Source organism: Cydia pomonella, chromosome 8 (assembly GCF_033807575.1).
Source record: "Cydia pomonella isolate Wapato2018A chromosome 8, ilCydPomo1, whole genome shotgun sequence".
Lineage (NCBI taxonomy): Eukaryota > Metazoa > Arthropoda > Insecta > Lepidoptera > Tortricidae > Cydia > Cydia pomonella.
The window spans coordinates 11,431,602-11,503,690 of NC_084710.1; the positions used below are offsets into that span (position 1 = coordinate 11,431,602).

Genomic DNA, 72,089 nt, shown 5'->3' on the forward strand with positions numbered 1-72,089 from the left:
AATACACAATTAAATTAATTAAGTCCTACAACACAATTTTGAATTCAAATTCAGTTGACATCAAAATTAAGTTGTAGAGGACTATTATATAGGATGACGTTATAGTCATGCCAATGAATAATGCATCAGAAAATACATCGGTAATACTGAAAGTTCTTAGAAAAAATATTTAGAATTATTTTAACAAAAACAGGTAATTTATGAAAAATACAACTCTTTATATTTTTTAAGTATATGTTACTGGGTGGGTTATCACTTGCATTTCAGGATAGCTGGTGATTTAAAAATTGTATATATTTTGTCCCGAGAAATTATTAATGTTAAAATTTTATACGAGTTTTGCTGTGGGTCAAGTCGACGACAACTACGACTTTTTACGTCAAACCTTATTACGGTTCCGTTTTTTGTAGTTATTTAACGGATGGTCATAGAGGAACATGTCATTTAACAGCGACGTCAAAACGTTAAATCATGGTTAAATCGCAGTTGTGCGGTTAATAAAAAATACCGCCAAGTTGCATAACAGCAGATTCTGGCATCTCTCCGTATTCATGATGATACCAATAAAAAAAGATGCATGAATGGAATGTACTATAGATGCATACATAAAGAAAACTTTATTTTCGATAGGTATCTCATGAATTTCATACAAAACATCTGAGGATCCTAAATCACATACTAAAAGGGATTTGGGGGAATGACGTATATGCGTTACAGGTGATCCTATTCTAATCAAAATTGTAATAATGTAGGCATGTGTATGTTAATGTAGGCATGATTATAAAGAGATAAAGCACGTAATGAAATTCAGAGTGGCAGCCTAAATTACTACAGTTATCTCTATTCTTACATACGTTCAGTTTGCCTCTCGTGTAAAATGCATACACTATAGGTATCGTTTCACTTAGGCGATGGATAAGAAGTTATTATGAGTAGCTACAGACTGGCCGAAGGCTTGTAGCCAGTATTGGCCAAACGTTAATTAGATTTGAAAATATTGAAAATTAACCATTACAAATTGAACCGTAAACTGTAACCGCCCGTTACGGTTCAATTTGTAATGGTTAATTTTCAATATTTTCGATTCTAAGTAAGTTTTGCCAACACTGCTTGTAGCTGACTTGTTCGATTAACTTGACCGGTCTGGCCTAGTGGGCAGTGACCCCTGCTAATGAAGCCGATGGCCCCAGGGTCGAATCCGGCCTTATTTGCATACCGTTTATTTTTTTTATTTGCGTGATGAACACCGATATTTGTTCCCGAGTCTTTGGCGTTTTCTATGTATATAAGTATGTATTTATCTATATACGTATGTATATCGTCGCCTAGTATCTAAAGAACAAGTTTTGCTTTGAGGCTAGGTCGATTTCGTAAGAATATACCCAAAAATATTTATTTATTTTATTTATTTGTATTATTTTAAGCGAATAAGAATGTAATACACCTAATTTTTTTTAATACTTGTTTATAAACGTTTATTCAACTATTCGTAAACAAAAACAAGACAAATTACATAATATAACAAAAACAAAGAAGATACATACTAAAATATATCTAAACATAAAACTAATTAAAAACGAAATCTAAATATATCAGATCTGTAAATATCGTACAACGATTTACAGTACATATGGCCCTTTAAATGTTCGACACAGTAACGTAATATGCTAATTTTCGCACTAGTGCGGTAAAGTAGCACCATATGTACTGTAAACTATTTTTCTCAATCTTTCAATATAAATAAGTAATTATTATGTGCCTCTACAGTGCCTATAATTAGAAACGATAGATGTTTCAAATGCAACATTTTATTACGTAAAGCACCTACGAGTATAACGAGATTAACGAAGTGCGTGTCACGAATATACCTAGGCGGATTGAGTACATTTTCTTTAGTTTGGTACGACGGTTTTAGCTCAGTGATAAGGTTCAATTTAGTACGGCAAAAAGAGTGAGATCGCCCTCTACTTTTAGTACAACTTCATGGATTAATATCGTATTTTACGAAAGATAACGTGATAATTGATTAATGTATTTATGAAAATGTATCCTGTCTCTTTTTTGCCACCACCACCACGCATGACGGCGTATTGATTTTTTTTTCGAACAATTAATGCACTGACGTCTTAATTTGACTAACGCGACGGCAGATTGGTGCATGAGGCCATAGAGATAACTGTCAATATGTGTGTGTCCCGCGTAAATACTAGGAAATTGGTGGATGATGCAATCCTAGTTGTGTTTTAGCGAAACTACGTCCTTAGTATTCTAGGTCCATGATCAGAATGTACGTTCGAATTGGGTTCTTGTGTGCGTTGTTTTGTTCCATAAATATTTTGGACATACGAGCTCCAAACATTGATTATATGTTCTGTAAACATATATACACGTAGTTTATGGGTGGCACGTGCCTGCGTGTGCTGCCTGCTACGTATACAAAATGATAATTAGAATAATGTATTCTAATAAGTATGTATATTTTCTTTGTGTACAAAGACTTGGTTAAAATGTTTTGGGATTATCCTGCAGTTTCCTTTTTTTGGATTCTGTAACCAAAATGGCGAAACCGAAATAACTGGCAAAACTATAAAGTTTCATCATGTCTGTCTGTCTTGCTGTCTATCCGAATGTCACAGCCATTTTAATTGGAAACTATGATATATTTATATATTTTAAAAAATGAAACGTATGTTTATTTTGTGGGTCGCTACTTAGTTAAGAAGTAAAAATTTATAAAAATATATTTTTTCATACATTTATTTATTTATACTTTATTTAGGCGCCACTTTTTGATATTTAACAGATTTAACACATATCAGTGAAATAATGAGAATCAAAGTCAAATGGCGTTCTAAAAGTTTTAATCATTGGTCGAAAGATGGCGGTAAATTTACGTGGCTACAAAGTTTTCTTTGACAATACACCTCTATTTCTAATTCTCTTTGCTCTTAGTCACCAGCAGGTAGATTACCAGTCAGGGACCGCATATTTGTATAAACCCACATTAGCTGAACAGCTTGCTTCTTTGCTGTGCGGTATTTAGAGCACCAACATAGGTCCTGAACTTCTGACTGGCTTAAAAAGTTAAAATGCTCAGAGTTTTTGTATGCTTTTGTTTGTTTGTGCTGCATGTTGAGTCGGCCCAAGGATGCCATTTTGAGGTCATTTACTGAAAATAGGTCCGTTGGCAATGTTTGGTGTATCTTTCTAATCATGCTCTACCCATTCCTCGCCTTTCGGTTGTAATGGTCAGAATTGAAAACTGCACTGTCACAAGAACTTGGCGTCTTAAAAAGCTCGCATGTTCTAGGTGTCAGTTTCCACTTATGTTAGTATGGGAAGTCACCATCTATCAGTCGCAGGGGTTAATTAAAGGTAACGTTGGTATTCCCGACCGCCGCTGCACTACTACCGTAGTATTGCAGTGGCAATACTGATGACGCAAATGTTAAAATTGCAGCAGCACCAATTTTAGCAGTAATGCAGTCGGTGGTAATGTCGCGCTACAAATACTGCGGCAGTAGTGCAGCTGCGGTCGGGAATCCAAGCGTTACCTTTATACATTGCTTAAAGTAGTGGTCGATCTTAGGTATATTGCTGTAGGTTGCTTATACGTTACGCTTTCTGGGGTTCAATGTCTTAATAACATTATCCTAGCCTAGCCTTCTAATTAGGATCGCCTCGCTAAAATTAAGACTATGAAACTCCTTCTATTGCGACTCGATGACTTCGAGGAGGAAAAAATACTGAAAAGATTGGCAAACCAAACAAACCGACTCGCACGAAGCATCTCGGTTACTACAGCTTACAGGCCAATTTCGAACGTCCCCTGACATCAGAATGCACGAATGATACTTATATGAACCATTTTATTTAGTTATCATGCGTCTCGCTTGCGCCAATACATGTACGGAGTACGATAGAAATGCACGATAACTGAATGACATCTTTTAGATGTTAATGACATCAGTGTACTTTCGAATTGGCCTGTTAGGCAAACATTGTTTCATATGACCATCTGTTCTACTCTACAGGACAGGTCGCATTTCTAACCCTATTTCCATTCCGTGAAATTTAGGTAGGTCCGAATTATCGGACAAAAATATAATGTTTTATGACTGTTATGAGAATTCCCTTTCAATGCGAGTTTTTTTTATTCCAATATACGTAAAAAGTATCCGTAGCAAAATTTAGAGCAATTAAACATCATTTAGAGGTCGCTTAAAATGAAACAATTCTGGCATACAACATTTTATGAAAATAAATTGACCCATTAATAATTCTGCTTTGGAAATGTCTTTAAGGCCTTTTTTTCGTTTTATTTAATTAATTTAAATATGGCGGTTAATTTATTTAAACTTTTAGGTTATTTTGCATTTTTTTAATTGTAAGAGAATACTTATTGCAAATCAAAAAATCATAGCGAGTAAGTATAGCGACCACTTAATTTGCAAAATGAGTTAAAATTTGGCACATAGATTACTATTCCACAATATAATAAAGGAAGCCTTGTGAAGATGAAATCTATTCCACTTTTTTCTACATACAAAGTTGGACCACCCTATTCGATGATTATGTTTTTTTGACAATTTAGTTTATATAAATTCTTCTAAACAGCGGAGCCATACATTTATTCAGTTTTAAGGTATGCTGCTAGCGAGGTCTACAGCTAAAGTGAGTTTATCTGAATAATATTATGCATTTATGCATAATTATATTTTGATATGTAGTTATCTAAGTAGACCGGTACCTATTTGTATCAATTTCTTTTTATTTATTATATTATTTACGAGTCTAATACATAAAATGGTGAATCAAACATAATTTCATTTAAACGCTGTTATTTTTATTCGTGAAAATTATTTCACAAAAAACTTTTATTCTTTAAATAATTTTTCAGTTGATTGCTTAAATGTAGACAAACTTTAAAAGTCAGGATATTGAAATTAATAAAGTTTTGGTATCCCACTCCATTAAACATACCTTCAGCGAAATTAACTTTGTAGACTTCTGAAAAGATAACAATCGGTGCAAAGTTTTAAAGTAGAAATCCTTTAATGTAGGGTGACAGGTGAAATGTCAAAGAACACCTTTCCATGATGAGCAATAATTTCCAAGATCAAACTAACTTGCTTCGGGCTTTAAGGCCGAGGACTAGACGCAGGCGGCACGGCAAGCGGACGCCACTGTCGTCCAAAACAGATTCATTCTATTCTATACATTTTAATAGTGCCGCGCGCGAAGTGGAAAAAATTACTTTCTTAGGTGAAACATGAACTCACGACCATTAGATCACTAGCCCAGTTCTCTGCCATCTACGCTGGTTGAGAATTTTCATCCAAGCTGAAACGCACTTTTTATATTTTACTACTGTAATTGTATCCGACATCCGATATCAAGTCGGACACTCGTATCTTTCTCAGTAAATAAAACCAACTAATCACACCTACACCTACACTGAGCACTTGAAGAGTATATTACTTTTTGATTATAATGATTTATCATTGAACACAGCTATGGCCTCAACCTGAGCGGCGTCACCGTGATGCGCGTGTTTCTCAAAAGCCATGAGACCAAAACCTTTTACCGGCAAACCAATCTACAACTTTTTCGACCTATTCTGTAAGTACCTTCAGTGACTAGACTAACCCCCAAACAAAGTATCTGAATCCCTTTGGTTTGAATCTGTTTAAGATGACAGCGGCGGCCGCTTGCCATGCCACACGTCGCCCCGCTCACCGCGCCGCACGCCACGTGCGTCCAGTCCGCGGCCTAATCCTCCGTAATAAAAAACGATTTTAAGCGTAACTTCGATTTTAAGCTAATTAGATAAGTTTAATGTTCAGGTATCTTTAATGCAGAAGTTACATCGTGATCCTTTAGAAATAACTTATCTCGTACATATGTATATGATCACCCCTCGCTTCTCCACCCCGTCCTGTTGCCAGCTGCCATGTTTGAATGTAGGTACCTTTTTTCTGATTTTTGCTAATATCTCGAATTTTTTACGAATAGCATTATAATTACTTCGGACAAAAGTTTTACCATAAAATTTCCTATAAATTTGGTTATATTTATTTTTACTCTACGGTTTCCTCAGGTAACACCGTGTATATCGTTGTCTAAGTACCCTCAAAACAAGCCTTATTGAGCTTACTGTGGGACTTAGTCGATTTGTGTGATAATATCCAATAACATTTATTTATTTATTTACATATAATACATAAACATATTATTATATATTTAGAAGCCATCTTGAGCTTAGGTTCTGTGGGACTTATTCAATCTGTGTACCTAAAAATTTCCTTTAAAATTTATAAAGTATACATATATCATAAACAAAACATAAACAATGTACTGGAAAGATACAGTAGGAATGTATGCACATGTTTATGGATAAACACACACCCTGGATAAATGTTTACGTATACAAATACGCTGTAATACCTACCTCTTTACGTTTCTTTGACGTTTCATGTATGTCAACAGGGATATTTGTTATTTACAAAGCAAAGAACATTAGTATTCCACCCAAACTCACCCTAGCATACATAAGAAGGCTAACACTATCGATAATGCGCCATGTCGGGTGTCACTTTTTGGCTCTTGCCTATAAGGATTTTGTAGTAAGCTAAATTACGTTTTATTTGTACCTAAAATGTGTCGTTAAGGTTTTGTTTGTTTGTTACCGCAATTTTTTTGGTCTAAACTCAAATAAATCACATTTTTGTATACTGAAAATATGTTAATAAAAAGGCAAGTAAATGAAACTTTAAATTTAAACCTAATTAATAAGATCCAATAAGTCCAATTACGCTAAAAGTAAGAATCAGTTAAGCCCAAATTTATAAGGGGGGGAAGACTCTTCAGTCTGGCAACATCGGGTTCCGCGAAGCCAAGGAACACCTCTTTAGATCAGAAATCAAATTGCGGTTTAATAATACGACAAAGTTCTAAAGATCTTGGTCTGTATGTGAAAGCCGGAAAATAAAAGTTTTAAAGCCTACGTTCGGTCAACGTGTATCTTTTATCAAGTATACGTAGCCTGATATCAAAGGTATTTTTTCATTTCATAGGAAACCCCATTTCAGCAAAAATGCGATCACGCGTGCCGGATGCGAAGGGTAACTAGTTTGGGTAAATTCATACTTTTATAGCAATGTGTCCTATACGTATGATATCAATGATTCTTAATCTATTATTTTACTGTATTTGTTTTGTTATAAGTCGTATAGATTTTGTATAAATCGTACTTTTTTGTCCTCTTAAAAATGGGATAAGTGCCCACCGTGCCAGAGGATAAATGCCCTTTAAAATCAAATAAGCAAAATTAAAAATTATCAATGTTTTGAATTTATTATTATGAAAACGTCGTAGTGTTTTCGACGGTATTCTATATAATTACTTATATTTACGAACCATTTTTCCCTTCTGAAACATAATAATTGTTTAAACATTATCAATACAAGCAGAGTAAGTTTCCAAAAATGCATCCTTGAAATTATAGCTGAGACAACTTTGTTCATGATGCACACAGCCGGAGCGTGACAATAACTGGAAGATTTTAAGTTATGATCCGAGTAAGTTAAATTTGTATCGCCGTACTTGAAACGTAGTAGGTCAGGAAAAATAAAATGCAAGTATATAATCCAATCTAATTCACTTTCTGCCTTATCACGCAAACCAGCCGTAGGTAACAGCCATTTTTTATTTGCGATACGGTATACATATATAATTAACTGCGTTGTTGATTACTATTACGGCTTTTATGTGTGAAGTGAAGTGTGTATAAAGTATCTACTACTAGATACATATTTCTCTTTTTCTTAATTATTCGCGAATGATAGATACTTTTGATGCGCAGTCTGATCCGCTAATTTTGATGCTGATTATACAGTATCCAGCGATACATATTGAACAACCGGTCTTTGGAAAGAGATACGACTAATTAGTCGGGTTTGTACAGCGTTGTCATACACAACCTATATTCGTTTGTCATAAGATGTCTTATTGGTCATATTTTTACATGTCATCGATTTGGAGTTAATTAGTAAAGTCCATAAAGTGCAGTATTTATTTGATATGAAACGATAATACATAAATATTATAATTGACTGACGGTTGCCAGTATTTGATGTTTCTCGTAAATAGTCAATTGTCTATTTCCAAATATGGTGATTTATATGCGTGAAGATTTACATGCGATATGATGTATGGCCAGCCTGACGTAGCCAACGTGCCTATCGTTCACGCTCCGTGGTGAACGAAACGCAACTGTCACAGTCGCACTAATGGAAGGGTGATAGAGAGAGATGACTACGCTACGCTACGGAGCGTTAACGATTGTAACGTTGGCTACGCGGCCAGATACTGTACTGAGCGAGATTCACTCTGCTAGTAATAGCGTCCATGTACGCTTATTATATTCGTTATATTAATTTCGTTGTCTTGTTTCTGACTACTCTGCTATGCTTCTATTTCAATGTTTTATTAAATAAATAAAAAAGTTAAGTGCATTTCATTGCATGTCTATCTAGCTGTAGATTATAATTTCTCTAGAGAAAAACAAAAAAATAAATTTCAACCCATACAAAAAGCTTACGCATTTGCAATTTGACGTAACAACTACTAATAATATACCACGTCCCTACTTGATGTAAATGTACCTGCAAAACCCTAGGTACCTACATTTTATAAATTTTAGATACAAACCATATTTATGATAACATCGCCATTTCTTCAAAAATAAGCACGCAAAGAAGGAAACTTTCCAAAGATATCGGAAATTAACACATTTCAACACAAGCGGTAGCAAAATGTCGTTTTCTCGGGCCTCTTTACTTTGTATTCGTAACGCGGGCGACCTTTTCTCGTTAAAACGTTGTTTATGTAACCTTCAATGAGAATGCCCCTTGAAAGTTTGGACAAAATGGTTAAGAGGTCCATCGATTAAAACTTTTACCAGCGTGTGATTTTTGGTTTTCTACATTAGGAAACCACAATTTTAGTAACAACTTTAGTAACTGTTTAGTAACTAAAGTTGTGTAATTTTGTATAATTATAACTGTTTATTTAACACTAGCTACCTACTGCCCGCGACTTCGTCTGCGCGAAATGATCATGATTGATATAAACTATTAAGGTTAAATGGAAGAGATCCCTCAAAGGGATAAGTTCGCCTTTGTACTTCGCTTTTCCCAATGAGGGCTAACGCGGGCGCTAGGTGTACACGGAGGTCTTTCAAAATGTGAAATGTATAGTACTTTTGGCGGTTATAAGCTTGAAACTAATCAGAAAATAAATGTGTAGGTATTAACATACACATTGTGTACTTGTTCTGTTTTTCAACAGAATTACGTATGTTTTTATTTTTGTAATAGAAAGTACAATTTCCGAAAGATTCCGATTTTCTTCTCTACAACGAAGTCTTCTCGACTTAGGCCGATTGTAAACGTCTGGTGTTGTTTTCCGGAAAACAGATCGTATTACCACCGACAGCTACACCCAAGAAAACAAGACATTATCGCTAAACCCGAACAATTGTCCGGCGAAAACGCCGGACGTCTACAACCGGCCTTAGTCTTAACAACTGATATATTTAAGATACTGAAATACTTACGTGCCATCACCAATTAATCGCCATATGACTACTATTGGTAAATGGCTTAATCATTGGCTTAGTCTTAGCATAAAACATATTTTGGTATCTTATGCAAGGGCATAATCAAGCGCATATACATAAAATATATTAAATCTAACAGTCACTTTACCGGAGCGCTGAATAATAATATTTGGGTAAAGGCGTGATTACTTTAATTATTTACAAGTGCAATATAAGTAAATTAAAACAAGTAGTAATGTTAAGGCTTACCTATTGAGCCTACATCTAACTTCGATTTTCATGTTGATTATATATCGATCTTTCGCCTACTGTTACTTTTACTGTGTGGCTTGCATACTTTCACTTTAAATATTACTTTGTTTTATTAATACTTAATATATCTGTAGGTATAATATTTTGCAACCGGACGCATGCAACGGTTATTGGCCTAATACTATGTCAAAATACTTACATATGAAAGTTGTATATCTACGGCTGTTGTTGTCGTCCTGAATACCAATAAAAAGAAAACAAAATTCCAGATCTCTGAATGGATTATTTCATGATGTGGTAATCATTTAATGAAATGGTCGGTGAGTAGTGGGAAAAAGTCGAACCTAACCTAGCCAATATCATGAAGTAATCAATTCTAAGATGGTTTTTCATGAAATGATCAAATTCTGAGAGCGATATTTGAATTTCGAGCGCTTGATTTCGTTATTCGAAAATCTGTGGAAAACGGCGAAATGATAATTTTGACACACAAGCGATAGAAATTGGGAATCTTATGGTATTGACCACTCGATTTCAATATAAGAATTTAAATGCTTAGTAGTAGAGATATTATTAAAGTGAAAACACGAGATCGAGCGATCGAAATTCAAAAATCGGCCCCCGGATTGTTTCATGATGTGGCAATCATTTCATGAAATGGTCGGTGGGCCAAATCATGAAAAAGACAAACCTGACCATTATCATGAAGTAATCAAAATTCTAAAATTGCTTTTCATGAAATGATCAAATTATACGATCTGGCCATGACATACATATATATTGTGTGAATGCAGTAGTCACAACAAGGACGAGGACGCGTATGTTGACGTTAAGAGGGAAGTACATAGTAGTCGTCCATATAAACATAGAAAATGTTTTTCCACATCTAAATATTTTCCATTCTCCATGATTTTTTTTATGTTACACTAGTTTACAAATTAAAATAAAAGTTATGTCCTTTCAATGAATTCCATATCGATGTATTTAGTAGTAATAACTAAACGCAAACATATATTTGTTTTATTTCTATCACGTCTATAACTCAAGTTCTTATAACATCTTATTTTCAAACTACTCATAAGTTGGTTTCGATTTTATTTTAAAATTTTGATGCTGTGCAGTGTTCAGTTAAATAAATACTTGTTTTAAAAATGTCAAAAAGGTTGTGTAAAGTACATTCTGATCGTTTTTGTTATGTTTGTGGTGAATTTATAATATCTAAAAAAGGATATCCCATAACGGAATCAAACTAGATAAAACTAGTGTAGCTTTTAAGCATTTATGCTCTATTTTTCCCAATCTTTCTCAGGCTAAACTGAAAGAAGGTGTTTTTATCGGACCGCAAATCAACAAACTCTTAAAAGATGGGGTATTTGAAAACAGCCTTTCTGATATTGAGAGATCTGCTTGGAAATCAGTACGACTTGTTATTCAAGAATTTTTAGGCAACAAAAAAAATGAAAATTACCAACAGTTAGTTGCTGATTTATTACATAATTTTCAATGAATGGGTCAGCATGTCTCTAAAAATTCATTTCCTTCACTCGCACCTCGATTTCTTCCCTGCGAACCTCGGACAAGTCAGCGATGAACATGGAGAGCGTTTTCATCAGGATTTGAAATTTTTTGAGCAAAATTATCAAGGATACTGTGACCAGGCCATATTAGCTGATTATTGCTGGTCTGTTATTAGAGATACAGACACGAATAAATACAAGAAAAAAGCTAAGATAATTCACTTTAAATTTTTTGTTTGATATTTTTGTAAGCATTATTTTTTGTAAAAAATTATCAAAAATAATAAATATCTTGGAAACATGACGTGTTAGATTTTTTTAATATTTTTTCTGAAACTCAGTGCACCTCAATTGTTAAGAAAAAAAACGTTTCATTCACAGGACAAAAACTTTGTAAACTAGTGTTATTGACACAATGAAAAACTGGGTTTATAGGTTTTCCTGTTTTTAAAATTTGCAAAACAAAAAAAAAACAAAAATGTGAAACCTATAACTATAAACCTAGAATATATTATATTATGCTGAGGCGATCGACATCAAAATCAAAGGCATTTGTTAAAATTTAGTCAGTGAAATCCGTTTTCTCCCGAAATGGAATTTCATAGAAAAAGTACCGTAATTTCGTTAGGATCGCAAAGCTATTCTTCCCTCTTAAAAGCGTGCCCATACTGTCCTGTTCATTTAATTAATTTGAGTAACACTCGTACTACAAGCATGGTAATTATCAGTCCTACCTCAACACATAATTAGAACATTGATAATAAATGTTTGTACTTAATTAAAGTGTGATCTGAGAGATTTTAATAGTGCTAAAAAATAGCGTTGATTTTTTTAAAGTTATATTTTATTCATTACACAGTTTCTCATTGTAAAAAACAATCGTCAATGGCATTTATTTTATTTCCTCGTCTTGTTATGATTAAAAATAGATGTTTTCTTTAAATCGAGGCGTTAATTTCAGAAAATTTAGATAAAAATAGTCCTTAGCTACAGACACAAACAATACCTAAGGTAATTATTTCTTAAAAACATTGTAGACTTCTACAAGTAGGGCCGGAACGCCTGGCCGGCAACAGGCGGGCTGTCGATCGCTTATGCGTTATTTCAGCCCAATTACCTGGGCTATAACCGCGAAAATCGAAGTTCGTCAATTGCGGGCATTTTTCTCTGTCATGTCTTAGAGAGTGAGTACAAGAGAAAGATCCCCGCTATTTGTGAATTTTGGTTTTCGCGGTAGGCCCCCTGGAGTTGGAACTACAGGTTACTATCCCAGTGGCATTGCATTTCTATATAAATAAAATATATCTACCTATTATATCTACTTACAGACTTATAAATATTTACTCTGAGTGCAAAATAATATACCCGGCGGCACGGCATTAAGCTTACTTGGAAAACCTTTACCTAAATTTTACGGATTCAAAAGCTCTTTGCATTCCAAAACTGTCTCAAAGGGCTGTATTATAAACATTTAAAATATTCATAGCTTAACAGATGAATGAAAATTTATTTTTTTCTTAAATGCCTTTGTTGGTAACTAGCACGTAAAAAAGCCATTAGACTGACATTTAGCACGATTAAGTACATCACTTTGAGGAGAAAAACTGATGATAGGATACATAGTATAGTAAAGAGCTCAAGCCGTTACGTAATGACCTGGATAATAGCCGGCAATTACTTAGGTACTAGGTACTAGGACTCCTAATTTCATAGATATGCACATGGATTAGGTACTTGTCTGAAATTGACCACAGTACAATAACCAGACAGAAGGTTTAGTTGCAAAAACGACCAGTTGAGAAAATGAAAGATCGGTAAATCTGTTATCGATAAGTCAGTCATAGATTGATAATTAAAATTTGTAACTTCTACTTGCTGGGAATTACCGAGAAATTTCAAGAATGCAAATCAATTACAAACCCGTACATGTTTTCTTTATTACATATTTTTTCTTTCACTATCGTACCATGTTGAAATTTGTAGCAACAACAAGAATATTTTACTCTGTGTGAACCTTATCCGTTTGTTTACCTACTACGGGGCCTGAAGGCCTACCGCGAAAAACGAAAACGTAATTTCGTTATCTGCTTCTTTATCGCTCATGCATACGCGAGCGATAGAGGCGGATAAAGAAATGACGATTTTTGTTTTTCGTGGTAGGTTCTCTGAAATACAGGTGGTTGTAAGACGGAGGATTTGTTATTGGATTCCATTTGTCACATGTCGGGTCCCCTCTGTAGAGGTATAATAAGGCACAAATCAGTCTTAAAATTGTTAGTTTTGATAGTTTAGTATACATTTTGCAATCTAAACATATTTAATGGAGGAATGCAGGTAGCCTAGAGCGTGTAACTTTCAATCCGGAGGTTGCGTTGCGGGTTGAAACCCCGGCTACCAGTACCAATAAGTTTTTCGGAACTTTCTTAGGATATATTATTTGATATTTACCAATTGCTTTTCGGCGAAGAAAAACATCGTGCGTGGGGAAACCTAACAAATCCCAAAAAATCTTAGTTCCCCCTCTGAGTAGGAAGGTCAGATGGCCGTCGCTATCATAAAAAGTAGTTATTTTGTTATTTTTCCGAATGTTCATTCACAACCAATTATTCACATAATTTCATTTTGTCGAATGATCAAGTGGCAACGTAACATAATAATTGGTATGATTTCCCAATCTAACTGTTATCAACTGTAATGTGGACAACAACTTAAAAAAGCGGCCAAGTGCGAGTCGGACTCGCCCATGAAGGGTTCCGTACCATTTATGACGTATTAAAAAAACTACTTACTAGATCTGGTTCAAACCAATTTTCGGTGGAAGTTTGCACGGTAATGTATATCATATATTTTTTTTAGATTTTTCATTCTGTTATTTTAGAAGTTACAGGGGGGGGGGACACAATTTTTTTCACTTTGGAAGTGTCTCTCGCGCAAACTATTCAGTTTAGAAAAAAATGATATTAGAAACCTAAATATCATTTTTGAAGACCTATCCATAGATACCCCACACGTATGGGTTTGATGAAAAAAGATTTTTTGAGTTTCAGTTCTAAGTATGGGGAACCCCCAAAATTTATTGTTCTTTTCTATTTTTGTGTAAACATCATAATGCGGTTCATAGAATACATCTACTTACCAAGTTTGAACAGTATAGCTTTTATAGTTTCGGAAAAAAGTGGCTGTGACAGAATCGGACAGACAGACGGACATGACGAATCTATAAGGGTTCCGTTTTTTGCCATTTGGCTACGGAACCCTAAAAACCACCTTTTTACAACCTTTTATTACATGATTTTATTTAACTTGCCCTATTAGTATGTATATGTATGTATGTTGGTATGAGTCAAATTTTGGATCCTTTGGATCCCGCTTCTCGATTTTCGATTGAAGAAATTTTGTATACGTGTAAGTCGGATGACAATCCAATATTATGATGACATGGAGCTGATTTGATGACGGAGACAGGAGGTGGCCATGTGAACTCTGTGATAAACAATGCAAACTTATTGTGTTTGGGGTTATTAGAATTGTCTCGATAAGTATTAGTTGCCCGTGGAAAGAAAAATAAGTACAGTCAGTTATCAAAAATGAAATGTTCGCCAAAAATTTATTAAAACACTACGTTTTAGGTAGCAGAATGACTTCGTAAGTTAAATACACAACATAATAAGTTTATTTTTGTAATTTAATACCGTAAGATGCAAAAAAGTCGGTTGCAGGTCGCAGTTAACCTAACACGCTCCTCCTTGCTGCGCTCATCGTTGCAGAGTCAAGTGCAAAAATATGTATCGAGAGAATCGTCTCATAAATATGGTACTACGCTCTATTATTACACTGGAATAAAATGCTATGGGACATATTTTTGAGTAACATGTGTACACCCATATTTTTACACTTGACTGCTATCTTGACTGTGTCAAATAACTAGACGTTATTGTACAAAGCAGTATTTATTAATTTACAATGACAATATACATTATGGATATATACAGAGGATTACTATAACTAGCTTGTATCTAAAATAGGCCCTTCAAACCAAGGATGCTGGCGGCATTTCCTCGTTCTATCGCAATACTGATACGTTGTGCGAGGAAGCGGCCAGCTCTTCGGTCACCAGTTACGTCAACCAGACTTTTCGCGATTTCTCCAAAAAAACTTGTGCGCACTGGGACCCTATGGACCTAGAGTTTCAACGCCAAATGGTACAAAATGGCACTCTCTACCGAGGCTTTTATATTTATAACGTTTCAAAATTACGGCGCTTTCCGCCGCTGCGCCCGCTTTTAAATTAGTCCGTTGGAGGTGAGACGGTGCCAGTGTGTCTACGTAAGTAGCATCCCACACTAATATCCGTCCCAAGATCCAAGGAACTAAAGACACCCCATCAGGCATCTTGCCATCATCCCTGATAATGCCAGTCGGTTCAAGAAGAGCAGGCACATTGATGGTGGCAAGAGATCGACGGATTATTTATGTCATTAAGCGACGCATGTCTTGAAAAACGACCTGCACTTTTTTGATAAGATAATCCATGGTGTCCCAGTCAGTCCACGTCCATGCCATAAGAGCATATATGTGGCGTACATACCGAAACCCCGAGTCGCAAACCAGTCGCTAGTCTTAGGGAGGTCGTATCCAAGAAAGTACCAGTATTAGGTGAAGGATGGGCATGTAGCCAGTAGCCGGCTTCCTGGGCTCCGACCGCCAAAAGCCTCGCATAATCTGGTGAGAGAGTATTGTAAGTTAAATCACAGTAAATATTATCCCAGCTAATTTGTTATTTTGGGTTGTCTGGAAATTGATACCTATATAGCTTCATTTAGCTATTTAGCTTTTGTATGATGAGATTAGTAATGGATTTCCAATACAATCGAATTTTAGTCGAGATTTTTTTTTTATGGAGGATAGGCAGGTGTTTGACCACGATCACACCTGATGGTAAGTGATGATGCGGTCTACGGTGGAGCACCCTTACCTATGAGATACCTATTTACTCTAGCCTTGAAGAGATTCAGATTGTACTCATACGGAAACACAGACTCGGGCAGGGCATTCCACTCCTTGGCAGTTCGCATAAGGAATGTTGTTGTTGTTGTTTGTTGAAGCGAAACGCTTCGTGCGTATTTGTGGAATACCTACCATGAAGCGCTCTATATTTTTTTCTAAGACTAAGTATGTATTTGGTCACCTATCCGATCATTGACCGCGACCGATATCCGAAGGTGCCGTTGTCTCAAGTACTTCAAAACGAATGTTCTCAAACAAGTAACCTGATTCTTATCGCGTCTGTTTTTCTCAACCGAGTTTTGCTAGTTTTGTACGATTGCTAAGTTTGCGCATAAGTACGATCATTCCCACGTCTAGACTGTTTAAACTCAAACCACGACTGCTCGTGTCGATAAAGTGTAACTAGCCACACTACTACACATTATAGTTTGAAGTGTGAGGATCAGTTGGAGTACAGATTTGAATGAGTTTAGTCAATAGAGAAAAGTTTTAGCGCGAGTCGACGTCAAGATAAGTAAGTAATAAGTATAAATATTACTTGGCAGTACCCATTCAGAGAGAAGAATAGCTAACGTATAAAAAATGATTAAAACTTGGTCGAATCAAGCCGTTTGTTTTATAAAAAAATTATGTTTTTTTTTAAAGCAAAACCTATAAACCTAGAATATTTTATGCTGAAGCGATCGACCTCAAAATCAAAGTGATTTGTTAAGATTTAGTTAGTGAAAACCGTTTTCTCCTGAAATATAAAAATTTCATCAAAAATGTACGTACCTTCGGTTAGGATTGCAAAGCTATCAGGATCGAGACAACTGTCGTGTACTCGTGTCGAAGACCAATACTTTGTAGCAGTACCTTTTATATTTTTTACTAAGCCCATTCTTGCGAATTTAGGTTACAGAATCAGAAATGAAACGCACATGCTTCAACTAATGCGAAACCAAATGTCTAGAAGCACATACTAAAAAAAATCTTATTAAATATTAATTAAATGCCGTTGAAGTTACAAAGGGACTTGCTAAATACTATTCAGGGTTGCCTCTCAGCGTTGTTCCAATGCATAATAAACTAAGATTTACCACACCGTTTTACCACGCGTCGTGAATCAGTGAGCCGCGGTGCTATCCTACCCGCGTCATGGATGTCTCCTGAGATAGATTTCGTTTAAAAGAACCACCGAAAATACACGTGAAATAAGCAAACTTGGTCTTTAATAGCAATGCCAGAAGAGCTACAAGGATGTTCCGATATTGTAGTAAAGCTGTAACAACTTATCTTTCGTGCTTGCTGGTACTTAAATGAACTTTACCCTCTGATCCACTTTAATGTACGCTCATATTTAAAATACATGTTAACAGATATTTTGATATTAAATATTATATGTTTGTGTTTTGCAAAGGTTTTTTTTTGTCTGACTTTTTCGGGCTATTTATTATTAATATTTCTGTAAGTATTTAATATATTCATTTTAAAACGTCATTCTCGTGACATGATATAATTTATCAAAATACTACCAATGATTGTTGGGCGATTATAATTATCATAAATGACTCTAATGTAGGTAGAATAAGTTCAAACTATTTGTATTTAGAAATACACTATCTAACCAATTTGTCCACTTTTATCATTATAAAATATATATGATTATTATATGAATGAAATATAAATTAATATTTTACTAGTCTATTAGCTTTATAAATTTTCTGACAGAAATAGTAAATGGAGGTTCTCTATTCAAATGATCAACTGTTGAATGATGAAATCAAAAAGTCAACTGTTAAAAAATATCAATAAAATATTCAGCATAAGCAAATACCGAACAACATCATACTCTACGAGCACACTCAAAACTTACAAACTGTACTTTGGCAAAATCATCATAGATTTGATGGAAGCCATATTTTAAAAGAAGAAGAATAAAGTTAAAGCCACTTATATATAAACGCAGACATATATTACATATATTCCGGCTGAAGCAGAAACGCTTTCTGCATAGATTTCCGTACATTGATAATTATATTGATGTCCCCCCATGATGCCGGTTATCAATGTCACTGTGCGAACTTGACAGCAATATAGTTATGCGCGTGCAAAAGAGATAGCAACAGGCGGGTCAATGTACAAAAATCTACGTCGAAAGCATTTATAACTTTATCATAAGATTCTGGCTCAAGTTTGCTTCCGCTCGCAATTTTCTCGGCGCGGCGGAAAAGGACATTTTATTATTTTTATGGGGAAGACGACAAGCTTTCTGGTGGAAATAAATGTTGGTAAAACTTTTATTTGAATGCCTAGGTATTATAAGTCGGAATAACAATACACAACATACAACCTGAGGTATTTCATTTTCCAGTCTCTGAATACGGCTAGTGTTATTTTCGCACAACAATTTTTTTTTTACTACAGGTAACTTACGCGTTCTGTTATGTGTGATGAAACTGTTGTAAAAGAAAAATAATAATTGTAGGGTTCTATTCACTTGAGATATTTTGAATAATAAAAATTTAATCGCTTTGATGTTAAAAAGTAGAGCCCATCAATATTGGAAACTAAAAACCGGCAGGCTCTAGAGCGGCAAATGTTGGAAACTATTTAGATGAATATGAATAACAATCTGGATGAAATACCTTTGCGAGAATATTCATGTTCATGTAAGTATTATTTCGATTGACTGCCGCAAATAAAATGTTCATAAAGATATATATATTTTCATTGCTTTCAGCTAATGAATATGATTAATAGATACAGATTAATATAACTGACAGCATTTCGTTGTCGTAGCGCAAATGATTGGCATCTTGGCTAGGCACCCTGTCGCTGTATTTTCACTTTTTACCAAGCGTGGATGAGTCAAACACTTAGTGTACTGTCACTTTGAGGTTCGTAACAACCAAAAGCTGTGTCCCTGTGGACAATAGTTAACGGCTTTGTCCAACAAATAATGATTTTATTAGGAAAATTAACAGAAAACTATTGCTAGATTAAAACTAGGCATTATAGCCCTTAACTTTGGGAATGTTCACAAGAGAGACGTAAACATAATTGCTGTGTATGACCCATTATAAGTTTGTCTGAGGATTCCACTAGTACACGAAGTTTAGACTAGAGATGCTCTGAATATACGACAACTCAGTATTCGGTATTCGGCCTATTAGATCAGTTTGCTGAATATTGCATACTATCCAGCCAAATACCGATTACACCTATCTATATATAAAGTAAAATTTCACTGTCAAAATATACCGTAAAATTATATTTAATTTTGAAAATGTATTCGGAAATGATAAACTGATAAGAGTAAGTTTTTTGTTTTTCATATAAAATTAGTTTTTAAAAAGCTAATATTAATAATTCGTCGTTTTTTGGTATTTGGTATTCAGCCAAAGTTACTATTCGTGACATCTCTAGACTGTGGTGCTACATTCACGGATTAAAATCACTATTAAAATAACGACAATTACTCCACACAGGCACTCAGCGCACGAAATTAACACGTCAATCATACCTACACGCGTGACCTGCTTCGATGTGCTCGAGCGTTGGCTTTCAACCCAGTTTCAAGCTAATCGTAACGTACTGCTAATCTAAGCTATAAAGTGGCTGACCATCGCAATTATTTTATGCTTAATATCTTATTTAACTTAGTCAGTACAAAAGGGTAAGTATTACAATAGGGATTAACTTATAATAGTGACTCACGATCAGTAGCGAGTTAGCAACCATATTTAATGAGTATCAGTATTTTACCCACGTGAGAAAACAATCATTAAAAACATATCCAAATTATAATATTAATAATATAAAACGAATACCTAATCGAGAAAAAAAAGAGACATCCATTCATAAATTACACCAAATATTTTTTTATACACTAAATACGTCAGTGGCAAACAAGCATACGGCCTGCCTGATGATAAGTGGTTACCGTAGTCTATGGACGCCTGCAACTTGAGGGGTGTTACATGCGCGTTGCCGACCCTAACGACCCGCACTCTCGTTGAACTCTGGCAACCTGACTCACCGGCAGGAACACAACACTATGAGTAGGGTGTAATGCTATTTAATAGATAGCTTAAAGAATTTTTAATAAAACCTAAATACATTTACCAAGCCAGCAGCTGGCGAATAGCTGAAAACTTAGGACATGGCCGCCCATATCACCGCGGGGACTTGACCCAACAAAACACTAAATAGTCCGCCACACCACACACCACAACAAAGCTCCTATGTAACAAAGAGCAAGCGGCCGCCCGTAATAGCGAGGACCGTTTGGCTCACATCAACGATTCCACACAACTAAAAAAAAAACGAAAACGGTGATGACTGATGAGCTTCGTGGCTTAACATGTCACACCTTAATTTATTATTTTTAACCGACTTCAAAAAAACGGAGGAGGTTATTAATTTGACGGTATTTTTTGTATGTTTGCTACCTCAGAACTCCGTCATTTGGGTACCAATTTGGAAAATTCTATTGTCCCATTTTTGTCAAATCCAGTTCTAATGATGGGATCCATGAGGCATTTAGGAAATCCTCAAATCTTATAGGCATACAGTGAGTTTTGTGTTTTCTTTTTCATTAACAAATCAAGCATTAGCATTAAAAAGTGCCATTTAAGTGGAACTCCTGATGAAGACCAGAACGGAACTCTGCAACGACACGTATTTCACGTTTGACGATTTACCTATTTCGTTAAGTTTGTTAAGCAATCAAGGCTCTAAGAAACATTTTTGTCCAGATCCAGTTCTGATGATGAGTGCCATGAGGAATTGAGGGAACTGCTTGAAACTTCCCAACCGAACTTCCGAAACTTTTGAAATGACGGTTTGGTGAGAAAGGAACGAGTCCTGCAGAATGTTGCATCACTCATAACAAAAACTTAATGATGGCTGTACACACGTTGAGAGACCCCGAGATAGGCCGAGAACCAGTGTATACATACTGCTCTCTTCTCATCTCGCTCTTTATCGGCTCGTCTCGCCCTTTTTCGATTAGGCCGGAGTGGCCCTGAGACTCTCGGCGACAGGCTCTCGACGAGTGTGTACAGCCGGCATTAAACTAAAAATGAAAAATAAAATTAATATTAGAAAAATTAGAAAAACCAACTTAAAAACAGAAAAAAAAATTTTTTATTGCCATTTATATACGCTAGTAACTGATATATTTGAAGTTCGTGCCAAGCCAAATAGTTGCAATACTGGCCAATAATAAATATCCCCAAACAACTAATGGACAGCTTTCTTTCCTTCTTATCGAACCGCACCCAGGGTCGGCATTCGGTTGGACAATGTTGACTTGGTACCGACGTCATACACATCTGTCGCTAGCGCATATAGCAGCGATAATATTTTAATTTACCCTTTTGGAACTCAATTTATTTAAAGTTTAATTTTTGTTTAAGTTATTTTTTTTAAATCGTAGCACTTTTATAGGTCACAATACGGTTTCCAAAAAATATGAATACGATTTTTCAAAAAATGCTTAAACCAATGTTAAAATAATATTGCATTGTCACTCGACTTGCATATACGTAGTATATACAAAGTTTCAGATCAATCGGAAATCGAGAAGTGGGTCAAATTTAACTTCCAATATTTGACCCACACTAACTCACTTCAGAGGAACGCAGCTGAGTGAGTAAAAGGTACCGTTGACGGGTATACTTAGACTGACTGATTTATTTCGTATAGACTTAGTGTTTATATACTATCGACACGCGCTGATAATATTTTGCTGACCGCCACACTCACTAACTAAAAACATCTGTTCATACCTACTAAAAGAGCAAGACGACTAATAGAAGCTTGTAAGAACACTGCTACAGGCTATCTTGTTGGCGTATTCTGAGTGAAAAAATTCGAACACATTTAAAATTGACTTGTAATTAATATGGTAATAATATATAAGCTCGAGCTAGATGTTCGATTCGATGATCATGAAACGACTCGTAGACCTCATGACGTAATACAGTGCGTCTGCCTCGCAAGGACATACTGAGTGCAAGCATGAATCCCTCCGAGTTTAAATAAAATTAGTTTCATATGTATTTATTTTTATCTTACTTTACCTTTATTTTGGTAACCAGAGTCTGGTAGGTCATTACTGGTCATACTCATTCCATATACAGATGTAGATGGGATCTTTTTCATTCCTTTCTTCAAGTTAAAATAATAAATCTTAATAAACCTTTAAAAAGTACTTAGCTGTACATTTAACGGCTAATGCCATTTTGATGTACAGTCAGCATCAAAAGTAGCGGATTAAACAAAGTTTCAAAAGTATCTGCCATTCTGTAACAGCTTAACAAAATGTGGTGGTTCTATATGTAGAACAATGAAGACGTTAAAAGATATACTTTTGAACGTAAATTTTATGGGCTTATCAATATTTGGAAAAGTTATCCGGAATATCAGATACTTTTGGAGCGTTGTTTCATCCGCTACTATTGATGCTGACCCTACAATTAATGGTTAAAATAATACCTAAAACACTCTGGGTTAACTAAATTTTCAAACAAAGAACTCATAATTGAGTCGATTTACCTATATCGGGAAGATATATTATTATGCCACAGGCAACTTGCCTTGAAACCTATAACGGCCGACCAGCTTGCAACTTCAAGCGTATAACGCTCGCTCTCGATTTACTTGGCATTTATTCCACAATTTTTTCAAATTTATCAAATTTATCCGCATTCCATTTGGCCTTGAGATAATGTCGCTTACAAATATAGCTTACATATGGAAATAATGTGCTTATGTTATGTATAGTCAAATAAAATATCAGTGCCGGAGACTAATTCAAACATTTGGCATAAAATTGATATCTAAATGATATCTTTATGTCAATTAAATTTTCTTCATATAAATTGTACATACAACAATAGTCATAATTTTGATATCAAAGTGAACGTTCCTTCCAGGCCTTCCGGTTATGTCAACGACCAATTTCAAAACCTTGAAGGAATGCTTCGCTATCCTTCGTCCATTTCGATTGATGTAAATATTTTATTGTTTTCAAAACAATTTTCTTTGATCTCTGGGAATCCATTCAGTCATTTTTGTGGTAATATAATTTATAAATGCGAAACCTTTTCTTCCTGTTTACATGGGTGACATTTGATGACTTTCAACGTCTGTTATCAAAGAGTAAAATAAATTAGTACCACCGAAGGGGTTGTCGTTGAGATACAAGATGGCGAATACGTTTCGAGAATATTTTTTTGTGTTTTGCTCATTGATGAATGATGATGAAACATACAAAGTAATATATATATATATATATGAGCTTTAGAACTCGTGCCATTTTGAAAAAACAATAAAACTTAATCGATTAAATAAAATGTAACTATGTACATCGAACCTGCTTACAAAATTTCACGAGAATCGGTTGAGGAATGTGACCTGTAGAATGTGTAGAAGACTATTAATAGTCAGATATCCGGACATGCAGCATTTTCGCCTAAGCTACACTCATAACATCCGTCTACTAAATAGACCTTTTAGTAAAATTTATTTATATTTCATTGATACAAACGTTTTCTCGGCGCTTATGCCTACATAAACATAATCTCGGTAATTTGGTTGACAGTAAAAACACAGCGAAATGTGCCGATTAGGGTTATGGTGTTACTGAGAAATTGTTTTAGGAGCTGTTAATGACAGAAGGCCGCAGATGGGAGGTTTTATAACCCGATACTTCCATTATTAGAAAAAGGACATAACTCTTAAGTATACACTACTCAGAAAATCTTTTTCGGAAACATGATGGCCCTTGTCGGTAGCGTTCCAGATTTATAAAGGATCCGGGCCACAAAGGGGCCAATTTAACTTTCTAGGTATCTTATTTGTTAGAGGCAAACATACATAATATATTGCATCAATAAATTAATTGAAATGGACACAGTTTCGGACATTGTTTATGAGACTTTTATTAGAAACCAGTCTTAGTCAGCAACTCCGTTCGCGTAGAAGTGTTAGGGAGTTTTAAAAACACTGTATAGTATGTATGTATGTAAACACTTTATTGTACATAAGACGGGTAAAGAGACATTAAACATTGAGTGTTGGCAATGTACCAAGGCGAACTTATCCCTATTCGGGATTTCTTGGTAAAGTATGATGTAGGCAGTTTGAGTTCTCCAAGATCTGGAACACCCGGAGGGCTGCCAGATGAAGCAGTCACCTGACCAGGGTTACCACTCGCTAAACGTGCTGTTTGTTCCCATACAATATGTTTTTATTCGTTGTAACCCAATGCCAAAGCCTTAATTCAAAAGCCAAAACTCGTACAGCATAAAATTTTAACCGAAAGGAGGGCAAATTTGTTTTCCCAGTGTAATATTTTAGACGTTGGCGATAGGCTTCTGTTTAATATTCATGGTGTTACTTCACCCTGCGTTGATATTCTTGTGCCTTCTTTTACTTACTTTACTTAAGTGACATTGTAGTGACTGAAATCTCAAGCGGATTATTCTGACACCTCGCGTTAGTCATAATTAGTAGTCATGCGATATTAGTCTGTATTGTGTGACAAGCATGCTGTGCGTAATATAATACGTCTGCAAAATAGTAGAAAAACTTGATTTAACTTGACTAAATACCAACTGAACCGTATTTAGCAGACCGTGTGTTACACTTCCCGAGCCCGATGATCATACGTTCTAATGTTAATTTAGTTGAATTCAATACGCAATTTATGCATACTTGTTGGATGATTTTTATTCATGGTTGTTAACCTAAGGGGCCTAACCAAGGTCAGTGGAGCGACACTCCTCCTTTCGGGTATTCTTGCCTCCATTCGACTCAGCATTGCTCCTAGCAATTATTAGGGTTGGCACAATTTGATGTCCTTATGCGAGCACGACCACAGATAAGATAATGACTTGACTTTTTACAACCCTAAATAGCCGAAAGGGATAGTGCCTTACATTAGAAAGGGACCGCATGATTTGTCCTTGAATCGCTGTCAAACTTCGGTTTTGTAGGAAGTGCCATTTCAGTCACGCTTTTTGTAGCATTTTCATTCTGAGACATTTTTACTTCGTTCGTCATCTTGACTACGGTCCATGAGCCAACTCATAAACAGAAATTAAAAACCCTCCATTCTACGTGAATTTTTAAGGGATCGAGCATAAGTCAGAAACCAATATTATTCCAACGTTACCTATTTACAGAAATATGTAACAACAAATCCAAGTGTTTAATGGACAGGTACTTTTATGTCCAAAAGTATACCGTCATCTAAGCAACCCTCATTACACAACAATGGATTAGGGCCGCCACCTGCATATGAAAGTCATTCAAAAGAAACATTCTGTATTATCGCCACGGCCGCACACTCCCGAGTCGCTCTTTAAAAATACGATAACGAGCGCCCCACGAAAAAATCTGCACAAAAACGCGGATCGGCTATAACATTTACATAATGACACGGTTTGTCTATACCAGTGCTAATCCGAGAAAGGCCAGAGTGATCGCAACTTAGAAGTCTTTACAACATTTCGGATTCCGCAAAAGTACAGACCCGGCCCATCATATTGCGACCCACGATGATCTAAAGTCGGGAAAACAATGTCCGAGTAATTTCAAAGGGCGAGAATATAGAGAGACATGAAATGTGAGGTTAAGTCCGCTCATATTAGGGATAGTTAATCACACTCACTTGTGGAGCGGGATTTATATGGGTTATCTTGTTTTATTATTTATTAGTACCTGGACGACCGAGCTTTGCTCGGTTATAACTATTTATTGTAATATGGTGGTCTATAGGTGATAATCTTAACTACATTTTTTTACTAAATTAAACTTGTCTAAAACAATAAAAAATTATATATAAACTTGAACATATAAAAAAAAAACAAAAGTTAATCACCGGGCGAGATTCGAACCCGTAACACTTGTTTAGCAGTCCGCGTCTTAACCCGCTGGACCAGACGGACAGTGGCCGGCAACACGAAATTAGCGACCATATTCTGCGTCGAAAGAAAAACGGATGAAAACTCGAAAACACGCGTTTTCTCAAACATAAGACTAAGAACGAAAAGAGCTGGCGGCTTCCTCGCACAACGTATCAGTATTGCGATACAACGAGGAAATGCCGCCAGCATCCTTGGTACAATGCCTCAAGGGCCTATTTTAGATATAAGCTAGTTATAGTAATCATCTGTATATATCCATTATGTATATTGTTATTGTCAATAAATAGTTTAAACTAATCTAGATAGATTGTATACCCCCAAAAACACCTATATACAAAATTTCAGCGAAATCGTTAGAGCCGTTTCCGAGATCACAGAAATATATATATAAGATTTACCTACACTAAAAAACTGGAATTTTAAATATAAGTTAATATTGATAATTCCTCATCTATTTTATACCATGCTCAATTTAAGTCACTCGGGTCACTTCCAATGATTGCTACAAACCTCTGTCCTTTGCCCTCATTTAAGGGACTGCGCAACCTTCTCCATTCATCGGGTCCACCTGACCGAAATCCTTAGCAAGCTGCGTTCAATGGCCCGTTGTCGCTTTTCTTGACATTTTCGGTCCCGTTATGCTGGGGAATATGCAGATGGCATATATATTTATATTCCTGGCTCAATTCCTCATCACCCTGTCGGTCGCCTTGGCTCGTACATTAACAAGTAGGTGCAATTTTTTAACTACATAATTATGTTCAGGTTATAAAATGTATTAAAAAATTCGGACTGATTAGGTATAGATTGTCTTTTTATACTGCGAGAGACTATAGTAACAAATATACATACATAAATCATCCTCGCTAATTATACCCAAACGCCTTCCAGATATGATAGGATAATTAATGACTTATACCTAAAGATATTTTACTCCATGGTATAGGTACCTATGTTGCCCTAGCGATGACGATGCCTCTTCCGCTTTGATAATTAATACACAAAAGATACTTTATGTAATAAAACCACCATCATTTGAAATTTCAGTAACAAACAATTTGAACAATTACTTTTCGGATTAAGTGTATTCTGTACGAAAATCTTTTTGTAATTAGCTACGGTTTCCATTATAAAGAAAAGCTTATGGCATCCTGCAATATTATTATTTTAACGAATGTATTGTGTTGTATTTTAAGATACTTGTGTTTTTAAAAATTGCATAAATTGTATTATTATTCTTTAATTAATGTAGTAGGTAATATTTAGCAAATATGTAATACAATTATTTTGATTAAATGAAGTTCGACATTTCATCTATTTTCATTATAAATAAATTGAAGATTATTTATATATTACAAACTAGTAAAATTGGTATTTGAATAGACTGATCATAGAATAGGCATTGCTCGCAATAATGTGGACATGACTCCAGAATTTATTAAGTAATTAATCATTTAATTAATTTCTTATCGGAGATTTAATTCTGATTCCAAGTCTATAAATAATAACACAAATACTTCTTATAATGTATATTTTTTATTCTTTTATTTTTATAATAATCAGTATTGAGAGCGTTAGGATGGCGGGTGGACCTCAGAAAATTGAAGGAAATATTTATAAACATATTGTACCTTCAGTGTACCTCAGTGTACCTTTAATAGAATCTAGTGTACCTCTCCCTAAAACGAGATATTTAACAAAAAATCTTGGATTATACCGCACTACAAGTATGTATTTATATTGTACCTTCAGTATACCTCTGCAAACCTTTAATAGAAATCAGTTTACTTATCCATAAAACGAGCTATGCTCAAATTAAGGTCCACCCGCCAACTTGACGTCAGGTTGGCGGGTGGACCCATTAAATCTTGCATTATTTCAAGCAAAATATATGTAGTTATATTGTACCTTCAGTGTACCTCAGTATACCTTCAATATAAACTAGTGTACCGTACCTAAAACGAGATATTTTTAAAAATATGGTTCACCAAGGCGGACTTATTATTAGATGTAACTTAGTTTTAGGAGAGGTACAGCTATTTTTATTAAAAGTACACTGAAGTACACCGGAGGTACAATATGTTCATAAATATGCCTACAGCTTGATTCCCTATTAACCCTGAAATCGTAAAATGTTTAAAGCCTTCATATTCAGGAACAGAAAAGGCCAAATACCTACCTAGATTCCTATATAACCCTAAAATGACAACCTAGCGCCAGGATCTTGCTTCATTTCCCGCAAAATTTAAGTGGTTATACTGAACCTCTAGTAGACTTCAGTGTACCTTTAATAAAAATAGCTGTACCTCTCCGTAAACTAAGTTACGTCTAATAATAAGTCCGCCTTGGTGGACCATATTTTTATAAAATATCTCGTTTTAGGGAGCGGTACACAGGTTCATATTGAAGGTACATTGAGGTACACTGAAGGTACAATATAACTACATATATTTTCACCCGCAAACCTGACGTCAGAATGGCGGGTGGACCTTTTTTGTTAAATTACTCGTTTTAGGGAGAGGTACACTGGATTCTATTAAAGGTACACTGAAGTACACCGAAGGTACAATATGTTCATAAATATTTCGTTCAAATTTGCGGAGGTCTACCCGCCATCCTGACGCTCACTCAGTATTTATTCCAAATTTTCTATACTCGCTACTCAGTCTACTCCTATTTCTTTTTATATCAAAAATATACTTAAGTGCTGTGAAACTCCGCTCGCAATCCACTGATGCTAATGGAGGAAATAATCTTCAGAGGATCCAAGGAGAAATAGGAAACCACTTACAAGGCAAAATTAAAACCATCCTTGAAAGAAATCCACGTTTTGAGACCCCAATAGTAAGAACAGAAAATAAAGTCTGAATTCAACTGGAATAACAATATTCCTATTAAGCTACTTAAGTTTGCTTCATTAAAAACAGTGGTTGATGCGCGGAGTTTTTCAGCACTCAAGTATAATTTTGATATAAAAAGAAACTGAGTAAGGAAGCGCTGGTGGCCTAGCGATAAAAGCGTGCGACTTGCAATCCGGAGGTCGCGGGTTCAAACCTCGGCTTGTACCAATGAGTTTTTCGGAACTTATGTACGAAATATCATTTGATATTTACTAATCGCATTTCGGTGAAGGAAAACATCGTGAGGAAACTGGACTAACCCCAACAAGGCCTAGTTTTACCCTCTGAGTTGGAAGGTCAGATGGCAGTCGCTTTCGTAAAAACTAGTGCCTACGGCAAATCTTGGGATTAGTTGTCAACCCATGAGCCGTGGCAATATATAACGCGAGGAAGAAGAAGATAAAAAGAAACTGAGTACCGGAAATTAAAAAAAAAAACTGATTCTGGATTCATGTCCACATTATTGCGAGCAATGACGCTATTCTGTCTGATTTCTGAATTGATAAGACAATAAAACAAAATTTACAAATACATCCTTTTTATTGTTCTACTTTTACATTACTTAATACTGCATTCCCATAGGAATTGAGTTAAAAACATCAAAATTTACATAGATCTTTATACAGACATGATGTGTTTTATTAAACTTTCTTTTGAGAATGACATGATACGTGGAAAGAACGTGACCAATCAAATCGGTTATATCACCAAATAGTCTTCTCTCTGCTTCCATAAGAGCCTTCCTAATTGATTTTTCACTTAAAATTTTACATTTTTGACCTACACACCAGCCTAAAATGTTAAATACAAAGGTCGACTACAGGAAAATTAAGAGTTTAACCTCGGGACCAGAGATAAGCTGCAAACTCGGGATAAGCTGGAAATTCGTATACACCTTCATTATGGCGTTCTGTAGGTTTTCTTATAAGCCGATGAAAATCTCGTGTGCACGACGGAACTTATTGCAAATGTCATAAATATCGGTTTTTCTCGGATATCAAGGTTTCTATAGCTCCAATGTTCTTAACATCTAGATAAAAATTTGCGACATGAAACATTTTTCATGCGATCAGCTATTTCCAATATATAGGGGCACAAAACGCGCAGCGATCAGCTAAACAGACCTACTATAATGCAAGGCCAGCTGATAATCTCTGTAAATAAAATACATTCCATAAAGTTATATTAGTGACATAGAATTTAAAACAAAAGTTGCTCTTCCTGTGGACATTAGTTAACAGCTTTTGTGCATTTATAAGTAATAATTTTATGACAGGTCATCATAAAATTAAGCTTTGCACAGTCCTTAACTTTGGGTATTTCTACAGAAAATATGTAGATTTCGACTACAAATAAATCAAGAAAATGTTTTTACAAGCTTTTATTTAACCTATATGTAAGTTGTCTTCAAATCAGCTAACCATATCTCGACTAAATATTTGCTCATTTTATATTTTAGATTGAGCTAAAATTTGGCATACTTACCTGCCATGAAAGATTGATGACAATAGAGTATTATTATGACATCGAGCTGATCTGATTATGAGAACCAGAGATCGCCATCTCAATGAGTTCGTCTAGATAAATAGTAAAAAAAACTGTGAAAGTACAGTACAGTCAGAAAAAAAAATGTGCGAGTAGACCTCTAAAAGATTAAGATCAGATAGATGTTTCAAAAAGCGATCTGGAATGAGGGGGTACTCAATATGAACCTGTGTATATACATACATGGACAAATATTTATAACTATTTCCCATAAAGACAACTTTTGTTTCCTATGTAGCGTGTAGTGTAGTGTACCAACTTTATAGAAGGTATTATTCACCGATATTCACGATTTACCTTGCCTTATAGTACGTATGGCAGAATGCGCAATGGTGAGCCTGCGCGTACCTACTGCGCCCTGTATCTTAAAACCGGTTGATCGTAGGTATGAAAAAATGTATCGCAAATGTTATGCTCTAATGGCGTTATTCATAAACGCGTTGCTGGCCTGAGTTAGCTATAAATCGTTTGTCTTTATCTGTCATTTTGACTTATGGATTTGTAAGAAAGGGATAAAACGTAATTGAACTAAATCAGGTCCGTAAAGTTTTATGAATAAGAGGGCATATTTTTTATAGAAAAGGAGCCAATTTTTGTCACGTCTAACCTTGAATAACTTCTGACGCGCAAACGATTTTTGAATGCTATAATGAAGGTATTAAGAGTTTTTAGCTTATTATTTCTCATTCCGAGGTTGACCCCCTTTTTCAGCGTAAGATGGCTGGGCAATTAGGCTGGAACTGGAAAAAGGTCACAATCTCTCCCTCTATCTCCTTTTTAATCAGTTATATTTATCTCTGTTATGAAATTTGTAATTTCAGATAAGTACTTACAATAACAAACAGTACTTGGTAATACTTAATTTTATAGATTAGCTACATATACAACCATCAAAATTGTTTGATTGCGGTCACACCGCGTATTGTACCCCTTTTTTATCCGACATGTGTGTTGATATCACAACAATACATTAAATTCCATTTAAATTGTATAAATCTTATCAAGAAGTATAATTAATTCAACATGACTCAGTCACTTTAATCAACCAAGACGCTTCGTGCACATTTAGCTTAAACGATACACATAAATACTAATACACTTTCATAATGCGTTCACTTCATTATTACTTCTGCAAAAAACGGTAAAATGTGAACATTGTAGAATTACATACGTATTTTTCTATCACAAGTGTTTATTTTCACACTGTTGCACAAACAACTTGCGAGATCGGAAATTTACAGATGTAATTTCTAGGTCAATATGAAACAAATATAAAGTCAATAAAGTCAGTCTAGGTGAAATAATTGGAACGGACCGAGAGGGCACGCGCCGGCGGCGCTGGGGGTCTCGGTGCAGTTGGACACACTTTTAGCTCCAGGGAATTACACTTGCACTTTGAGCTGATGCCAAGTACGCCGTTTCGGGGACGGCACCGGCAACCGGCCACGCCACGCCGGGCCGAAGAGCAGTTCAGGCCCACCATTTCTGAAGACAAATGTTTAATTTTAGTTAAGTTAATACATAACTCGACTCAAAAAACCTGACTAACTTTAATTACTGATTTACGGTAGCAAATTGGAATAAAAATGTAATAAAATATCTTCTTAATCCTTAGCTATACCCCGCGATAAGTATGTATGACTTTTGCTATAAGTAAAACCAACCAACCAACCAGTGAACCAACTTGAAATCTTGAAAGCAATCTTAGCCGTTCCATATAAAACTTCCATATAAAATCAAATACCAAACTGTACGTTACCTAACTGCAAGTTTTTATCAGCCTACCATCACATGGCGACGCTGTATGTGCGGCATTCGTTCAATAATAAAAAAATAGTCAAGGATAGGCAATAAAAAACATTACTATCATTAAATACCTACAATAAAAATGTACTAGATCGAAAAATTTTAAAAGTTTGGTGTGAGCGATTAATTATAAATACGTGTAGGGTCATATAGTTCATGTCATCCACAATGACGTGAAGATTTGTCAAATATAACTTTAATTGACATGAAAATACGAGTCAAGGCACACGTCTTCGTGAATGACACGATCTATAAGGTCAAGAGGTGATTAAATTAAAATTAAAATATCCAGCACAGAACACGAGAAATAATTAAAGTTTGGAAAATGAAAACTGATTTATTAATTTACCACTTGTTAGTGTAATTATAATATTTTATCATAGTTTTTAATTGATAAAATATATGTAATTAGTGACTGTTTTAACTAGTAAGTAGAATTATCCTTAAAATATATCTAAACCAGCTTCTGCCCGTGAAGTCATCTGCGTGGAATGACACAAACTACCCTTTGTCCTTCCCCGAGCCTTAAACTATCTCTATACCATAGAGAAATAAGTAAGTTTAGAATGATCACTCTATATCTACATCTACTCCTTACGTGAGTTTTTTGACATAATCATAATAAGTTGTCAAACGTATTTGTTATTATTAAGATGCTTAGCTTAGACTTTATTACATTGCGTTTTTGGAAAGCTCGGTTAAATCTTATTATAAATGGGTTTTTATCGTTGTATGGAGCAAGCACTCTAAGCCTACTTATTTTTCTAAATCGAATACCAAATAATCTACCAAATACCAAACAATTCCATTCCAAATTTGATAGATTCAGCGGTTTAAGCATGAAGAGGGAACAGACAGAGTTACTTAATATAAAAAATTATGGAGGGATTAATCTCAGGTAATATAATGAACGATAAACTTGCCAATCCACCATTTGTACATTGTTGTATAATTATTTTGTGCAATAAAGATTGAATAAATAAGCTGAATGTTGACGCGTACTAACTGCCTAAGTACACCAAGTTACGAACGAGTAGAAAAAGTAGCTGTCACTCGCACTAAACTAGGACAAGTTATTGGGTTTGCATAAAGGGCCTGGCAGGAATGACATAGTAAAATCACCCCTGGCTGCAAATCAGATATTCTTATGCACGTTTATTTATGCATTTATGGCATAATATTCCATAAAATTATATCTCACAATAATACAAATAAACATGCGTAAGAATTATTGTTTTTCAGCCAGGAGCGATTTTAAGTATTATGGCATTCCGGCCAGGCTGATTCATCCGCAAATCTTGTGACCATCACTTTCTGGTTTCCGCTCGATTTATTTAATTAATAATTAATTTAATGTCGGGGCTTTTATTAAATGCAAAACTGTTTGTACTGTTTCTAGGTATTATACCGTTATTAAGCTCTGAGGTCTCTAAAATTGTTGAAACGTAGTTCGGTCTAGGTAGGTATTTGGAACCAATTTTACTGACCTGACAACAATTCGAATCGAATTAACCCCTGATATTGTTTCATAAATACATTATTTGTGAAGATTAGATAATATTAAAATAACACAACTTTTTGTTAGCCATGCGTCAAAAACATAACCCGATGTATGCTGTCGTGCAATCGGTTACTTCTTAACGTTCGAAAAATATTATTTTTCGTTTATTGATAAAAACTTGGGTACAAAACATATCTAAGTAAATTATAAATAGGTTCGTATACCTAATTATACATTCTCAATAATATTTGTATATCAATTCGATAGATGTTCTAAATTTCTACCACTTTATAATAAATAGTTTGCTCATTTTCTTAGAATATAATGTACAATAAATACAATATACAGCAGTACAAAAAAAAATCAACGTGTGCCGTGCGTGAAATATAACTTTATCTAAACATACTACCTAGTAACTACCTATCTTAATGCCAAAAAATGATAATCACAATAATATATGTACCTAATAAGCATGTTGTTTCTTTGTTTCAAATCCCTTGTTTGTTGACAATGCAATTTAACAATGTTTACCGAAAGTTAGCTCAACAAATGAGGATAAGATGGGATCCGCCACTAATAAGGCTTCAAATTTCCTGACGTCACGTTTACGCATCAAAATGTCTCACGAAAGCTCAATGCTTAAGGATTTGTCGAAAATGGAGCAACAAAGGCGACAATAACGCCAGAGTCTATAGGTAGTAAGTATAAAATGGTTGACAACCCCCATATCAGCTGCGAGGATTGTCATTTTGTAGATGGATATTCACATTTTAATTATTTTCATATGAAAACTGTCACAATACTGCAATTTATACCTAATTTTAAAACAAGATTTGAAGTTCTAGTCACTAGAGATGTTCGGAAAGAGAAGAGTCGTGGAATGTATGGGGCACAATACATTCCACGTCTCTTCTCTTTCTGAACAGACTCTAAAGAAGAATTGAAGCATAAAAACTATTTTAAGGAAATTCTTATTTAAATAATGATGTGCTAGCATTTTTCTAACCTTCTCTATGTAAGTACTCACTATCGTCGTCCTTAAATAATGTCTAAAATGCTTTTATATTTATTCTTTATATAATAATATGGGTCGCGTCAGTTCCACAACAGGGCCGGAATTTACGTTACTAGATATTAGAAGAATTTAAAAACCTTAAAATTTTATGAAGGTTGATTTCACCGAAATATTGTTAACTAACATATATTTTAACAAAAAATGTACTAATAAAATATTTAATTACTTATTGTTGATAAGATCATAATTGTAGTCAAACAGTGCGTGATTACGAAGTATTGAGTATTGAAGGTAAATTGATTTTATTTGCAATTTCTATTGGACTCCACGACTATGACGCCGCCATGACGGGTATGGGAAACATTAGTTATCTGACAGTTTATAGCTGTCAAATAATGGGGTATTTCACTACTAGTCAAATTATTATTTGTCCTATTATCCTTCCTTTATTATAATGTCCTATTATTATATTATTATATTAGTTTCTTTTTTCTAACTGTCAAAACGATTTGCTACTATGGAATTTATATGAAACACTAGCAAATGACGTCACGGTCAAGTTACCTACTTTTTATAGTTCTATACGAATTATAAAATAGAAGAAGTGTCTAAAAATAACTGCTGTCTACGTTGCTCTATTAATGTCGTGGTGCTTTATTTCGTGCAAGGTGTGAAACAATTTATTTTTCAATTCAGCAGCTCGAACAAGCCTACTTTCGTCACTCCAGGGAGTCACGAAAGTACGACTTTTCTCATTCAGGGAGTGAGACAAAGTAGCTTTTTAATTTAGTGAGGGCCATGAATACAGGAATAAAAACTTTACTTGATATTGATTTTTTTTTACCTTTAATATGTTCTCACTACTAAGGTGAATAGTTGTGTGTGTCACACAAGAGCAAAGTTATTTTACATCTCGTGTTTTTGACTCAAAATCAACACTCGCAAGAAAAATTAGCTTTCCTCTCTTGTTGCATAAATAACTATTAAATACAGTCAAATACCCTATAGTATGAAGATGTCCCATCCCATGAAAGATCACGTTTTTTCCATCCCGTGCGTTGTTGTTTGTATTTCCCCCACCACGTCCTTTTTATATAGCTAATTAATAACTAACCGTTACCGTTCAGGATATTACAGTCTACTTTTTATTTGGATTTTTAATCATAAATATTTCATTAACCATTTACTTAGCTGTTTTTGCGTGACTGACATCCAACTAACAACAAACACCCAACTGTCCTAACAAATATAGCCCTGCCCACACATCACATAAAAATGCATAGTATAATAAATAACTTATTCATATCATAATCATTTCGACATCGTTGTTGATATACCTATCCAAAATGATTGACGCTGATCTAAACATTATTTGAATGATCTATTTCTATAATGTTTGAAGAATATAGAGCTACTCCGCTCGTTTAACGAAGACGCCCGAGTGTTTAAAACAATATTATTATGCATGTAACTCTTTGATTCAAAGACAAATATATTTATAGTTCGTACGAGTATGTATTAAGTTTATTTAAATTCAGAAACACGTAATAAAAGACTTTTCATTTCCTTTTCTAGAAAAGTTACAGTACATTGTGACCGAGGGGGTAAGTAAAATTTGGCATACGAGGTCATAGATACATGACAGCCGCAAGCTAAAGTGGATTAAAGACTCAAGTTTGCAATATTCTTAGCCCCGGAGTTACACTGAAGAAAACACTAAATTTTAGAGGTTATGATATATGTAGATAAAATGATATATATGCTGCTTCGGCTTTGTCTTGTCAATGAGATGCCATTTTAGAGTAAGCATGGTGTAAATGGGCTTAAGTATAATAATTTATGCAAGTAAATCTCACTTCGCGTTCACGGCTTCGCGCCGTGATTTACGGATGAATTTGGACGGCCATTCAGGTGTAAAAACACAGTAGTTACATAAATTTTACGTTAGAAACTTACAAGTCTAAGGCTGCGTTTTCACCAGATATGCGCGGATGCGTAGCGAGGTATGTGTTAGTTAAGAACCAATAGAATCACTTCATTTACCTATCCTCTATTGGTTCTGAACAAACACATCCCTTACATAACCCGGCCTTAGAAAATGAACGAAAATCACCTGACATAGGAACGCCCTCGCAAACGCTGGACCGATGGCAGGAGCGGGCCTCTGTATGCTTGAGACACAGCAAACCACCGAGCACCTGTCAGAAACAAATACAGCGTTATTACTAGTAGACAATACCAAACCTGTCTATAAATCCGCCTTGTCAATGGAATCGGGTAATAGTTCGGCGATATAGTTTTCCTTATCTTTTATTTTGTTATTTTATGTGGGGTTATTGTCTCTTGACTAATGTTTATTATTTATACAGTAAGTGCTTGGCTGAAATACAAACAAATATTTAAAATTATTATTAGAACTGCCGGATTATTGGATTTGTATGGGAAATAAAAGCTTTATATACAAAATAAATTGTAAAAATCAAATGCACTGCTCTGTAATCCGGAGTTTGGCTGTGTTAACTACCGGATTATATTAGAGCGAGTCACTTGAGTCGCTAAATGCCGGATTAATGTCTGGATTGGAGTTTAGTTGTGCCTCGTCCCGCATTGGTCAATCCCTATTTACTTGAAGTGCAAAGTCGTGTGCTACGGACTACGGGCTAATTTGTCACTGGTGGTATTGTCCGGAAATTAGCAAAATAACTACATATTTAGTTTTTTTTTTCTTTTCATAAGTTTAATCACAGTTCACACGAGAGTCAATGTTGAGTTTCCGATCATCAATAACGTACAGCACTCATATTTATACACGGTTTTAGAAATTATACCGGTCTTATTCCGCCAGAATGTCAACTTTCTTTCAAAGTCCTCTTTGTCGAAATATATTTTTATTTTAAATCTATTTTACTGGAAACTTAACGATAGAATAGGAAAGTCTATTGAAATTGAAATAAAAATCTTCTTTTTACTAACAATTTTATGGACCCAGAGTCAGTAAAAAATACAATTAAATAGCACTTCACTGGATCAAAAGTTACTTGGAAAACAGAAGACAATGCACAGAAATTAGCCAAATAAAAGAAACAAGACATATAATACTAAAGCAATCATATATGTCTCATTTCAAAACCGTTAATAAAGGTATTCCACAAGGTAGTATTCTTGGGCCTTTGCTATTCGTTCTCTACATTAATGATCTACCGAAAGCCACTTTGAATAAGAGTATAATGTTTGCTGACGATACAACTTTGTTAATCAAATGTAATAACAAAATTGATTTTGAACGTGACATAAATAATTCATTAAAGGACATAATTACCTGGATGCAAGTGAATGAACTACAAATAAATATTAGTAAAACTAAATTTATGCAATTTTCTTCATATAACTCAAGCGACATTTATATAGGTTTAATCAATAATAATGAAGAGGTCGAGATGGTTGACACTTTTACATTTTTAGGAATAACCATAGACAAGCATTTGAATTGGAAGGAACATATTGAGTAAGTTTGTAAAAACTTTGATAGATTTGTTTTTGCACTAAAAAGATTACGAAGTACTGTATCATCTGAAGCTGCACTTACAGCCTATTAAGGCTATGTATCGTCTGTTCTAATTTATGGACTGATATTTTGGGGCAATGCAGTGGATGTGAATAGAGTCTTCAGAATCCAGAAAAAGTGTGTCAGAGCTATTTGCAATGCATATATTGACGACTGTTGCGTCCCACTATTTAAAAGTCTGCGTGTTTTATCCTTGCCATGCCTCTGTATACGCGAAGTAAGTGTATTAGTCACCTCAAATCCACATTACTTTAAAACCAGGACTCAAAACATGGAAAGAAGGACAAGAGTCAGAGTACTAAATGGACTAATAGGGTTGTTTCCATCTACAAATCTTAGGGCAGAATTGTATCCCAATAAATTCTTTTGGATTATAAGAACATGTTAAACTACTTTTAGCCTGTAATGACCATATTTTTGTAAATATTGAATTTAAAATATCTTATGGCACACGTCACGTGACCAAACTCGAAACGTCATTGAAGATTCTGATGACGTCACAACTCTCGAATTGACACTGTTGACAGTTAGGCGATAAACAACAAACAACAAACGACAAATGTCAGTTGACAGTTCGTATTTTCTACGTGTGTATATAGTTATGTGTCAAACCGTAAGCTGTGACGTCACACAATTTTCAAAGAGCGTTTTGGGCGCGAAAGCATCTCTCAAAATATATTTTGTTAATTTAACATATTTAAAGCCGTTTTTAGTATAAAAGTTGAATTTTAGGGCAACTTTTATTTAATATAGAACGTAATACAAGTATTAAAAAAAATTGGAAACAACCCTATTAAACCGCTCGGAAAAAAAATTATTTACAGACGAAATGCTTTTAACATGTGCATCGAAATTTATAACCGCATACCGGAAGAAATAAGGTCACTACAGGGACCTCTCTTCAGGCGTGCACTGGCCAATTTATTGGACAAATATTATTAGGTATAGTGTTAAGGAATTTATTGAATGTAATGAGACTATTTTGTAATTTGTATTGTTTAATGTTAATGTTTATTATTTTACATTACATATTCTTATTTAATGTATTTTGATTAAATTAATTGAAAAATTGTAATTCAATATTTGCATGCCTGTATGTGAGCCGAATACACTGTGCACAAAAAACTGTATTACCAACTAATCTTAAACTGTATGATATAAAGGATCTCTTTTGTGAATTATGCCAACAAGCATGGGGAAATGTAGTCAAGGAACCCATTATCACTGAAGGTGACACTGGCCTACGAGGAGATTTAGCATGCCGTGGCGTGTGGGTTGCACAGAGGGAGGCGTTATTTGACATCCGTGTTGTAGACACCGACGCTGCCTCTTACATCTCATGCCCCATTGTTTGTCCTGAAATCTGCCGAATCAGAAAAGCAAAACAAATACGCCAACGCCTGCGAGTTGCGTCATGCCACTTTTATACCCCTCGTCACCTCCGTGGATGAAGTTTTTGTACCACAATTAGCTAGCTTTGTTAATCACCTCGGGGAAGCACTTGCATCTCGCTGGGACAGATCCTTGTTTCGCGTTTTGGGCTGGCTGAGAGCTCGTATAATAACTTCAATAATTAGAGCGACCAGCATGTGCATTCGAGGCACCCGCCACAAATGGAAGCCAGCAGCGAAATTATTTGGTTTCGATGACGGTGCCGCCCTTCCACACTCCGACTGACAGACGTACCAGATATTTACTTATTTATTTATTTAATTTCTACTGTTATAATCTGTATTGTATTTGCTGAATAAATGTGTTGTAGTTGGAAAAAAATAATAATCTTAAACTGTATTCTGGCAAATAAATTCTTTGATTGATTGATTGAATAAAATTAAATTATTTCGGAATTGGATACATAGTTTATTAGTATAACTTACAAATTATGCACATGATATTACAAATATACCTAAATAAACTATTTTCTCAATTTAACAAAGCCTATAACTTGCCGAATCCAGTGCGTAAGTATAAGATTCTCGGGCCTTTCTGTTTTTTTCCCTGGTTGCCCTGAAAACCAGCGCTATGGCTAAGTATCTTATCGACATATGCTGACTTGCTGAGTGGCATCCATTTTGGTATTAGAATGTACTTGAATAAGATGTATTTATTAAGATTTATTTTTTTATATACGTACCTACTAGTACTTTAGTGCTAGCCCGTTAAACTTACTGGCGTATTTTAGTATTTTACATATAAATTCACTACATACTTACAACATTTTAAGTATACAAGTTGCCCTGGAGATTTATATTACATTAGCTATATTTCTAGTTATATACAACTAGCACGAATAGGCACAAATCTGGTACAAATAGATTATACTAATCAATTGGCAAATAAAAATGTCTGGAAGGCAAGTGTCTAGGAAAACACTATTTAGCTCGAAGTGTTTGCCCTGGCCGTTACCGTCCATCAAGTGTAATTAGCTGCCCTTATGGACTTGAATGGGTGAGATGAATGGAATAGGAGTTGCGACGTTTTTCCACCAGAAGTGTACTAAACTGCGTAGAAATCTCCACTTAATGTTTGTCTTCTGTCAATTACTATTAACAAAGATAATTTGAAATAGAGGTGGATTGTCAAAGTAAACTTTGTAGCCACAGTAAATTTATTGCCATCTGTCGACACATTATTAAATTTTAGAACACCATTTGACTTTGATCCTATTCTTGGTGAAGGTGAAGGAAAACATCTACATCGCTACTATTGATGCTCACTGTACATATATTAAAATAATTGACTCTTTTGTCGTCGTATTTTTTTTTAAGTATATGTATACAGCATTACAAAGGCCCATGTACCTAATATTAAAAATCGTTAGACTCTGACAGGGGTGTATTTAAATATTTGGCGCCTTTGGCCAGTTGGCCTAGGCCGCCCCATACAACAACTAAGCACAAATATTTTTTTGGCGGCTTTTGGAAACTAGGGCCTGCGCCGCCCTTCGCAGCAAATTCAAGTCGTACCAGTCGGGAATAGGTAATCAAGTTTCCTTGATAGTAATCAAATCTCCCAGAAGTCTACTATGCGACTGAATTGAAATTCAGTTATTATTGTAAATGATAACTGTAATTTGTTTAGCTTTGCATTATTGTGTTTAGATTCGTATTGTACGAGGCAAAAATAGTTCTGATATGATAAATAAGGAGTGGTTCAGTAAAAAAGTTATCTAGTATATTTTTATTTTATTTTTTTATATATAACTTAAATCGATTATTCTGTTCATCATGTCCACAAACCTATTTTTAAAATATCACATATTTAGGTTCTCTATCGAGTTGATTTTAACGTATTAAACATACAAATATGTATACCCTTAATTTACAACATAATAAATTATGTATGTTTAAAAATAATCCCATTGTGAAGTAGTTTATTTTTTTCAGTAATATGCAGCTAAAATACTACATATATAATACCAATGAAATCATATTGGGAATTATAAAATTGTTTGAGTTTTCTCATTTTTATTGCAATGTACTTCGTGACTTTTTGTACAACACAATTTGTCAATCTTCACCTGCCGTTTGCCATGCCTCACTTGAATTTCAATTTTCACAACTAGTTGTATGCTTTTAGGAATATCATCTTACGAGTAATTTATACCAATAAACTGGAGTTTATTTTCGATAGTCAGGAAGTCTCTCCAATCTAACCTCTGACACAGGTTTTTCTATGGGAGACAAATTTCTGTAAAAATCGCAAATACACAAAAATGGAACTAAATCTAAAAAAAAATGAATGAAAGGTAGTTACATGGAATTCCATGTAACTACCTTAAAGTGAACTCAAATCAAATAAAACCGGCCAAGAGCATGTCGGGCCACGCTCAGTGTAGGGTTCCGTAGTTACTCTTCCGTCACAATAAGCTAAACTGGAGCTTAAAGTATAGTAAATTGTTAACCAAGGGATGAAACGGTACCTTTCACCCGAGTTAAACAAATAGGCAAATTTGCATAATCAGTACCTAATTAAAGTAAGTCTTTTTACTATCAAGGGAAAACTTTTTGCGATAACTCAAAAACAGCTAAACTGATCATGTCCGCTATAGTTTTCATTTAATGTCTTTCTTAAGCTCTACTTCCACGATTTTTTTCATATTTTTTTGGACCTATGGTTCAAAAGTTAGAGGGGGGGGGACACATATTTTTTTTCTTTCGGAGCGATTATCTCCGAATATATTCACTTTATCAAAAAATGTTTCTTGAAAACCCCTATTAGTTTTGAAAGACCTTTCCAACGATACCCCACACTCTAGGGTTGAAGCGAAAAAAAAATTTCACCCCCACTTTACGTGTAGGGGAGGTACCCTAAAAAAAAATTAAATTTTTAGATTTTATTGTACGACTTTGTCGGCTTTATTGATTTATATATCCATGCCAAATTTCAGCTTTCTAGCACTAACGACCATGGAGCAAAGCCTCGGACAGACAGACAGACAGACAGACAGACAGACAGACAGACAGACAGACGGACATGGCGAAACTATAAGGGTTCCGTTTTATGCCATTTGGCTACGGAACCCTAAAAAGTGGAATATCGAACATAAGACAATTTAATAATGTACTAAGTAGCTTATTAAACTTAAAGAAAAAACTATGTTTATGAGAAACACCTCATAAATTCTCTCAGAAGACGCTGTTCAAAAAGTCTTAGGAGACATGTAATATAAAAGGTGAACACTTCAATTCGCCCTTTTATTTTAAATACGATTAGGTAGGTATAGAATACGAGTAGTATGTACGGATTACTACAATAATGCGCTATTTAACAATTATCACTAAATAAAATGAAAAATCCACATAACGTGCTGCTACTTTTTTCTGAACCACTCCTTAATACAAAATCTGGCTTAAATAAAAGGGGGAATCGACCCTCTCGAGTTTCACCTAAAGTTATTAATGGCTCGAGGCCAGCGACCGCGTAAGCCATTACAATACCCACATACCTAATTACCTAAACCTTATTTATGTGTTTTTCCTTTCATACGTGCTAACATAATTGAGCACGGAACATTGTACAAGTTTAGATAATAGATATGATCTAATTGGCTTGTTATTTTACTATTATTCTAACATTTGAGTACATACTGGCCTTGGATTTTCTAAAATATTCCTCGATACGTTAGGTATTTAGAAACAGCAATGCAAGCATGCGCATCTCGGCAAACTATTTCCATTCTCAGCCTTACAAAGCATTTTTCTTGCTAAAGGTAAATACGTATGGTCCTTCAAATCTCTTCAAAAGTGCTAAGTATGTAAGAAACTTACTTTCATGGTAAAAAAGACACCGATCACGCTAAGTTTGCATTAACTTGGCAATGAGAATAGTACATACATATCCCATAGGAGCGTCATACCCATAGTCAGTCCAGTCATAAACTGTCATTGAATTGAAAAGGATCAATTTCTGAAAGCACACGAAGATTTATTAGTTACATAAGCTTTTATTTAACTTGCAATGTAATATGAATGAATCGAATATGATTGTACGGGTCAAATCTTGCAACTTAAATTTGACCCGCTTCCCGGTTTCTGATGAAGCTGAAAATTTGCATGCAATATTATGGTACCATCGAGCTGATCTGACGATGGAGACAGTGGGTGGTCACTCTGTGATAAAATAAAGCAAACCTACCGAAATAGTTGCCTGTTGAAAAAAAAGTACAGTCAGCGATATAAGCTTAGTATCAAAAATAGTTGCTTTGTCAAAACAGTTTTTTTCTAGTTTTACGAGTAAAGGTAGTTTCTCATGCATTAATTATATTATTTTAGTTTCGACCACTATTTGGATACGAGATAAGAATAACCAGTGCTATGCGAACTAATGAAACGCAACCAATGAATCAAATTGACCAGACCATTCTATAAATAAATAAATAAATACATATTATAGGACATTATTACACAGATTGACTAAGTCCCACAGTAAGCTCAATAAGGCTTGTGTTGAGGGTACTTAGACAACGATATATATAAATATATAAAAATTTATAAATACTTAAATACATAGAAAACACCCAAGACTCAGGAACAAATATCCATGCTCATCACACGAATAAATGCCCTTACCAGGATTTGAACCCGGGACCATCGGCTTCATAGGCAGGGTCACTATCCCATATCGATCCTAGAATATTTCAATTGTACATTATGAGCTGTGTGATTGTCTCTCGTTCATTCGATCAGCATTAAGGCTAGGCTCTCCAAACCTAGCTAAATTTGTAACCTCCATTTTGTAGTTCGAAAGGCGGAGCCAGTTCCAGTCTTTCAGTTTTCTAAAACAATGGTTTGTTTTAGGAAACCAGAAAGCTATATCTCTACTTTGCAAATAAATTATATTATTTATTATAAAAATTACATCAGAGTAATGAATATTCATAATGAGTAATGATTTTAACACCTTCATAAGTATGTATTTACTTTTAAAAAAGATTTAATACTCATAACACCATATGACCTCGGTACCTAAAAATAACTTTTTATTTACTCTAAGACTCCACAAAGATTTCATTTTCTTCAAAAGCGCACGTCTAATTTTTTCAAACCTATTTCTTTACACGGAACACGTGTTCACATGCATTTAAAAATAAATGTTAGGAACAGAATAAAATAAGGGGGTTAGTGATCACCTATTATATATATTAAAACCGGCCAAGAGCATGTCGGGCCACGCTCAGTGTAGGGTTCTGTTGTTACTCTTCCGTCACAATAAGCTAAACTGGAGCTTAAAGTATAGTAAATTGTTAACCAAGGGATGAAACGGTACCTTTCACGCGAGTTAAACGAATAGGCAAATTTGCATAATCAGTACCTAATTAAAGTCTTTTTACTATGGGAGCAACTTTTTGCGATAACTCAAAAACAGCTAAACTGATCATGTCCGCTATAGTTTTCATTTAATGTCTTTCATAAGCTCTACTTCCACGATTTTTTTTCATATTTTTTGGACCTATGGTTAAAAATTTAGAGGGGGGGGGACACATTTGTTTTCTCTTTCGGAGCGATTATCTCCGAATCTATTCACTTTATCAAAAAATGTTTGTTAAAGACCCCTATTAGTTTTGAAAGACCTTTCTAACGATACCCCACACTGTAGGGTTGAAGCAAAAAAAAAATTCACCCCCACTTTACGTGTAGGGGAGGTACCCTCAAAAAAATTAAATTTTTATATTTTATTGTACGACTTTGTCGGCTTTATTGATTTATATATCCATGCCGAATTTCAGCTTTCTAGCACTAACGACCACGGAGCAAAGCCTCGGACAGACGGACAGACAGACAGACAGACGGACATGGCGAAACTATAAGGGTTCCTAGTTGACTACGGAACCCTAAAAAGAACGGAAATAAGAAAGAATTTGAAGGGTACCTTTGGTCAGTGAGATAATTACTTGCGTTTTCCTCGTAGAACGGGCCCGTTATATCTTCTATGATCTCATTTGTCTTCTTGCTCACTAATTCAAGTTAGTCAGTGTCCACTCACAACAAAATAAAATACACAAGGCCCGAAGTCAAAAGGGATTATTTTGACTTTAAAATAAAATTAAATACAGGCACGATGCATCCGCCATGATAGATTTTTTTCAAGTGGTATTGTCAATATGGAAAATGACTGAATGCAGTTTTGAAGGGTGGAATATCCGGTGAATGACAGAACGTAAATTTGACGTATAATGTTGCTAGATGAATAATATATTCATAAACAATAAATATACGTCTGAAAATGATATTCCACCACTCCCACATTTTTTTTTTTACTATCACAAATAGTATGGTACATTTTAAACTTGTGTTATGTTCGCCAAACTTACGTTTAACGGCGAAATGAGGCACTCATTTGCAACGTTAGTACCTTAATCTAAATTATATGATTAACTTATAATACTACGGTTAATACATATTTATATCATATTAACACAGTATAAGTAATTGTAGTGTATTTACCTATCCTATTTATTTATTCAGTCATGCGATGTACCAATTAGCAACTTCTTAATTTTTGATTTAAAGATGTTTTTACTAGCACATTCGTCTTCTACTGATAACTCATTAAATATTCGCGGTGTGATATAACTACGTGTCCTTTTACCATAGTAGTTGCTAGCGGTTGGCTCCACGTATTTACGACGCTTTAACCCTCTTGGCGCTCGGGTATATACTCGCGGAGTTTTAAATTTGGGAAAAATTCAAACGAGGCTATACCTGTTTATTTAACCACTTGTAGTTATGTACCTAGTTTAATAGGAAACACGTTTAACATAATTATTTCCAAAAAACAATATATCAATATACAACAAACAATAAAAAAAAATCATTGTTATATGTTTTGCGTAAATATTTAATTTAGCTGTGGTAGGGTATCTAATAAGAAAGTACGCAAGTAAGTATTATATTAGAAGAGGTTGACACTCATTGATTTGAATGTAGGTACCATGTTTGGCATTATATATAATATTATATTAAAACACGATTATAAATATATGAAACAATTTACATCATTTTGGTTTAAATTGCGGCAAAGGCTGTGTTTGTTTGTTAGTTGTCCTAATTGCGGTAAAGAGTAAAAATTTGACCATCTTGATATTAAAAAACAAGTATAACTTTACCAAGTCTACGGTTTATCTTATGTTGAAGAGGTCAAACTTTTTATATACTCGTAACAGTAATAATTTAGCAACATAAAGCCTGTTTTTCATTGAAAAAATTTCCGGTTTTTATCCGGAAAAATATTATGATAAAAAATCAATTCACTACCCATAGAATACTCTCAATATTAAGAACCAATAAAGGGCCGTATTTCGTTTAATACATTTTCATATTTTATTAGTATCAAATGAAATTGTTCTGGCATTTTTACTTACATAGCTTAGTTGGTTTCTAATATAAATGTGTTTTGCAAATACTCTTTTCCCAACCAACGACCCTGCATGTATGAAGCACATGATCACAATCACGATGACGATTACAAATTTATCTTCAATCAGTTTAAAAATAATCAGTTCCTGGTACAGCGTCAAGGCAAGCAATAAATAGGGTTTATTCAGTTTTTCTGTACTTCTTTACTAAACATCGGTACCCATACAAGACCCTAAGTGCTTTTGCAAGTCCGGCCTTGTTCAAGACGAATCGACTGTCCACAGGTGGGTCTGAAATTACGGAATTTGCTAAATATATAAAAACCCTAAAGGATTATTATAGCGGTCACTGAGGGGATCTATAATAGGTATACTTCAGTTTATATTACGTATAAAATTAAATTGTTGATATTTATCGTAATATAAAAATTAAAGGACATCACGGGCCAACCCTAGCGTTCCCTTATTGCTTTTTTTTATCTAAGTCATTTGCGTTGATTATTTATATCTTCTAATCAAAAGCTACCCGCTTCGTTCATTAGGGCGAGTGTCCAACAACTCCCCTGGCCTTTTGTCTCCATTTGTGTGCTTTGGATAAAAGCATTTTTGTGTCCCTCTAAAAAAAACCTTGACAATTTAAAACCTTTTCAGAAAATATTTTTGTTAACTTCAAGAAATACCTAAAATCAAATGAGTTTATTTGGATGTCAAGTTTAAAATTGGTATAAAATTACGGTACGGTAGTTAAAATTAAGAAGTGAATGATCGTAAACTACGATTAATACACTCGAAACAGAATTAGAAAGAGTAAACTGACGGTTGCGGGACTATATTTTTCATGAGATTACCACATAATCGGATAAGTCTTATGCTTTTACGATTAAAAGCGACTCTTATTACGTAGTTTTAGAGCTTCTCAATCAAATTTTTACACAAACGTGCCTGTAACCCTGTATCCATATATATTTTTCATAACTACGAGTATATTACTTTCCTTATTCTGAATATCACTTCAAAAAACTAATTTAAATTGAAACTAGATCTATAGAATCTAAAATGTAAGTAGATACCTACTTGAATAATAAAGTATCTTTATCTATTACAATGCGCTTATGAACTTCAAATAAAGCTACACCGGCTCGAATCCTACACCTCTGACCCCAGAAGATTTTAATTCCCCCTCAATTGACGACCGGTCTGGCCTAGTCAGTAGTGACCCTGCCTATGAAGCCGATGGTCCCGGGTTCAAATCCTGGTTAGGGCATTTATTTCTGTGATGAATACAGGTATTTGTTCCTGAGTCATGGGTGTTTTCTATGAATTTATGTATTTATAAATATGTATATATTATATATGTCGTTCTCTAAGTACCCACAATACAAGCCTTAATGAGCTTACTGTGGGACTTGTGTAATAATGTCATATAATATTTATTTATTTATTTTTATTTATTTAGGAGGAGAAGGAGGGTATCCCGATAGTTATTTAGTTAATACGTGCTTCTGGGCATTTTCCGCAAATCGACAACCATTGTGCATATTTTGCATGAAATCGAGGTAGCGCTACTCTAACCACCGCAGCTCCTCCACGAAGCCTAGCAAAGCTTTCAGTTTGCTAACTGCCTTCTTTAGTGTGCACGGAGTACCTAGGTATTTGCTTTTGTAGACTTCTACCTGTTTGCAGTCTAGGAGAATGTGTTTTGGTGTTTCCTCTTCTTCTATGCACGCTCTGCACATGGGGCTGTCTGTTTTACCCATATTGTGTAGGTGTTTGTTTAGTGTGTTGTGTCCTGTAATTAATCCTACTATTTTACGTAGTTGGTGTCAAGGTGTTTTCAGTAGTATTTTTGCTGAGCTTGTAGTTTAATTCCGGTAAAACATCTTTGGTCTGCCTGCATGTGTCCATTTCCTTCCAGTACTTATTGTGCAGTTGTCTGTGATGTAGGTCAAGCTGGTTGTATATGTAAGATATTGGTAGAGGTATGATGGTCTCGGGTCCATATGCCGGTGTTTTTGAACCTTTCCTGGCCAGTTCATCCGCTGCATCATGTGCTCTTGATCCACTATGCCTCTTTATCCATTGAACGGTTACTTTGTTGCCTTCTTCGCTCACTTCAGTGAGGCTTCGATGACATTCGAGTATAAGCTCTGAAGTAAGTTTGTCGCCGCGTAGCGCTTGTAGTACTGATTTACTGTCTGACAGTATTAGTATGTTTTCGTGTTATTCTTGTCGTCTGGTTATAGCATTGCAAGCTTCTCCTATTCCTACACATTCAGCTTGAAATACCGTGTTATGTTCACGCAAAGGTTTTGAGATGCTTATGTTCAGGTCCTCCGATAAGACACCGCATCCTGTCCCTTAATTTGTTTTTGAGCCATCTGTTTTTTGTTTGATTTAGCCCTTCTTTCGGGTCTCCTGTTATTGATATGGCGTAATCTTTTTGGTGTTTTGTCGACAGGCGCTTCCAGCATTTGCAGTTTTGAGATCATATTTTCATAGATCTTCTTGTGTGCTGAGCTAAAAGATGTCCATTGGCTTAGATTTTTCAATCGAAGAGCCGTGGCAGCCGCTTCTTTCTGTATGTGTAATAGCAGGAGTCCTAGCATTATTTCTAGCGCCGCAGTCGGAGTAGTTTTCATACAGCCCGTCGCAGCCACACATACTAAGTCTAAAGTCTTTGTGTTTTGCTTAGTTTGTGTATTACCGTGGTTAGCAGGGTGCGGGACCACCATACAACCGCGCCGTAGCTAATCATTGGCATTATTACTATTTTGTACAACCACAGTATGATGTGAGGAGCAAGTCCCCATCTCTTGCCCACCATACTCCAGCATTGCCAAAAGGCAACTGTTGCTTTGCTTTGTTTATTTTCTAGCTATTTGTTCCAGTTCAGTTTATCATCCAGGATTATGCCTAGGGATTTTACATACTTTGAAAGTGTCAGTCTTGTGCCAAAAAGGGTTGGCATTTCGTATGCACCCAGTTTTCGTTTGTGTGTGAAGATAATTGTGTCGGTCTTTTTTGGGTATCCTAATATGGACCGGCAAGAAACTCGGCGGGACACATCTTTTCTAACATTTATTTATTTTTATTTTATTGGTATCTAGTCAGAAACTCAATGTTTGCAGGTGACTTTTACAGTACACGTCAATTTTAACATAATATCAAGCATAAGTGTATTTAGCCAATCTTGGAATCACCGCTGGGTTATCCGTCAATACACAATTCACCAATTTACATGGGATTGAAGAGCTCGAACTTAATAAAAACGATTACCAAATGGTTGCGATCCTGACGCACTGCTAATTAGATTTAAATTAAATTCTTGTTAAAATAGTCCACCTCGGATTAATTGAGCATCGTTTCGAAACATTTAAAACTCAAGAAAAAACACAAATCCTAAATATTACTTCGTACTATAGTCCAAAATACCTTGTCTACTTTTGTTGTTTATAGGATTAAACTGACAATATTTTTTTGTCTGATAGTTGTAGGTATATAAAAGATGACACATAAAGCCTTTCATTTCAGTACCGTGGATAATATACGATTATGTAGACTCCAAAAATGACAGTCGCTTTCATGTAGCAGTGGCTTGCGAACCAGATGACATGTTAACTACGTGTGTCGTCTACAATTATATCATATATGCTACCATACACGATGGAGACCTGTTTGAACCCGCGGCGGTAGCGCGCATTCATGTAGCAGTAGATGATGGAGTTGTAGCAGGAGTGGCTCATGGCCAACCAGTGGCTCGCGAACCAAATGCAAAGCATGCCCGGCCACGCGCCCCACTCCGCGTCGCTCACAACACCTGTACCACAATACAAGATATAGACCTGTTTGAACCCGCGGCGGTAGCGCGCATTCATGTAGCAGTAGATGATGGGGTTGTAGCACGAGTGGCTCATGGCCAGCCAGTGGCTGGCGAACCACACGTACGGCATGCCCGGCCACGCACCCCACTCGGCATCGCTTTCGTGGGTAGTCCATAACACCTGGAAAAAAAAAGAGTCAATAATTTCGTTCAAAAACTCTTTTATAATTAGAGAGTTTCTGATTTTAAACTTTTGGGGACTTACTTAATATGAAAATTTCTCTCTATTTTACTTTTAGTAAATAATTTGATTTATAATTCTTGTAAAAAATGGTGCAAATTAGATCATTAAGCCTAAATACTTTACAAACGAAGCAAAAAAGCAACTTTTAAAATAAAACGAAAAAGTTTAATTCCGTTGGGAAAAAACGACAAGATCGATATCATAAAGTAATAAAACCCCGCTGAAAAACCATTGGCGTGAAATTGGATACCTACGCTTTAAATAGAACTTCAATGTAAACGGCATAGTGGAGAACTCTCGATAGAGGAGAACTTTACTTTAACAATTTGTTAAAGATATTATTATGTTTATTTCTCGTAAAACTTAACTTGTTTGTTTTTATACAAAAAAACCGAACGTAGGTTGCCGGCAGCAGCGGAGCAGGGCCCTAGCTACCGGTGGTCAAAGCCACAGAGAGAGACGAACCAACGTACTATACGCGCCGTGTTTAAATCTAGCTACCTAGCGAGAGTCTCTTTAGGTGTTGTTGGAAACTCTTCGATATGAGACCGTTTGCTTAAACGGCTATCGGGACAATTATCATCCAATCAACATCCCACAAGGCGGTTACCTATCTCGTGAGCCAAGTCTACAAGTAGGTATTTAATGGACTTGTCCTTCTCAGCTTTCCCGAGATTCTCATCATGTGATGTCGACGAGCACGACTCGGCGATCGATCTATCAGCACTATACCAGGCTTATTGGCTACAATAGTCCTGTCAGTAATGATAGGTCGATCCCAATAGAGCATGGCACGACTATTGTCGAGATCTGGTGAAGGTGTGTACTCGTAGTATCATAGTATGCCACTTCGCGATCCACAAGGCCGTATAGGAGGACAAGTTGCTGGTGAATACTCCTGGCTACGAGATTATGTCTGTGTAAGTTCTCGCGGTTACCACGATGATTACAACCGGAGATAATATGACTGAGTGATGGCAGCATGCTCGACAAATGTCAACTGTACCGTCCTTAGGTTGTTTCCGGTAGTTATTCATCATGATAACTTCGTACGCAACGCACACGTAAAACCCTTCGATTTCTGCGAAGAGATGACATATATTTTTATTATATAACCTAAATACGACTCGAACCGCGTTTCAAATCATAACTTTTTGGAATAATATGAATTATTAATGAGTATAAATATGTACTTACAATAAAAACGTTGAGTGGCAACCAGGAAATCGTAAACACAGCGACAACTGTTACCATCATTTTGATCATCTGGAAAGGATAAGATAATTAATACAAACGTTTTAAACCTTTGTTACCAGACTGACAACCTACTTTGGATGGCTATTGTTCTTCAAATGATAGACATCTAAATACAATGAAAATCTCAAACTCGAGCTTACTTGGATAAACACAAATATCCCTGAAGCAAATACCTATCGCAATATTGCTAGCAGGCGGCGAGAGAATGCCGGTTTACCGAGTAAACCGAGTTATTTGGCACATTTTTAGGATTCCATCGCTAAATGGCAAACACGAATATTGTTTCGTTATGTCAATCGCTTACCACTGGTAGGTCAGGGTGCCTAGCCAACGTGCCAATGTTTACGCTCCGTAGCGTAGCGTACGAGGGTCATGCCAAAAGAAATTAGATACTCAAAAGTTACCGACTTTATTCTTTATTACAGCTATCTATTTTTTCGAAGTAGTCACCGTGAACACGTATACACTTTTCCATCCGTCTAAACCACTTAGAAAATACCGATGACCACTCTTCTTTAGATACCTCAGAAATTTCATAATTATACGCAGCCAGGGCATCTTCTTTGTTCTCAAATCGCCTTCCTTTTAATTTTTCTTTAATTTTGGGAAATAAGTAAAAATCGCAAGGGGCTAGGTCGGGGGAATATGGCGGGTGGGGCAAGATAGTCACGTTTTTTGAGCTGAAATAGTCAAGTGTTCTAGCAGAAGTGTGAGGGGCAGCGTTGTCATGGTGCCAGAGCAGGTGCTGAGTTCCCGATTTCGGCCGCTTGTCACACCAAGCTGACAGTACTCTGGGGGCACAAACTGTCACATACCATTCAGAGTTGACTGTCCTTTGATCTTCTAGCACTATCGTAGCAATATGTCCCGTCTTGCAGAAAAATGAGGCAATCATTTGTTTTTGTGTACTTCGGGTTCGGCGACATTTTGTTGGCGTCGGCTCATCTTCAAAACACCATACTGTGGACTGCCGCTTTGTTTCGGGGTCGTAGTTATATAGCCATGTTTCGTCACCTGTAAGTATATCATATACATTTTTTTTCTCGCCAGCGTCGAATTTATCTATCATAAATTTGCACCAATCTACGCGGCGGTCTTTTTGCAAATCGGTGAGTTTGTGCGGCACCCATCTTGAACAACGCTTATGAAGGGCCAGATGATAATGAATTATAGTTTGCAATGCTGCTGATCCAATACCCAGCTCACGCTCGAGCTCTGCATATGTAATTCGTCGGTTCGCACGAACATTTTTTTCCACAGCCTGTACGTTTTCTTGAGTGACTGCGGTTGGCGGCCGTCCGGTCTTCGCCTCATCTTCAAAGGTCTCTCGTCCCCTTTTAAATTCAGCAAACCAATTAAAAACAGTTGCACGTGAACAAGCAGACTCGCCAAAAGTTGAAACTAAAAGTTCAAAACACTCTTGAGGTTTTAAACCTTTTTTAAAATCATAATAAATCATAACACGAAAATCACGTCGAGTGAGCTCCATTGTTGCGAAAATTTCCCTCCAAAATTACCCAGAAAAAAAATAATTAAAAAAGGAATCCTAACATTTTCCGAGTGTTCCATATTTGAATTTATTAGCAAATAACCTACCTTTACAATGGTGTATAACTGGCCAGTATCGATCAAATGACCATAGAGTATCTAACTTCTTTTGGCATGACCCTCGTAGTCTCTCTATCACTCTTCCATATTAGTGCAACAGAGACAGTTGCGTTTCGTTCGCTACGGAGCGTATACAATTGGCATATTGGCTAGGCACCCAGGCGGTATAGTAGTGTTACCCTCTGTTCACTTACTTTATTTTTAAGTTTCGTAACGTTATAAGTTAAGCGTGACGCGAATTTAATAATGGTATGGATAATTAATTGACTACTTTTGAATATTGGTATTGGTCATTCTCATTTCTATCTTGATACATTCCCGTAAACATCGCTATCAGCTTTTTGCAAAAGTATCCAAAATATGAACGTCGTGTCATATCAGAAATGCTCATGAAAATTGTATTGAAAACGTCGGGTATTAAGAAGTTATGCTCACCTTGCGCTTGGAGCGCTGCATGCGTGTATCGCGAGCGCTCTGCGCCTCGCCGGGCGGGCGGCCGCCCCACACGGCGTGCGCGATGCGCGCGTACGTGCACACCAGCGCGGCCAGCGGCAGCGCGAACTGCAGCGCCAGCAGAGCGCACGTGTACTGCGAACTCTGCTCCGCGCTTGCCCAAAGCTCGCCACAGATGTCACTATGTGAATATGAAATTAAGATTCACCTTGACTAAAATCGGAACATATTGCCTACATCTAGGTACAGCTGCCTAAGATTGCTTTGCAGGGTATAATCAGGGATGCCAGTAATTATGTTTTTGGCTGGTCTATTTGAAACTATTGGTAAAAGTAGTAAAATTCAAGTGTAGATCATTCTTTACAAGTTTAATTATACACCATTTAACTTACATTTCGCACGCTTCATGCCAAAGTGAAGGCCGTTGCAAATTAGACACGATCGGTATAGGGGCAGCGGTAGCTAATGCACCGCACCACACGCCAGCTACTACAAGTTTGGCAGTGGCCTTTCCAAGCCTGGGCTTCAGAGGCCGCATGATAGCCATGTAGCGGTCGATGGAGATAGCGAGCAGCGTGTACGCGGACACGAGCACGGACACGGCCTGCGAGTAGTTCACCACCTTGCACATAACGGCGCCGAAGGGCCAGTAGCGTAACACTAGCATCGACACAAACGAGAACGGCACGCAGAACAGCGTCATTAAAATATCCCCCACCGCTAAATTCACTATAAAGTAGTTCGTTACTGTCTTCATGCGCGGCGACGTTTGCACTACGAAACACACTAGCCCGTTGCCCACGAGGGCCACCACAAACACGGCACTGTACATAAAAAGCACACACATTTGGAAAAGAGACGATGCCATGAAGTTCTCTGTCGTTGTCTCAAACATGCACACCATTCCATGATGGGCGTCAGTGTAGTTAAAGGGCATGGAGGTGTTGGGAGTGTGCGAGAAGCTTCCGACGCACTCCGAGTGCTCACACGCGCCTCGAAATTCTGTTTCATTTTGAATCGTCAGCTCGCTAGTATATAGCATTCTTTGACGACATCAGACGATCACATGTTTTTGAAATCAGCGCTGATGTTCACGAAAATCATCTGAAATAAAATAAAACTAAATCAACTCACTATTTTAACGAGACTAAGATTTTGTTTCTCAAAGTCTGAGTAAAGTATTAAATAGCGAATTAACACATAAATTAACTGTCAGATAAAACTTCCTACAAAACTGAGCACTCTATCTACCAGTTAAGTTTATTTGAAGATTGTGAAACGCTTACGATGACTTTATTCGTCAGATAAGTGGCAAGAAGCGTATTCAGGACTTTACTTGGACTTTGTGAAACAGACCCTAAATATTCTTCCCTCTGCCCGTAACAGCCGCATCATCAATTGGATAATTCATAAAATTGTTCCGTTTTCTTTCTGTATTGTTCAAAGCGTAATAAATTTCAAATTCAGACTTGTTTTCCAGTGTCGATTAGGGCTGTTGTGCGTAATGTGGCAAAAACGCTATTGTCGTGGTATTTTCTATATTTTCGTGTGAAAACCAAATCAAGAAACAAACAAGAGGTATAAGCTACATTAAAAAAACCTAATTTCTTATATACTTACTCGTATTACTTATATTTATTTTTATCATGACCTTCCCAGATCTATCCTTAGAAACCTCATGTCCTCTTTCTTTCCATAGACCAAAGACAATGGAAGTCACCACACCACACATAAATACTCCCGTACAAAGTTAGTAGGTATGGGAGCGCTGAGCGCTACCGCTTATTTCAGTTGCACTCACAATCACGACCATTACTCGTGTAAATTAAAAATATATACATAAGGCAAAACCTCGTGCTCTTTGTAATCGCTTTATAATGCCTAATCTCTTTTGTCTGTGCCTCTTTCTTAAGTCTCTTATTTTAAGCTTGTAATTAACGTGCACCTAGGGTAATATGAAATTTATTTTACAAATGAAAATTTGGGCAACGATATGAATAATAAAAAATCAGTTGCACAGCCCTATCTTTGCTTTGAGTTCATGTTAATTAACGAAGCAAAGATTCTTAATTACATTTGGGGACTTGTTTGAGTATGCAAAGTAAACATATCTGGTAGCCTTTTTGTCTTTAATTTATTCATTCAGGTCTTTGTGAGTGAGAACATTGTAGTTGTATTGTATGACTTGTAATTAAATAATTGTCAAGTTAGAAGTAAGTATAAACAAACATAAATTAATATCTAATAATAATATAATAAAGATAACGACACGTGTTTGTGTTGATTCTTTAATGATATGACAAATATAAGCATATAAACTTCAAATTAAATTACAACTAAAAAATCATACAAACAATATATGTATGTTGGTACAAATTTATACAATTATTCTTTAATAATATACAAAAAAAAAAACATTTTGAAAAATAATTCAGACAGAGTAAGTATTTAATTCAGGATTATTGTTCACTTCAGGTAATGGATTAACCAATCAACCTATATTAAAGACCCCCGGGCTGGATCTTAACTAGTCCAACAAATATCCTTAGCCATTCAGCGTGGTAATGCAGCCGGCATATTTGGAACGAACGCCAGGTCTTAACTCAAACAGTTTGAAGGTTGAGCTTCGTTGCTTAATTAAAGTGAACAAAATGCGATTTTGCTCGCTTTCCTTACATTCAAATGAGATTTTTCTAGTTCACTGTAAGCTCGTTAATAGTTTGTAACCCGAATCAAGAAGGAAATACCTTGAAATATTTGTTAAAAAAAACCGGCCAAGTTTGAGTGGAAGGGTTCCGTACCATTATCTATAAAAACGGTCACCCATCCAAGTAATGACCCCGCCCGACGTTGCTTAACTTCGGTGATTGGATCAATTTGATGAGAACCTCGAGATTGGAAATAAATATTTATTTTATTCTGTTTTTAGTATTTGTTATAGCGGCAACAGAAATACATAATCTATAGAAATTTCAACTGTCTAACTATCACGGTTCATGAGATACAGCCTGGTGACAGACGGACGGACAGCGGAGTCTCAGTAATAGGGTCCCGTTTGACCCTTTGGGTACGGACGGAACCCTAAAAATCATATAACATAACAATTCATCTAGTATTCTTCACCATTCTTCCACGGGTTAGGGTTTACACGGGTTTGACGGTGACGGCCCTTTGTTGACTTTTATGTTTGATCTCCGTGTTTCGATTATTCCGATAGATGTAGACATTATGTCATCTTTATGATGTGAAAATTTGTTATCCCCACAGCAGTCCAGCTCGCAAAGTCTGTCTAGTTATTCTTAGAAATCAAAAAAGAAAGTTCAATTTAATCCATCACAGTGACAAAGGAATTTGATGCAAATATTGAGTTGTTTCCCAATATTGGCTAGTAGGGAACTTTTTAGTGATGAATGTGTATTTAATATCGCGGGAGCAACAACGGTTTGACAGTACTGAAAGATTGTGACAAATAAAAAATAACAGAAGATATTTAGATATCGTCATCTATTGCGAAAATGAAAATAAAATATTTTAAGAAGCCAATACCGATATACAATTAAATACATTATTCAAGTTGACACGTTGACTCATAAGTAATTTTTATTGAACTTTTCCAATGAAAACTTCATGCCGGATATGATGCACATCTTAGAGGTTTAGAATGTGTAGGCATAATATTCCGTTTATACAAAACAGACAGTCTGTTACATGTGTTCTGTTCATGTGTTACATGTGTTTTGCTCAAATAACACATAGGTATTTCATAGCATTGATTTGGGTTCTAATTGTAATGTTTTACAGCTAGTATTTTCCTAACGTTGGTTGAGACATTTTTGTGTTTCATTCTTTACCAATGTTTGTTTAACCCTCGTGCCTTGAAACCCTCGCAACGCTCAAAATTCCATTTTACGTAGATCAATTTTAGAATCTTTTGCTTGCTCGGGTATCAATATTAGCACGAGGACTTAAACAACAACTTTGCCCCTTGTACACCTAATAACTCTTCACTTTCTCGGAGCTGCAGCGGTATCATGGTCGTGTTTTTGTCACTTCTCATATCATGCGTCACTTTCGCACTTACATATTTGTTAGAGCGTGACAGGTATGGTGACAAATGATAGACAGCTGACTATCTTAGCCCTGCTGGAAAATATAGCGCTCGATAACTGATAGGAATTTAATAACGATTAATAGAGGTCAGACGTCTTTTTTTTATTACGTGCCTTTGAATCAGAATCAGTTTTTTCGGTAAACATTTATAAGCGTTTTTTATCCGGGAAGCGATAAAACAAAGTATCCGACACTTCCATTGATATGGGACGAGGGAAATATTTAAAGACCGATCTCTGTTGTCTTAGGCGTCTTCAATCATTTTTAAAAACACAAACAAATCGTTCCACACGATGGTTTTTAAACGATTATAATCACATGAAGTTTAAATATTGCATCATGACAATAAATTTATTTTAATTACACCATCTGGTAAAGGCTCTCTTAATTGTTGAACTGATGTGTGGCTGATGAACATTTTTGAGTTGTTTCCTTATGTTGGCTGGTAAAATTCACTTTTAAATAATAATTTTGAATGATAAATATTTAATAACTTTAATTTTTTTTTTTATATTTTTCAATTAGTATTTGACGTTCCGTTTTATAGCGTTGGTGTGATGAAAAAAATTGTGTTTCACTAGGTAGCAAAATTTGTTTAACACTCATGCCTTGACCTCGCAGCGATCCAGGATTCCAGTTCGTGCAACGCTCGTGGTTGAATTTTGGAATCTTAGCAAGAGCGGTTAAACAACAACTTTGCCCCCCCTCCCCCCTCCCCTCGTAAACCACATAACTATTTAGACACTTTAACTGTATAGACGCAAGTACAATAGCTCAGAAATAGTTGCCTTTTCACGTCGTTACTGCATTTGGCGAATCTTCTGGCTGGTATGTTCGCTCGCACTGCAATAGCTCGTCTTTGCCTTTCAATGTCCTTGTGGTCTTTCAAACTAGACAGCAGAATGTGGCCTAGGTATTTAGCCTCGCATACTCTACGCAGTTGAACTACATCAAGTAACAGTGGCGGTGTGCTTAACGGCATATTTGCCGCTTCCATTACCATAAATTCTGACATCTCTGGATTATATATACTTCATGTTGTGCTGGCTGGCATATTTTCCGCATTCTGCAAGTAACTCTCGCATATATATATATATATATATATATAAAAGAAGAAACTGACTGACTGACATATCAACGCATAGCCTAAATCGCTGGTTCTAGAGATTCCCAATTTGGCACGTAAATTCTTTACAAGGTTTAGTGGTGCACTAAGAAAGGATTTTTCAAAATTCACCCCCTAAGGGGGTGAATGGGGGTCCAAAGTTTGTATGGGGAAACTAGATTACTTAGACTATTTTAATTAGAGTTTAGTTAGATTGTTTTGTAATTTGAAATAAGTGGGATACATTAATTTCTATGTTAAACTATAAATTATGATTAAAATTCGAAATGAATCATATGTTTTCTTTATGCCAAATAGGTTGATATTAGCGGACAGCGCAGGGGGCGATGTGATGTGACAGAGTGTGCAATCCCAACGCGGGTAGACGCGTGAGGGCCGACGTCGTTGTTAATCGTATGATTCTTTGGTCATATATGCTATAAATGCGAAAAAAATGTTTTGATAGTAACTCATCTGTTCTTTGACATTCTTCTGTACCTTTGGTAGGTGTCTTTCACACTTATTATTTCACTTTGTTGTTTGCCGTAGGATTAAGCTTTAATAGGAGGTACTACTGCAATGTTCTGCCGCCAGAGTGCAACACTAGCACCTATCGCAAACCATAGAGTAACTTATACATACTGTGCCTAAAACTGTTTTTTGACAAGTCTTCACAGATAATAAAATATGATGCATCAATAGGCGGGTCCACACAGAGCGAGCATACGCGCGACGCTATCTCCTAGCGCACAAACCGGCCAGTGTAGACGTGCCTCGGCCGAGGTGGCGCGCGCGTTTTCTTAGCCTGAGCGCGAGGAGATTGCCTCGCGCGTACGAGTATGCTCGCTCTGTGTGGACCCGCCTAATGCGGTTTGTTTACAAAGGGCATTCCGGGAAACGTGAAAACCGAAATTTAGTTATCTGCCCCTTTATCGCTCGAACCCGCAAGAGTGATAGAGAAGGTAGATAACGAAATTTCGATTTTCTTGTTTCGTGGTAGACCTTTAGATTTTGATGTATTGTGGTAGTGGCGCCCCCTGCGTAGAGTTTCGCGTAATATTCCGTATTCTTTCAATTTTTTAGCAGGTTTACATTTCCTTAGTACGTACATACATATACCAATAGTAGGTAAGTTTGTGTAGGTAGGTGTGATAGTTTAGTTCAGTTTGTTATTTATACTGTAGGTATTAAAATAGGCTTTTTTCATGCATTATTTTTACTTATTCTCTTTTTTACTCATTTGATTTCAAAAGGGTCCAGTTTTCCCTGAAGATCTGTTTCACTTCACCATGTCCATAAATAAGTCGCAGGGGCAAACTCTCAAGTTCTTCGGAGTAGACCTACGACAGGACTTTCTCCCACGGTCAGTTCTATGTGGCGTGCTCCCGTGTAGGTTCAGCTCAAAGTTTGGTTCTATTGCTACCACTTTCAAATATGGCATAAAATGTTGTTCATAAGGAAGTTTAACAAGCAGAAAGTTGTTGAACACTTCATACAGTTTTCAGAACATGATTCTAAATTTAATAATCGCGGACTAACATACATACCTAGCTACATGCGTTCATAGAAACATACGGGTCAAATTGAGAACCTTTTTTTTTGCTTAGTACGCGGGCGAAGCTGCGGGCAAAAACTAGTATTTAATAAATTTGAGCAAAGAGTACCGCGAGTATGTTTAATCAATATCAAATTAAGTATATCAAACATTTGATGTGGCTCCTGAAGAACACTTCATAACGATGGCATATTTGAAATTGTAACCTCAGTAATTCGCAGTGTATTAAAAAATTAAAGATTAATTGGTCGTGTACATTCTGTATAATTAATTGTATGCAAAATGAGTATGATATTTCGTTTGTTTGATATCAGAGATAAATTATCGGCAGGGTGTCCATACTCACACCCTAGAACCTAAATGGTCGCGTACTGTGCGGTTCAAGAGGAATTTCCTCCCGCGGATGCTCCGGCTGTGGCATGGAATGAGCTCCCTTCCGAGGTTTTCCAGAGGGTCCACAGTATGGGGTCCTTCACCAAAGGAGTGTACAGGTTTTTAAAGGGTCGGCAACGCGTAACACCTCTGGAGGCGTCCATAGGCTGCGGTGACTGCTTACCATCAGGCGGGCCGTATACTTGTTTGCCACCGTCGTGGTATAAAAAAAATACGAATACTGGCTAATTCGTGTTGGTACGTCCCGGTGAATAATATTTTCCCGTCTGGTAAGAGCATATTGTGAAATTTATTTGTACAAAAATATTTTTCACGTCAGCAGCTCGAACAAGGGTAATTTACTGCTTAAAAACAGTGAGCAAAATCGCATTTTTCTCACTGAGTGAGACCAAATAACATTCAAGTGACGATTTTATTCGAATGTCATTTCAACGTGCGGGGCCTAATACAAGTTCGAAATATTTAGATTCTATTGTCTTTGTCCCTTTCACGTCTTTCGCAAAAAGAAAGAGACAAAAAAAGTGAATACGTAATTCAACGGTGACGGTTTATAATAGACCCCCGAAATAAGTCAGACCGCATCGTTCCAAAACACCCTATGAGTCTTCATTCGTAATAATTAATTCATGAAATAAAAGTTTTGATTTGACGTATTTTATTATACAATCAAAACAATGAACTTAAAAAATACGCAATTGTTACACAAAGTAAATAACTCTACTTTTAACGATCTCTACTATAGTTGACAAATAGTTGTATCCGCAATTCGGACCGTATCTTAAAAAAGTTTTTTTTTTACAAAAAAAGGTTGTCGATAGAACTGTCAATTTATATAAGTTAATTCATTATTTCCGTATTATTTTATTAAAATTTATTTCGTTTTGTTTTATTGCGGTAATTAAACTTAATTGTTAGAATACTTTAAGAAAACACGAGTAAAATAGTGACGAAGACGGATTACATTTTTTCAGGTTGAATTTATACCTTCCAAATATGTTCTCACTGCTGCTGCTGTCGTGAAACACGAGATCAAAGTTATTTACATCTCGTGCGCTTTTGAGTCCATTACTACGCTCAAGATTCTAACTTTTAGCTAAAAAAATACACCGTTGAAGACCAAAATGAATTTAGTTTATTTTTTTAACGGCGCATTCTTTAGTAATAGAATTGTCTCAAAGTGACAATTTTAGGTTTTGTGCATAATTTGTTACAAAGTTTTAAAGTGCATTCTAAACCTATTCGTGATTTTTATTTTATCAAGCGTAAGTCAAAAATTCAGGATTCGAATCGATACAGAAAGGCCTAAACTCTCAAGATTGCCAATTCAATTTATGGCGGCCGTATTGTGATTAAACGCGCTTACGACTTTATTAAAACTCCGTTTTTTGAACCCATCGCACCTTATAACTGGGATAACAGCATAGCTATTTTTATGTAATGCAGTCATGAAATGCGTTGCTCGCAGAAGTTGATCATGGCTCATTTTGTGTCAAGTGCTTCATTTATTAAGTTTAATGTTGCGGTGTAAGGCTTTGTTAGGTAAGTACCTGACACTACGCGCTGTACTTACCCAAATGAAAAGACGTTGATATCACTGTGCGCTACATTAAGGTGCGTCCAGATAAAAGAATACGCCTCAAAAGCGCACGCATGTTTACTTCAGATTGATCGCCTAATTTGCGGAAAGCATGCGAAGCTTGAATAAAGCGCTCAACATACAGCAAATTAGTTAGCGTACGCACTCGCAGCGCATTAGATTAGGACACACCTTTAGACTCGCAGTCATGTTGTTCAATTGCATATCAAGAACTTATATCAGTCGAGCTAATATACGTAAATAAAGCCTTCTATTTCGAGTCCAAGTTTATATTACATGAATACAGGTCTGACTGTTAAAGTCAGCGTTTACATAGTTTATGTTCCTTCAATTTGTACATATTAAGTAATTTATTATTATATAACAAAATGATTAACGATTTGTAGCGGACAAGAACCCCTCATCAGGTGAAGGTTAAGGTTGAATATATTAATAGGTACTGCGGCGGTATTATGGTTCCATTTTTATCACATGTCACTGTGCCCGTCACTTTCGCGCTTACATATTTGTTAGAACGTGACAGGTATGGTGACAAATGATAAAGAGCCAACCATCTTAGCCCTACTGACTTCTGAACTTTATCATTATCATAGTTAAGTTTGTTGTATCCGATATTTATTTATTTAATTTCTACTGTTATAATCTGTATTGTAAATGCTGAATAAATGTTTTTCGTCTATTAATAGAACAAGTATATTTAATAAAAATACGTTTTTTTTTTTATGGTAGTTACAGCGGTGCATTAAATGCGAATGATCGGTAAGTGACGTTAACAGTTCAAGAATCCACGCTTAAGAGCAATTCCTAGCTAAGCAACTTTTCAGATCTCGAATTTTTGAAGCTATGTTTCTGTTGCGCTGCGGTGGGCAGGAGTGCGTGCGTGCGATAAGGACAACTGAAGCTCGGACTAAAATTGCCACGCAAAAAACTCAAAAATCGAGGTTTCGCTCTCGACTGTTTCCTCCTCCAAAACTGGTTGCGTTTTGGAGGAGGAAACATTATGAAATTTTAGAAACTGCAAGAGGAAGAAATAATCTATATTTTGATTTTTTTGGATATTTGTTGTTATATTTGTATACTGCGCCTTTTTTTGCAGCCAATTCAATATAGCCGTTTTTGCGATTTTCGAGACGCTGTAAGTTTCTTCAAAATAAAATGGTCTAAAAGAGCAAAACACAGCGGCACAGATACCTATTGATGATATTTATCTTATTTGAAAAAATCATTGCTCTAGGTTAAAAATCCAGGGAGGAAACAGTCGATAGCGTTTGTATGGAAAAATCGCAACTAGGAATTCCTCTTAAGTAGGAAGAAAAGATTTGTGATCCTAACCGAACGCATGTACATTTTTGATGAAATTTCCATTTCGGGAAAAAACAGTTTTTTCACTTTGATTTTGATGTCGATCGCTTCAGCATATCATATTTTAGGTGTATAGGTTTCTCTTTTATATAAAACAAACGTATAAAATGTGATGAAAACTTGGTCGAATTAAGCCGTTTGTTGTATAAAACCTAACTTTTTTTTTTGAGCGAAACCTATAAACCTATAACATATTATGCTGAAGCGATTGACATCAAATAAATATGTTGTTATGCACTTATATTGTAGAATCGTAATTTGAGTGAGGTACATAAAGATTTGTAAACGTGAATCATTCCGACCAACGGGTATTAAACACAAAATATAAACAGTTTATTCTATTTTAACGGTATGTGAAAAGCAATTTTGTGCGTGTTCGTACTATAAATAGTGACGTAAATGTAAATTCACGGTCTCCATCAATCATGTAGCATCCGTCGTCCGCAGCATCGGAATGTTATCACAGATTTCATCCGTTCAGTTGTTATCGCAGATTTCATAGTTAAATGAGCTCTATAGTTTTAAAAGAAATTAAAAGCCAAATCACATGAATTTATTTGCCTTCAAAATGTAACTCATGAAGCAAATATTTTAACATTAGATACAAACCTATAAGAAGTCTGTGTATTTGAGTACATACATAATGAGAATAAGTAACACGATTTTACGAGTAAGTAATTACTGGCCCGTATTTCACCATCTCGACAATTGTCACCTGACACTTAGAATTCGCTGTAAATTCCTGACTCGAAGAACAAAGAGGGTCGCTGGGTGCCATTGTGACTTGTAGAATATGAGCTAGCTCCGTAATAAAGGTACTTAAGGTACAGAGACAATTCTTATAGAAACGAAACGTTAACGTTTACTGTCATGATCCTAGTTTGTTGATAGGACTAACGACATTTTTAAATATTTTTCCTTTCGCATGCTCTGAAAGAGGGTCATTGTTGTTCTATGAGGTGTGCAGAAAGTGATATGTTTCTACGCTACAGCACTTTACTTTTCATGTACGATTTTCTGCATTTTATTACAATGAGCAATTGAAATTTGGCTTTTTTATACAATTTCGATTCGGATATTAAACTCCCCTTTCCATAAATAACGATTTTACTTAAATTCTGATCATACGTCTTCTGACTGGTGCACTAAAATTAAATGCTATTACCATCTGGATGCTGATGACTTGCAGCTTTATACTCAAGCGAGTGCAAAGGATCTGGGCCAGGCAATTGCGGCAATAAACTTAGACCTTAACCGTATTTCCACTTGGTCACATTGCTTTGGAATCACAGTTAACCCAGCCAAATGCCAGGCCATAAATATTACTTGGCAGCACTCGCTTACTCGCTTTGGTAAATACTGCTTAGTTGGCACCTGTTCTCTTTGAAACAGAAGTTATTCCGCTTTCTTCGCTAGTGGAGAATCTGGGACTACCAATCGACAATGGGCTCACGTGAGAACCTCAGGTATCAGAGTCGTACTGCCGTCCTATAACTAAAACCTATCTAACCCACAAATTATAGTTTTGAGATATGGGCAAAAAACGTTCAAACCCATATCTCTAGAAAATGTGTACATTTCTTCCGGATTTCTTTTGTGCAACAATTAAAACTAAATTTATCCTTACTTTGTTTGAAAACCATTTCCTAAAATATTATATTATTAATTAGAAAATCACAATTTTGTGTTTTAGTGTTGCAAATAATTACTAAAATATGTGCGATATTACTCCTAAAACACCGTTAAGTATACCTTAACCGTTCTTTAGAATTGAATAACATTTAAAAAATAACTAAATAACGGCCAAGTCAATTTACGTGTTTATAGTATCGTAATTGTGAATTGTGTAATAAACAAAACATAGCTTAATAACCGCAAAGGTACTGAACAATTTTATAGTATTTTATCTGTTAAAATATTACCTAGAATACATTTGTAATAAACACGTTATTGGACTGTAACCCATTTTTAGCTATGTAATGACTATACATATTGAAGTAATTTGTATGCATTCCTATACTAAAAGCCCGTTAAATGACGAACTAGTAATGCTCACTAGGTTTAAGTCTTGGAAATATTCACAAAAAAAGGTTTATTGTATTAACAAAATCATGTTAACCTGCATTATACTACGAGTACTAAGTTTTAAGAGAAATTCAATATGTTAAATCACATCTGTATCGTATATGTATTTATTCGCATGCAAAAATAAAACCAAAAACTTAAAAAATACTGACAAATCAGTCGTCACCTTTTTAAAATTTTAAAAACGCAAATTGTGGCAGTCTCAAAAATGTGTGAAATTTTATATAAAAAAATGTACGTGAAGAAGTAGATTACTAACCATTGTAAGGTGCCTGATCCATGTAAGGCCCAGTGTCTAATGAAGCCCACTTTTGAAAATGCGCCCCCCGCGCTTTGATTGCCAGTTCAAAAACCTAGTAAGGCTAAATGACACTAAATCCTATCATTTCTCAGATCCCTACTAGTTTTTTATACGGAATTTGTGACTTCCTGAGTTTTACTACGGTAAAAGGTAAGTTAACATGCTACTTACTGGGTTTAGAGGCATAGAAATCTGTAGTAATCATAATAATTGTGCCGATTTGGAGCAGGTGTCTCTGTAATCGGGTGAGTACTTACGAGATGGATACAAATAAGATAAAAAACGAATTTACAATAATTAGTTACCCACCTTACCTAGTAGGTTTTTATATAGGGCAGCCAAAATCAGCCTTTAACTCCCTTCGCATAAAAATAAAGCATTAATCTCATGCATTATGGAATGGCTGTAGTACAATATGCGGAGATGATCAGAGGCTTCACTTTCATAATTCCGTTGAATTTGGGGACCCGCTAAAGTGTGGTAGTTTCTTAAGTTACTTGGAGTTAGTAAATATTACAAAGCTCAATTAATACCTTTTTTGATTTCGACTCCATTAATCTGCACTTGTTTTCTTCTGATTTTTTTTTTCTCGTTAAGTAGAAAAATCTAAAACTTCCCTTCTAATGCATCTACTTAACTTTTTTTTAATGTTCGTCTCGTCTAAGACCGTTGGAAAAGACGATGCGAGCCAAAATATGATCCTCCCTCTACCTCTAATTGAACTTATTGATCATATCATCATGCCTCGATAGCTCTATTCTTCTTATATTTTCCAGTCGCTTTGGAAAGATGCCGTTAGTAAGTCCAATTCCTTCTCCTTCTCAAACTACCGCTCTATTTATTTCCATTTCTTTGTTTCCTCTCTAAAGTTCTTGAGTGTCTTTTGTACATAAACAGATTACCGTTTTGAACAGACATGCACTCACGAACCCATATTAACCCGGTTACCCTACTCGGCACAGTACAATTATCGCTCTTGTAAAAATACTGCAGATATGGTATATCACGGTGTTATCATTCTTGGATTTCGGTAATGCTTTCAACACGGGTGACTTCGACATCTTAGTAGGTATATTGCGTTCTCTTAATGTATCTCCTGTGACAATGAACTAGTTTCATAGTTATTAAGTAGGGCGTCAACGAGGTGGATTGCTCTTAAACTTCATTGTGCCTGCACAGGACGGGGCAGTGTGGTGTCTCCTGTTTCATTTCCTTACTTTATATACTCTAACACGTTATATTTCCTTCTTCTACCACTTTAAAAGTTTAAAAATACTGTCAAGGCTCTTTTATTCATCTACCATAGACTATCTGCACCATGAACATGAACACTAATTTAGAAAGCATTTTGATTTGGACTTTCACGTTACGGTCTCAAGGTAAATCCACTGAAATTTAAGTTATAGTGATCAAAGCAAAATACCTAGGTCAAAGTGTTCTGCCAGGACTGATTTTAGTACTCTATCTGCCATTATTTTTAACGGTACCTATTTAGATTTTCTACTCTCCCCAGGTCTCTTAAATCTCGCTGTTTCTCTATCATGGATACCTCAGATGAGCGAGTTTAGAAGGATTTTTTTTGATATAAAAGCATCACTCCGCAGAGTTCGAAACATTACGCCACTAATATTGCATTAGCTCAATCCCTCTTACTTACTATATTAGTTTATGCTGACATTTGCTACTTAGACCTTTGGAAGACCAACTCAATATGTTTGAGCAATTCCAGCAACTCTCTATTAAGTATATAGTTGCTTTTTAAATTAGATCATGTCTTCGTAGTGACCATGTTCTCGCTACGTAGAAATCCACTACCGACGTGAATTATCATTGGTTTATCGTTCTCCATTTTTGTATGTAAATCGTAGCACTTACTTTCGGTTTTCGGTTTTTTTTTTATAAGCATGTATCCATCAGTCACCGAATAAAAAAGACAACTTACAGCGCACGGCGCATTGTTAAACTGTCTGCCTTACGTAATAAAATTCAAGGGAATATGTTTTATACTTAGCGGGGTTTTAGCGTGGCATTGTTGGTTGGCCGTGTTTAACTGTTGTATTATTATTCTTTTTCTCAAACATAATTACCCGTTAAGCACACTAAATAGGTTTTAGTGATGTATTTGTTACATGAATCGCAATAAAAGTCTTTTACACAAACGGTTAAAGAACGTTAGCCATGTTTAAGCATAGTAACTGTTTTTTTGTGTAGTATTTATTAAAAAAAAATTGTACTTGATAAAACATATTAATAGTTTTTCCAAGTAAATGTGTTAAAGCTATGTATAACGTAAAAGATTAATTAAAATAAAAAACTGGCTAAGCGCTTTTATATTACTTATAGAAGAATAATGTAGGTTTGCGATTTTATAGTATTGAGAAGTATCAAATTATAATGCAGTTAGCGTGTTAGGTCGAGATTCCAAGACCAGTCAATAGAGAATTCTTTTCTCTTTTAGAATATTTGTCCAAATGAAAACTGGTATTATGCAGCTTTGAGCGGTTTTAGAGATAGGACGGCAGCGTAGAGTAATTAACTTCGGACTTCTTAAGTATGACCATATCTCCTCTTTCCGTAGAAAACTTAATTGGCTCCCTATTCGAGGTCCCTTCGTATTCTATTTACTCTCTACTCAATCTTGTTTGACCCGCTCACCCCAGATTATCTCGGTTCGAAATTTAAATTACTTACCCACGTCCAGGCACAGTGACAATAAATATGAGTGATAAAGTACGAAATGGTACATAAATCAAATTCCTTGACTCTACGAGTATGTAGCTGATAAAATAAATCCCATATCATGGACAGAAACAAAGATTGACAAACAAAATTGGCCGAAAATATAATGGTTAATTGTTACATAACCAATGCCTGGCATCAACGGAAAACTCACAAGGGCGCTCCTGCAACTAGGGAAGGTCCAAGGGCGGATCCACCGTTGTGGGCACGATGGGCATGCCCACAACCCTAATAGGGTGCCCTATTGATTCGCCTGGTAAAATTACGCTGATTTTCGTTTCGCAGACGCTTTGGCAGAGGACTGTTTGGCAGAATTTCATTATGCACAGTAGACAGTTGGCAACTCTGCATAACATTGATAAGCAGATTTACTTTTTGTAGAATAATCGTTTAGTAACCGTCACAATTACCCGAGAAACCCTTGGTCGAAACACGATAGTTAGAGTGATTTTTAGTATTAATTAGAAATTCGAGCATGTTAATATTAGCTGATACTTATTTACAAGAATAATAATTATTTACTAACATTACAGGGGCCATTGTTTTAGCTTAAGGAGTCTTAAAAACCTGAAATACTTATTTACAAATATTAGTACAAATTTCTAAAAATAATACCAGCTTTTAATTTTCAGGCGTAGGAGTTTTTTAGCGTAGTTATCTATCTAAACGGTTCCATGGACTGCAATAAATTGCTTGCGATTTCGGATACATTACTTACGCCGATAATATGTATGTAGTATCGCTATTGCTAAACTAACTAAACTGTTATTATTTAACTGTCACTTTATTCGAAATTAAATTTAAAAAAATGTACTCGAGTAAAATTTGTTTAATCGGACAGATTACTCTGCCAAATAAAATTCTTAGGTTACTAATGAATTACCAAGTTTTTTGCTAAATAATAAAGTAAGGAATAAAGAAAAAAAATCACCAATTCCAAGACCCAAAATATTACCAAAAGTTTTTGCTTGATTCTCATTTTCCAAAGAGTCTATCGCAAAAACATAAACGCCAAATAATCATTAACATGAGATTTTTTTTGAAAAACAATGATTAGACATTTACGTATTTCAAAAAATGTTTGTCACCATTCCTCGAACTATTTAGTTGCCAAAGAGTGTAGCCGTGTTTTGATAGAAAAGCGGTCTTTCCACTAAATGTTTACTTTACAGTATTGTTTTATTAGGAGCCCTCATATTTCAGCTTCCTATCTGTTTTTTTTTCTGAGATATAAATTTATAAAACATTTTATAAATAAGTAAAAAAACCCGCACGGGCTAATGCGATTTACTTAAACTTTTGGTACGGTAATCTCTATGTAGATACTCTAATATTCTTTACATGATATTTTATTTTTATTAAAAAAAAAATAGACTGAACGAACATGTTTGAGAAACTAAAAATTGTTAAACATTTTAAAACCAAGTGAAACATTTTGGTCTAATGAATGTTGTTTAATTATTATTAGGGAAATGGTAATTTGTTAAATTGAAATCTGTCAAACAAGTATATAGGAAATTTTTTATTGAAAAATGTACAGTTGGAAAAAAAAAGTTGAGAAATGAAATTTGTTTTTTTTTTTTTTTAAATAGCAATATCCCGCAATCCTTCCAATAATTGTAATTTAACGGTTTGTGAACCTAGACTCTACCAAACGTTAGTCGACTAAAAGTTACATCTAGGTGCGAATAAATCCCTCTGCAAAACGATGTTCGGCGAAACGTTGTCTGAGAATCGATAATCTACAAAAAAATTGGTTGGGGAATCATTAGGTACCCCCTGATAGTCTTGTGACGTAACACTTTCACGGTCTATTGAGATGGATAGGCTGATGATCGTTCATAAACGATGACGATCATGACTTCGTCGAAACGATGAGTCATGATTGTTCATGAGTGAGTTCGTACTCCGACTCGCACTTGGCCGATTTTCGGGTGGCTATGACCACAACCT

At 35.6% G+C, this 72,089-nt stretch overlaps 1 protein-coding gene and 1 long non-coding RNA gene across 2 annotated transcripts in view; one reads left to right on the plus strand and one right to left on the minus strand.

The window, feature by feature from the left end:
- Positions 1 to 30,785: 30,785 nt before the first annotated feature.
- On the minus strand, positions 30,786 to 57,113 carry LOC133520572 (RYamide receptor-like). Its single transcript, XM_061855078.1, has 6 exons — positions 55,282 to 57,113; positions 54,872 to 55,070; positions 52,769 to 52,837; positions 51,179 to 51,508; positions 37,199 to 37,283; positions 30,786 to 32,248 (listed from the first exon to the last, which is right to left on the minus strand). Exons 1-6 carry the CDS (start codon positions 55,929 to 55,931, stop codon positions 32,055 to 32,057), a joined length of 1,527 nt encoding a protein of 508 aa, XP_061711062.1. The 5' UTR covers positions 55,932 to 57,113; the 3' UTR covers positions 30,786 to 32,054.
- Positions 57,114 to 69,693: 12,580 nt separating this feature from the next.
- LOC133520573 (uncharacterized) overlaps positions 69,694 to 72,089 on the plus strand; it is a 4,061-nt gene continuing 1,665 nt past the window's right edge. The window contains exon 1 of the long non-coding RNA XR_009799774.1: positions 69,694 to 70,315. This is a non-coding gene — a long non-coding RNA (uncharacterized LOC133520573). The remainder of the gene's footprint in view (positions 70,316 to 72,089) is intronic.

What these genes read in the sequence shown, in the direction of transcription:
- LOC133520572 (XM_061855078.1), bottom strand. Translation starts at nt 55,931, where the DNA reads ATGCTATATACTAGCGAGCTGACGATTCAAAATGAAACAGAATTTCGA. An exon ending in TGCAGCGCTCCAAGCGCAAG is followed by an intron (nt 52,838 to 54,871) that starts GTGAGCATAACT and finishes TATCCTTTCCAG; the next exon opens with ATGATCAAAATGATGGTAAC. An exon ending in CGAGGGCGTTCCTATGTCAG is followed by an intron (nt 32,249 to 37,198) that starts GTGATTTTCGTT and finishes ATTTGTCTTCAG; the next exon opens with AAATGGTGGGCCTGAACTGC.